The sequence below is a fragment of the Rhamphochromis sp. 'chilingali' genome, assembly GCF_963969265.1.
Source record: "Rhamphochromis sp. 'chilingali' genome assembly, chromosome: 14".
NCBI classification, from domain to species: Eukaryota; Metazoa; Chordata; class Actinopteri; order Cichliformes; family Cichlidae; genus Rhamphochromis; species Rhamphochromis sp. 'chilingali'.
Window position 1 is genome coordinate 28,683,452 of NC_137941.1, and position 72,089 is coordinate 28,755,540.

At 41.0% G+C, this 72,089-nt stretch overlaps 2 protein-coding genes, 1 long non-coding RNA gene and 1 pseudogene across 4 annotated transcripts; all 4 read left to right on the forward strand.

Moving 5' to 3' along the window:
* Positions 1-18,426: 18,426 nt before the first annotated feature.
* LOC308410442 (trace amine-associated receptor 1-like) lies at positions 18,427-58,170 on the forward strand (annotated as a pseudogene). The gene is made up of 3 exons: positions 18,427-18,536; positions 36,619-37,220; positions 58,150-58,170. The product of its transcript is annotated as a trace amine-associated receptor 1-like (transcript).
* Positions 19,942-21,161, forward strand: LOC308410151. The gene is made up of 3 exons (XR_013974130.1): positions 19,942-20,009; positions 20,376-20,466; positions 21,072-21,161. It is a non-coding gene; the product is annotated as an uncharacterized lncRNA (long non-coding RNA).
* Positions 58,171-58,327: 157 nt separating the features above from the next.
* On the forward strand, positions 58,328-58,969 carry LOC308410443 (trace amine-associated receptor 13c-like; the record flags this gene model as incomplete). The annotated part of the gene is made up of 1 exon (XM_080903778.1): positions 58,328-58,969. The coding sequence occupies one exon, from the start codon at positions 58,328-58,330 to the stop codon at positions 58,967-58,969; it is 642 nt and encodes a 213-aa protein (XP_080759904.1).
* Positions 58,970-64,606: 5,637 nt separating this feature from the next.
* On the forward strand, positions 64,607-65,810 carry LOC308410148 (trace amine-associated receptor 13c-like; the record flags this gene model as incomplete). The annotated part of the gene is made up of 2 exons (XM_080903312.1): positions 64,607-64,779; positions 64,997-65,810. The coding sequence occupies 2 exons, from the start codon at positions 64,607-64,609 to the stop codon at positions 65,808-65,810; spliced, it is 987 nt and encodes a 328-aa protein (XP_080759438.1).
* Positions 65,811-72,089: the final 6,279 nt, after the last annotated feature.

Genomic DNA, 72,089 nt, shown 5'->3' on the forward strand with positions numbered 1-72,089 from the left:
TCTCTCAATGAGTTGCTGTAACAACAGAAACATATGTTTAAACATTACCAACTCATTAAATCATTTTATTTCTTTCTACAGTGATCACTACTTGATCACTCAGTACGAGAGAGCACTCCTAAGTCACTCTCTTTAAAACTACTTTAATCACTTTTTTTGTTTTCATAACTCCCTTTGTCATATGGCTTCTTCTATTCCTCAATTACAAACTCAAATGTATTTTATTAAACATTCACACCATTGTATCATTCATACAAAATAGCAAGCTGTTCTTCATTGCATATGTTTGTGTTCTTAGCCAGGTTTAATCAGTGTCTATGCATTAAACTCCATGAGCTTGTCTTGTCTTTATAAGGTTAATGCATTTTCTGTTTGTGTATGTGAATTTGCATATGTTGCTTTTGCAGTGTGTCAAACTCCTGCACAATTCTCCACTCAAGCCGTCAGTTGTCTTTCCCAAATTTGCTAACCCAAATTTTAAGTTCCCACCTTATTAACAGCATTCCTGCTCCTCAGCCAGAAGTTAGGGCCCACTTGTCAGGTTTATGGAGACATGGCGCTGTAAACAATTCAACCAGAAACTTGCCTTGGCATGTCCAGTCAAGTTAACCTACAGGTTTCTTCCGACCGCTGCATGGGGAGAATTGATCCAGGTCTCTTTCGCCCCTAAAGAAACACAACTGAGACATTTTCATTATTATCATAAGTACTTAAACTACCCGTTTCCCTCTCTCTGGTCAGAAATCCCAACTTATGTCATGTATATACGTGTAAGCAGGTCTTCATTGCTTTTCCTATGTATTTTGTTAATGTTCAGTGAGTGTAAGCTGCTTTCTTCATTGCCTCTATATGTTATAGTCAGGTTTAATTCATGCATCTTTTCCCTGATTTCTTAATTCAAAACTATCTCACTTCTGATTCTTTCCAGAAATAATTTCACATGTAACACTTTGTCTATGTGTGTTTTCTATTCTTGTTTACCTCTTTGTTTGTGACGGTGGACATCTCTAAACCATCATGAGTTCAGGGTTTCATTTCAATCCAATTACACCCTGTATTCTCACAGTCGAACTCGTCCGGCTTCACCTCTCACTGGTCACTGTCCTCTTCTCTCAGTGTCCTTTTGTTGTCTTGAATTCCAGCAAACACAGTCTGTTTCTTCTCTGTTTCTCTTCAGTATTTTCCTTTTGGATCAAGTCCCAGCCTGGCAAAATACCACATTCAGTGCCTTTAAACAGTCATGTCACACTGTTCTTACCAGCCTGCTGTCCACCGTGCATGTTTCATCACGTGGTTTCTTCTTTTCTGTTGATCCTCTCAGTCATCTCTTTCAAGATTACTCCAAGCATGGCAAATCTGACAATCAATGTCCAGTGCTTTCCACAGCTCATTATCCCACTGTTCAACTGCCCCGCCTGTAATTTACAGTACATGTTGCACCGTGTGCTTTTCCATGCTGCTGCTGGTCCCGTCAGTTTGGTTTCAGTGTTAACGAGTCAGTTGCACTGTCTTTTGGCTGCTGTTAATTCTTGAAGTCCACGATGTTCTGTCGGTCTTCATCAGGAGATTAACTGTCCTTTGAGCTTCTTCTCAGGATGGGGACAAGTGCGAGGTCAAGCTGTAAAATTTTAAGCCAAAATCTGGCCTGTTTTCTCCCAATTATGCTACTCTAGTGGTTTTGGCGCCGTACTCAAAATTCCAGGTTGAGAGAAGTCCACCTTTATTTATCTGTAATCTGTGTTGACACACTAAAACATACAATTAATATCCTTTTCATTTCTTTTCTCAAAACCTCCATTCGCTTTATCTGCCTAGAGTTTAACTCATCTGTTTCTCTCTCTGGGTGCTCACTCGTCACAGTCACTTCCTTTTATGCGCATGTAACTTCCTGTCACACACACACAGCTTCTCAGAGCAGCTCAAGCTGCTTTTCTGTTTCTGCAGGCTAATCAAACTTATTTTGTATTTACAATCTACAAACCCTCTGTAATTCTACTAACTTTTGATCTAAAATGTAGCATCATTCACACAATGATTTCATAATCCTCTCACACACACACCTTTTAAATAAACTAAACTCTTATAACATCACTCATGCATCTCTTAAATTAAAAACACTTTCAAACTTTAAAACATCCTACTTTACATCACCAAAGAAATACCTCTCACACCTTTATTCATCATTCAAAACCTTCTAGTCACCGCATTCACACACTTAAAGTGTGACCAGAGTTGAGGAATATAACTCAAAACACACTTTCCTAAGAGTATTTTAGACATGCTTGTCATCATCAAAAAGAGCAAGTCAAAAACAAACAAACGAAAAATTGAAACCTCCATTAATTCTCACCGCACACACAAGAAATTAAAAATAAACCACACCAGCAACTAATGTTGGAGAAAAGTTACTACTGCAAGTAATGTGTTAGTCTTAAGTATATACAGTGCACTCAATATATTTATATATCTGCATCCAAACTCAGTCAATTACTATACATCCACTACGGCAACTCAAAACTTTATTTATAGTCCTCTAATAAACATAAATGGCATTTGAAACACACACTCAACAATGTTTGCAGCAGTATTTGTAAAACCAACTGTGGTTTAAACAGTTCACTGCTTACTCATTTGCATTTTCACTCACACACACACCGTCTAAAAATAGCTCCAGCATTGCCTCAGACTCCTTTCACACAGAGATCTCTTATTTTATATTACAACGACGTCTTATATTTACAACCACTGTCAGATCTGTCAGCTTTAGCGCCTACACAATTTCGACAAATTTAAAATAACCGCCCAGCGGATAAACTCCCTGAGTTTTTTGCGACCAATTAACCAGTATCAAGACTTTAACTGTTTCTGGCCTCATCTCTAAAATCCCTAACTCAATTTAAAAGCGTCAACCAACCCAAACTTTGCCTGAAGCTCTATTTTTTGGCGTTTCCCAGCCAAGGCTTACCCTGAAGTTTTAAGTTAAAGTTACACGCCCGAAGTCCAACTTCTTCTGACCAAAAAAGCGCAGACTACCGTTCCAAACGGTAAGGAGACTCTAACTCCTAGCTATTTTGGAGGTTCCCAAGTTCTCCCCGGTTGCCAACCGTACTAACCCTATTCGCCGATAGGTCAGGGCCAAGCGTCCTTGGCCGGGAGGGAGCATTACCTCCGAGAACTGCGCTTCCTAGCAGACTCGAACTGCCGTCCTAGAATAATTTATAATACTTTGAAACAACAATCAACACCCAAAACAAGTGTATAACTGAGGCAGATCTACCCTGATGGACAATGGGGACTCTAACCCACAAAATGACCAACCAAGGTCTGACCTAATGACCAACCGGGACTTTAACCCACAAAATGACCAAATACCCTACCAAACTACTTGAGACTCTAACTCAATTTCTTTGGGACTTCAACCCAGTATTTAACTACTTGAGACTCTAACTCAATTTCTTTGGGACTTCAACCCAGTATTTAACTACTTGAGACTCTAACTCAATTTCTTTGGGACTTCAACCCAGTATTTAAACTTTTCCTGGCAGACTCTAACTGCTTTAGCAGACTTTACTGCTTTCATTTCTTCTTTCTTCTTAGCAGAACTCTAACTGCTTCAACTCATGAGATTTTCATCAAAATCAAAACAGACATCCACCAGTAACTTTAGTGAGTAGACTTAAATCTTATCATGTCCAATTTGGCACACTTTGGAAATAATTCAACAGGTAGTGCCTTACCTTTTGGATAAGCCGGCTTATGCCCACTCACTTCGACCACTGGAATTCATGTCTGCCCGTCAGACCACCTCAGAGACCACCAAATTTCTCCATCTAAACCTCCAATCCTCCCTCCTCAACCACCGGACGAAGCCCCCAAATGTTAAGGTTCAAAATTGAGGAGGGAGAGTACAAACCACCCATGGTCCAGAAGCTCTTGGTCAAACAATGATTTTAATGACTACACACGTGTGGGAAGAACACTCTGTACGCCGACAGCAAGTGATCTCCGACTTCCTCAAAGCATACACAGATTTTATACCGTCAGGGCTTGTTTACTGACGCCCCTTCATGCGTCACAGATACATTTTATACATAGATCAGATCAACACCACAATGGCTTTTAACCCAGAAGATCATCTTCTATTTTCATGGCTGGTACTTTCCGTTCTTGTCTTAAAGTAAATTGTTCCTCTTTCTTGCCGAGACAACAAGGACGGTTCCTCTTTTACCGAGACACTTTTGCAGTTACAACCAGACATGACTAATCTCTCCTCTAAATAAATTTAACTCATGTGTGTGTGTCACGACCTCACATGCTCTTTCTCAATTCACCTGTTGCACTTCTGACCATTCACCAGACCAGAGGCTCACTGAGACTATATGTATGTCTTCTACTAAATAAATGTTTTAACCAAGAACTTCTACTAAAACCTTAATATGAAATGACCTGATATATAAGTGTTTTGTAAGCATGTACTGCAATTCCTTCTATGGCTCCAAGTCACTTGCACAATAGATTGTCCGGACATCGCGCCGAACAAAGCTTCCGACCCCCAATTAATTGACCGAGCTCCAACTCTTTAATAAGCACAGATATGCATTGTGTATAAAATAGTCATAACTGCACCTGAAATACAAAATTAACATCATCATAAACATCTTAAGGCCATCTTAAAGCTATCTGTTACATTGTTAAAGCCTCGTCTTAGCCTGCTGCTCAAAATAACTTCCTGCTTCTGCAAACTCTCTGCAAGCCTGTTTCCTGTCAGCCTGTGACTTTTAGCCTTTCTGAAAGACACACACTGTTCAACCCCTGAATGCAATATAAACTCCAGATTATATTATTAATGCAATGGTAATGATGACAATTATTTAACAATAGCAGTAAAATAATTTCCCTGCTCCACACTATTTAAAATCTAAAACTTAACATTATATGTAGCCTACTGTTGTTACCACTGTCCTGTTTGAAATGGAATGAGAGAAGCTGGTTATTTTGTCATACGTGCCGATATTAAACCCAAGGTACTTACTAGATAACTGACTGGATTCCCATTGACCTTATAGCTCCTGGTGTGTGTGTGTGTGTGTGTGTGTGTAGGTAGGAGTCAGACCATGTTTGTTTTTAGCTGTGTGTGTGTGTGTGTGTGTGTGTGTGTGTGTGTGTGTGTGTGTGTGTGTGTGTGTGTGTGTGTACAGAGAGACAGCCAGGTTCATAATGGATATAAGGAAGTTTTTTTTTTTTAAAAAGGAGCCACATTCAGGTAAAAGTGTAAGATCAAATGATCCATCAATACAGGGAGTGCAGAATTATTAGGCAAGTTGTATTTTTGAGGAATAATTTTATTATTGAACAACAACCATGTTCTCAATGAACCCAAAAAACTCATTAATATCAAAGCTGAATGTTTTTGGAAGTAGTTTTTAGTTCGTTTTCAGTTTTAGCTATTTTAGGGGGGATATCTGTGTGTGCAGGTGACTATTACTGTGCATAATTATTAGGCAACTTAACAAAAAACAAATATATACCCATTTCAATTATTTATTTTTACCAGTGAAACCAATATAACATCTCCACATTCACAAATATACATTTCTGACATTCAAAAACAAAACAAAAACAAATCAGCGACCAATATAGCCACCTTTCTTTGCAAGGACACTCAAAAGCCTGCCATCCATGGATTCTGTCAGTGTTTTGATCTGTTCACCATCAACATTGTGTGCAGCAGCAACCACAGTCTTCCAGACACTGTTCAGAGAGGTGTACTGTTTTCCCTCCTTGTAAATCTCACATTTGATGATGGACCACAGGTTCTCAATGGGGTTCAGATCAGGTGAACAAGGTGGCCATGTCATTAGTTTTTCTTCTTTTATACCCTTTCTTGCCAGCCACGCTGTGGAGTACTTGGACGCGTGTGATGGAGCATTGTCCTGCATGAAAATCATGTTTTTCTTGAAGGATGCAGACTTCTTCCTGTACCACTGCTTGAAGAAGGTGTCTTCCAGAAACTGGCAGTAGGACTGGGAGTTGAGCTTGACTCCATCCTCAACCCGAAAAGGCCCCACAAGCTCATCTTTGATGATACCAGCCCAAACCAGTACTCCACCTCCACCTTGCTGGCGTCTGAGTCGGACTGGAGCTCTCTGCCCTTTACCAATCCAGCCACGGGCCCATCCATCTGGCCCATCAAGACTCACTCTCATTTCATCAGTCCATAAAACCTTAGAAAAACCAGTCTTGAGATATTTCTGGGCCCAGTCTTGATGTTTCAGCTTGTGTGTCTTGTTCAGTGGTGGTCGTCTTTCAGCCTTTCTTACCTTGGCCATGTCTCTGAGTATTGCACACCTTGTGCTTTTGGGCACTCCAGTGATGTTGCAGCTCTGAAATATGGCCAAACTGGTGGCAAGTGGCATCTTGGCGGCTGCACGCTTGACTTTTCTCAGTTCATGGGCAGTTATTTTGCGCCTTGGTTTTTCCACACGCTTCTTGCGACCCTGTTGACTATTTTGAATGAAACGCTTGATTGTTCGATGATCACGCTTCAGAAGCTTTGCGATTTTGAGACTGCTGCATCCCTCTGCAAGATATCTCACTATTTTTGACTTTTCTGTGCCTGTCAAGTCCTTCTTTTGACCCATTTTGCCAAAGGAAAGGACGTTGCCTAATAATTATGCACACCTGATATAGGGTGTTGATGTCATTAGACCACACCCCTTCTCATTACAGAGATGCACATCACCTAATATGCTTAATTGGTAGTAGACTTTCGGGCCTATACAGCTTGGAGTAAGACAACATGCATGAAGAGGATGATGTGGACAAAATACTCATTTGCCTAATAATTCTGCACTCCCTGTAAAGGATAATGTTGGATCAGTGTTTCAATATTTATATCCCTTATTAGATGTACATGTGGTTTGGTTATTTGCCTTTTGGTTAAAAGTAAACTGAGAGAGAGGACTTTTTTATTAGTGATCTTAATAGTTTTTCTTTTTTTTTTTTTAAATCTAATTGAATACAAACTATTTGTGTATGATTGTCAGTCCAAAGAGGGAGAGAGGAAAGAGGGGACCATGAGGAGAAAGTACAAGGTCAGGAAGAACCAGGTAAGAAAACAGACAGGGAATACTAACAGGCACAACACAAACTGTTAAACTGGCAAAGAAAAAAACCCAACTAATTTTACTCATACAATCTGGAAGTTATGTTGTCCCATATTAAAGCTGCTATACAGAATCTGCAAAGCAAACTGGGTTGTCAGCCCTGGCACTGCATTACCATATTGAACTTTAGTCACAGGAAGTCACGGTTGCCAAAAGCTTTTTGAAGTTTTTGGCAACCAGTGAGACCCAGGAACAGAGAGACTTGATGAATTTAAGAATCTTATGACTTAATAAAGAAATTTGCAGACTTGCAAAGAGATGGTAAAATTATGATGACGGAGACGAAGACAACAGACGATGAGGACAGGGAGGAACAGAGGGAACTCGGGACAACTGGAGACATTTAAGGATGCAGGGACTGACAGAGACAGGGAAGAAGTCTCATCGTGACGAGTACAGTTTACCTTGCCTGGCTGGGCAGCTCTCTGGGTGCTCAGCACCCCCAAAGCTCTGGTCCTAGAATCGCCCCTGACTTTGAGTGAAAAGCTGAATTCACTCTTGCCTTGTGAATCTTACTCATTTGTTTTTCAATTACCACGTAGAATGTCTTCAGTTTTCTATTTTTTATTAAAACGATATGAATTCTCAAACTACTTCAGTAAATTTTACATTTATTTAAAATTTTATTTTCTTCCTCAGTCATATACTGCAATCATAATCATAATCATACAATTGATCTCAATTTTAAATACACGTAGACATTGAGGGCTAGTAGGAGGGACTATGCGCTTACCTGCTGCTCTCTGGCAGGTAGCTCCATGCCCTCCTGGGTTTTAATTGCACCTTAGAACACACATGCATCAACACTACAATGAACGGGTGGAGGGAGGTTTGGAGTCTTCTCTCACCCCCATTCTCTGCGGCCTGCTGGAGCGGGGGGGCTAGGAGGAGTTGGCCGTCCGACTGCGGTCTGGGGTGTGGGGCCTCCCTGCTGCTGCGGAGTCGGGGCGGTCTGCCTCTCCCCACCGCAGGGAAAAGGGTAACACCACCTGGGTCTGGGAGCAGTTCCCCCCTCCAGGGGCAAGGGTACCTAGACCCGGTTCGTAGAGTACGCTTGGGGAGTGTGATCGTGTATACAGCGTCTCTTTATGTCTGTCTCCACGTCGGTTGAGTGTGAAGTGCATATGAGAGCATGAGGGTGGGAATGGATGTTTGTGTCTGTGTGTGCCTGTATGTCTGTGTCTATATGTCAAGTTGGGTATCAGACGCCACCTCTCTGGGGACATCTCGGGCCCTCCAAGGTTTGGAGGCCTATCTCCACCCACCACCACTTCCCCTGCCGGTGGCGGACTCCCTCAGGTGTCGGTGCGTTGGTGGTTCTTTGTATCTGGGGGTGGGCGTCCGGGTACACGCCGGCTCACTCCTTGGCGGCCGCTTATTGGGGCTCGCTCGGGCCACTTCGGAGGTGGGGTGCCCCCGGCCTCTCGGCCTGGGGCTCGGTCACTCAGGCACAGCTGGCTGCCGGCGGAGCTCACGGGCGCGTCACTGCAACTCCCCCTGGTTTCTGCTCCGCGGCTGCTGAATGAGCCCTCATCTGGGACTCTCCTTAGCTCTTACTGGGACAGTGGCGCGGCTGCCCCTCTGTGGGTCTTCCTTGGTCTCTTGTGTTCTGGGGGCCTCTGGATGTCTGGAGTTTTGATCTCCTCCATACCTGCTTCATACCATAGAGGACAGGGCTGTGGCTCCCCACACTCCCTAGCAGATCATTACATGGAGAAACCTTTGGAATGCAAGCATGCTGATCCACACAGGTATGCACACAGGTGTACACATGGGTATTCACAGACACGGACTACAGCTTTCTTGGCTGCTGCCTCAAAGCACACTGTGCGCTGTCTATCTTGCGTGCTGCACAATATCGTTTATTATTTAGTAACTATTGATATCTACTGCTAGCTAGTTTATTGTGATGGTGCTTTTTTTTTCTTATTATGTTGCTCTTTGTTGTTTGCTTTCTCCTCTGTTTTTTTTTCTCCATACAGGTGACCCAGGAGTTTTGTTTTTTTTGTTTGTTTTTTTTTTCTCTCTTCCCCCCCTTCTCACCGTCTCTTCTCCCCTTTGGTTTTCTTTCTTTCTCTCCCTCTCTTTCTTTCATTCTTTCCCCCTGTCCTATCCCACAGTCATGTCTGTCCCGTTTGTAGCAACTGAAAATAAAATAAATTCATAATTATAATAAAGGTCAATCAAATGGACCAATATGGCAAGGCCACGATGATCCACTTGGTAAAATAAATCCGCTTGGCATCTTTCTTGGCCTTAAGACAACAATTCTGATGGCTATAGATCCAAACGGGACAAAAAAATAAAATAAATAAAATAAAATAAAAGAATGTCTTCAGTTTTCTATTTTTTATTAAAACGATATGAATTCTCAAACTACTTCAGTAAATTTTACATTTATTTAAAATTTTATTTTCTTCCTCAGTCATATACTGCAATCATAATTAATACAATTGATCTATTACTACTCTAAATGATTATAATTATTATATTCAATAAAACTATGTTGTGAAATAAATAGGATCGAATACATTTAGACTCATCAGTCTAATCATATTAATCTCTCTATGCAATTTACATAGCAGGCCACATTCAACATATGCATACTAGTTAAATAATGCCACTCAGTTATGTCATAATGACACTTTTCTCCCAGTTTAAGAGATTCTAAAAGGAAGGAAAGATTTTTAAGGACTGGAAAAGAGGTTTGATCTGCTGCTGTTTCTAAAGACAGCCATAATTCAAAGACAGTTTCAGCAACAAGTGAATCTAATTATTTCTTTAAACAGAAATTTGCACTCTTGATGTTTACATTTATTTAACTGTCATAATTCAATAATATAATTTTTATTTAAACAAGGTGATAAAAATGTGTATTTCCAGACTATTGGATGTATCAATTGACTGGTTGAACATCTTACTGGAACAGGTTTCATTGTATTTCTATATTACGTTGACCTCACTGCTGTCATGCTTGAATATCTGAAAAGTGATGATGACTTTAACAGCATTTCTAAACCAAGGGTAAAACAGGGCATAAATTAGTGGGTTTAGACAAGAGTTAAAATAATAGACGATGACCACAATAGAGGCAGATGAATCAATGACTTTGTCTTCTACAACAAGAAAGTAACAATAAAATGGACAGAAACTGGCCAGAAACACAACTACAAGAACCCCCAGAGTCCTGGCTGCTTTCAGCTCAGATTTGTTTGTTTGATTCAGTGAACGCTGAAGTGTAGCTGTAACATGAGAGTGCATGGCACGAGCCTGAGACACAGCCACCACAAATACTCTCATATATAGAACTATGATGATGGAAACTGGTACGATAAAAGATAAAACAAGGTCAATTATGCCAGCAATATCACTGGTGATAAACACACACTCTCCATAACAGGAATTATACCCGCCTGGTTCAATCAGGATATTCTTTGTGCAAAGAGTGCTGTAGAAAGCTGAATAAAACCAACACATACAAACACTAAGTCTTATTTTTGCCACAGAAATTCTACTGGGGTAATGCAGAGGATCACAAATTGCCACATAGCGATCAACTGATATGAGAACTATGTTACTTATTGAAGATGTTAGAACAATGTAGCCTAGATATGTATAAAGTGAACACATGGATTCACCAAATACCCAGCAAACTGTGATTCTAAAAATCTCAGCTGGAATTAACAGGAGACCAACAAGAAAGTCTGACACAGCCAGAGAGAGGAGGAGGATGTTACTGGGTGTGTGGAGCTGCCTGCAGGGACACAGAAGAGAAAATAATAATCATTAATCTTTTCATGTCTTAAGTAAGAAAATGATTCATTGATAATGAATTACACAACAGTTTGTTTAAAATACATGGAGAATATGTCAGATTCACTTCATTCGAACATCAACAAATCATATGACATGAATCATACTCTCAAAGTTTATAAAATTTAAGCTAAAGTTTAAGTCAATCTCTGCCTGAAATGGGAGACTGAGATGATAACAAGAAGATTGAGACCAGCAGTGATCAAAGAGATGCACGACAGCACAATGTTCAGGAGCACGGCTTTGGACCAGTGAAGTGTCGGCTTGATGCAGGAATTGTTGAAGAGATGTGGAAAGCAGAGCTCGGCTCCTTTCTCCATCACCAAACAGCTACGCCTCCCACCGCTCTTTGACCAAGACTTCTCATAGAACTAATTTATCTCTTTCTGCTTTCCCTCCTCCTCATTACCTCTTTCCTTTTCTATTAAATGATGTCCCTCTTTCGCTCTACACAATCTGCCACACTTCAGCTGTTTCACACTTGCTGTGTCATAGACAGTTGATTCATATTTTTACAGTTGTTTGGGACTCGTGATATATATTATTATGTTTTACACTTGAAACTATCTGCGTTATACCTTTGTGTAACATAGATACACAAAGGTTTCATGGCATGGGTTTCCATAGCCTAGAAGATTCAGTAGGCATAATGTGAAGGTGACCAGACACCCTGAGTACACCCCTTCCCTTTGAAGCTGCAACTATGCAGTCATATGTGCCCACTCAGCATTCAGCAAACCTGAGCTTTATCTGAGTTTAGAAGTAAGAAATCAGAGGTTATACAGGTCTTGATGTGTTAAAGGCCTTTGACCAAGATATGTCCTTCAATGTGCATATTAAACAAATATGTTGGACTGCTTTCTTCCAATTGCGCAAAATCTCTAAAATTAGAAATAAGTGAAGCTGGAAAATTAATTCATGCATGTCTTACTTATAGCCTAGACTACTGTAATTCATTACTATCTGGATATCCTAAAAACTGCCTTTAGTCCAAGAAGGCCCAGACGGACAAGTTCAGGGGGCCAACCCGGAGGCGGACAGCGCCGGAGGCCAAAACAGTTCAGTTCCGGGGGCTGACCGTGTGAAAGGCAGCGGCAGTGGGGCAGGTCCGGAGGCCGGCCACGCAGTAGGCAGTGGCGTGGAAACAGTTCTGGGGGCCAACCGTGCGGACGGCAACAGCGGCGTGGAAACAGTTCTGGGGGCCGACAGTGCGGACGGCAACAGTGGCGTGAAAGCAGTTCTGGGGGCCGACGGTGCTCACGACAGCGGTGGCGACAATGCAAGTCCGGAGGCCGGCCACGGTGGCGAAGATGCCCAACATGCAGCCTGGCAGATGACCGACGATGTTGAGGCGGCAGCTGGGGACCAGAAGGTTGCGTGGCCCCCGCAGTACCAGGTGAGAAGGAGGCTGGACCAGACGAGGCAGAAGCAGAGGCTGGACCAGACGAGGCCGAAGCAGAGGCTGGGCCAGGCGAGGCCGAAGCAGATGCTGGACCAGGCGAAGCTGATGAGGATGCTGAAGCTGGACCAGATGAGGCTGATGCGGAGGCTGGACCAAGCGACGTTGAAGCGGATGCGGAGGCTGGACCAGGCGACGTTGAAGCTGGACCAGGCGGAGGCAAAGCTGAAGCTGGACCAGGCGACGGCGTGGGTGAAGCTGAAGCTGGACCAGGCGACGGCGTGGGTGAAGCTGAAGCCAGACCAGGTGAAGCTGAGGCAGAGGCTGGACCAGGCGAAGCTGATGAGGAGGCTGCTGCGGGCGAGGATGATGAGACTGCAGCTGGCGAGGATGATGAGTCTTGGGGCTGGACGGGCTCCTCGGGCCCTCCAGCTGACGAGGCAGGAAGCTGGCTAGGTTCTCCTGAACCTCCAGCTGACGAGTCTTGAGGCTGGACGGGCCCCTTGGGCCCTCCAGCTGACGAGTCTTGGGGCTGGACGGGCTCCTCGGGCCCTCCAGCTGACGAGGCAGGAAGCTGGGCGGGCTCCTCGGGCCCTCCAGCTAACGAGGCAGGAAGCTGGGCGGGCTCCTCGGGCCCTCCAGCTGACGAGGCAGGAAGCTGGGCGGGCTCCTCGGGCCCCCCAGCGAAGACAGTCTCAGAACCAGTGGGCACACACAGGACAGAACCGGCAGGTGCGGGGACCTCTGGCAGAGACAGAGCAGAACCGGCAGGTGCGGAGACCTCTGGCAGAGACGGAACAGAACCGGCAGGTGCGGAGACCTCTGGCAGAGACAGAACAGAACCAGCAGGCACACGGGCCTCTGGCAGAGACACCGGTAACTGAAACTGCGCAGGGCACTGGCTTTGCCCAGGCAGCGCTGGCACGGTGCAGTTCTTAGCTGGCGTCTTGGCTTCCAGGGGTCCAGAGTCGGCTGAAGGCAGAAACTCAGCCTCTGGGGAGGACCTGGGGCGAGTAACAGTCTCTAAATTAGCCAGTTTCTGAGAAACTAGAGTGGTTTTAATGGGTTTGTCTCTCCGCTTAAAATGGGTGCTAGGAACGGGATTCAAAATGGGTGGCACAGACACAGCCTCCAGTATAGAGGGAGCGGGTGACCGGACTAATGGAATAGATGCAGGCTGGGCTAATGAACTGGCTAAAGGCTGATGTACTGGTTGAAGTGAGACTGGAGTTGGTGGTGGAGTGGATGAAACACAGTCAGTTACTGTTATGGATGTTTTGAAAATGCCAACTTGTGAGAGGTCAGTTACCACGAAGGTAGGTAAACACCGTGTACTGTCTCTACTCTCACTATGAACAGCCCCAGAAAACACAGTCTCAGAAGCACCAGTGTCCTTAAAACTCACCACAGATGGTCGCACAGGAGTCCCTGAATCCGGCTGTGGGGTGAAGCGCCGGTGGCGCGAACGTTGCTTCCCCACCGCTGACGGCTCCGACAGGCAGGGCAAAACCTCCAGCGGGTCGGGCCGTGAAACCTCCGGTGGGTGAAGCTGAGACGGCTGCTTCGGGATGGTCGTATTCCACTGTTGCTGGGCAAAACCCGCCACTTCCCGAGCTTGCACCGCCTCCCGGGCTTTATGCAGCTCAGAGATTAAATCCGTAAATCCCCTGACCTGGTGGAGATAGGGATTTCCATCCAGAATAGCCTCAATGGCATTTATCCCCACAACCTTCGCTCGTGTGTTGGAGGTGTGGGTTACCCAGTCCACCAGGTGTAGGGCGCGTGTGAGGTCGCTCTCCCCGGTCGAGGCCGCTGGATCCATCTTGTGGTCGCGTCGTACTGTCACGGCTGCACAGCAGTCGTGTGGTGAATTGAGAAAAGGATCCAAGATGCAGGCACTGACTGGGGTGCGAGTGAATGTTTATTTGCAGAGGTGATAAGGTGACAAAAACAGGAGGAGCAGAGCGGGGAGTAAACCAACCTAAACTGGGGAAAACTAAAGAACTTAACTTAAACCAAACACGCACGGGAGGAGGAACAAAATACACAATGAAAGATGGCGGAGAGACGCAGACTGAACAACGGGTTACACAGAATGATGCAGACGGACATGGAGTTAAACAGACGACACAACAGAGAGCACAGGAAAACACAGGGCTTAAATACACGGGGAGTAATCAGGGAATGGGCCACAGGAGGGAGACACAGCTGGGAGCAATTAGGCTAACGAGACAGGGGAGAGGTAAAACTTAACACACTGACATGAGACATGAACTTTCAGAATAAAACAGGAAACTAACAGACACAGAGAACCAGACAGGACACTGAACTTGACAGGCAGACTCATGAGCAGACACAATAACACCATGGACAGACAGAGAGAACACAGAGAGTGGAAGCAAGCAGGCAAAGAACAGAAACCTAACAAATGGCAAAATCACAACAGAATACACACTCGGAATGAACAAAAGCATAAGGAAACACAAAACACTGAGTCCTCAGACTCAGGACCATGACATCATTAAAGACCATTAAAAGAGAAATATTCTTAACCTGCAAACCACCTGATTAGCAGCAATTGGATTAGAGAGTAAAGCAACTGAAAGTAGACATCCGTGTAAGGTGGTAGAAAGCTGCGGTTGTAGATGTGCTGATTCATTCAGGGGTTAGGTTTCTTATTTAATTTAATAACTGTACAGTACTCTGTTTATAGTAACCATTGTCCTTAATGTAAAAATGTAAATATGTAAGAAAAATTGTGTATGTTTCTGTTCTGTGTCCTGTTTGTTGTATATGTGTCTTTCTGGCTGCTGTTACCCCAAATTTCTCCTTGTGGGACAATTAAAGGATTATTCTATTCTATTCTATTCTATTCTAGACTGCACCTAAGACTAAATTCATGCAGCTTAAAGGAAAACCACAATTTCATCATGCATTTGTAAGTACTGACACTGAATAGAGATGGAAAATTTTGTACTAAGCAACAGAGCCAGAACATTGTCATGAAAGAAAAATGAGTTAGACTAAGTGTCCCAAATTTATGACTTGGGTTTGGTTTTAGAGAGTTTGAATCACAGACGGTAAGAGTGTGCCTAGGATCATAAAATACTGCTCACCCATGACTGTGTGGCTCCACACAGCTGCAACACCATCATTTGCAAACAACACCACCAGCATCAGCTGTATTTTAGATCAGCAGTCTCCAACCCCCGGGCCACAGACTGGTACTGGTCTGTAAGCCGTTTGGTAGGGCAGCAGGAACACTCCCACATCATGAAGACCCTGGAAAGGCTCATCCTGGACCAGCTGCGACCCATAGTAAGACCACACCTGGATCCCCTTCAGTTCGCTTATCAGCCTCGTCTCGGAACTGAGGACGCCATCATCTACCTGCTCAATCGTGTCTACACCCATCTGGACCAGCCGGCGAGCACTGTGAGGGTCATGTTTTTTGACTTTTCTAGTGCTTTCAATACCATCAGGCCGACCCTCCTGGGTGATAAGTTAGCAGCGATGCAGGTGGATGCTTCTCTGGTGTCCTGGATTGTTGATTACCTGACAGGAAGACCACAATATGTACGTCTCCCACAATGTGTGTCTGACAAGGTGATCAGCAACACAGGGGCACCACAGGGGACTGTCCTCTCCCCCTTCCTCTTCACCCTCTACACCACAGACTTCAGCCACTGCACAGAGACCTGCCATCTTCAGAAGTTTTCTGATGACTCTGCCGTGGTTGGATGCATCAGCAGGGATGATGAGACAGAGTACCGGGCTGTGGTCGACTCCTTTGTCACGTGGTGTGAGCAGAATCATCTGCAGCTCAACGTGGCAAAGACCAAGGAACTGATCGTGGACTTCAGGAAGACCAGGAAACACTTGACCCCTGTTTCAATCCAGGGGGTCAGCGTTGACATTGTGGAGGACTATAAATACCTTGGAGTACACATTGACAATAAACTGGACTGGGCTAAAAACACCACAGCACTTTACAGGAAGGGCCAGAGTCGTCTCTATTTTTTGAGGCGATTGAGGTCCTTCAACATCTGCCAGAAAATGCTCAGGATTTTCTATGAGTCTGTTGTGGCCAGCGCGATCCTCTATGCTGTTGCATGCTGGGGGAGCAGGCTGAGGGTCGCAGATGCCAACAGACTTAATAAACTAATCCGTAAGGCCAGCAATGTTATGGGGATGGAGCTGGACTCCCTCAAGGTGGTGTCGGAGAGGCGGATGCTGTCCAAGATAAAGACAATGTTGGATAACACCTCCCACCCACTCCATGACATGCTGGTCAGTCACAGGAGCACGTTCAGTGAGAGACTGAGATTACCGAAAAGCACCACTGAACGACACAGGAAATCATTCCTGCCTGTGGCCATCTCCCTGTACAACGCATCCACTTAACACACTGTTTGCTGCTGCAACTACACATGTTTCTTTTCCAGCTATTTATTTATGAGTGACTTATGTATGTATGTATGTATATGTATATATTGTACTATTCTTAGTTAGCGTATTGTCTGTTTTGTCTTAATGTTGGTTTATAATGGAGCACTGTAACAAAAAATAATTTCCCCCAGGGATCAATAAAGTATTCTGATTCTGATTCTGATTCTGATTTGACATTGAGGAAACAGAGGTGGAGAGAGTCACATGCTGCAGGTTCCTGGGGATTAACATTAATGAGGATCTGAGCTGGTCACATCTTATTGATGTGATCACAAAAGCAGTGAGACAGCGGCTCTTCTTTCTGCGGTGGCTGAGGAGGTTTGGCATGGACTAGAGAATACTCACCAACTTCTGTCAATACACCATTGAGCATATTCTATCTGGCAGCAGTGTTGGGGAGTAACGGAATACATATACCGACATTGCGTATTTAAAATACAAAATATGAGTAACTGTATTCTGCTACAGTTATCATTTAAAAAGGTGATAATTAGAATACAGTTACTTTGTTGAAATAAATGGATTACACGGCGGTACTTTCCTGTTTTATGTGTTAGGTCATCTTGAAATGACCACAACTATTTTCAGTTGCAGATGATAAAGGATTCAGAAAGTTTATTCATGCAGGCCTATATGACAGAGAATATGCATGTTCTTTTTGTTTTCATATTTTATTTATATTTTATTGTGTTGTGGTTTGCAATGTTTTGTGTTGTTTCACTTTAAATTTATTTCAAAGGAAAAAGCTGAAAATTTAAATAGTTAAAAGTTGAAATGTAAATAGTTGTTTTTTGTAAATATAACAGGTAAATCAACATTTTTTTTAATTATTTGAATATACATGAGTGCTTGTGTATAAATACACAAACAATACACATATACTTTCAATTGTGTAATTTAAGTGATCTAGGTAGCTTTGTTTTGGAAGTTCAGTTAACACTAGCAATGTGTTTTGGACTTTGAACTTGTTTTGGAGTTTGTACATGCTTTGTCTCTAGGGGCCACTATATATATTTATATATAAACATATATTAAAAATCATGGTTATTTTACATTAGTAATTCCTTTTGTGCATAACTTTATATTGTTCTTGATAATAAATTAATTAAAGCAACAAAACAACCTGAGGAGCCGAAAGAGCCAGCTCTTTTTGATGAGCAGGGCTGAAAGAGTCAGTTCTCTAAAAAGAGCCAGAATTCCCATCACTAAATAGCACATTCATGTAACTGTAAAAAGAATGACAATATAGTAAGTAATCTAAAGTATTCGGAATACGTTACTCACATTGAGTAACTTGACAGAATACGTTACTAACTACATTTTAGGCCATGCATTCTGTAATCTGTAGTGGAATACATTTTTAAAGTAACCTTCCCAACACTGTCTGGCAGTTTCAATGCATTGGAGTGCAAAGCATATGGAGGGTGGTCAGATCAGCCCAGCGTATCAATAGGTCTGAACTGCCAGCCAGAAGCTCTACAGGAAGCACTGAAGGGGAATGGCCTGGATCTGATCTGCAGGAGCTGCAGCTCACTGATGGAGATACAAAATAAAGCTGAGCTTTGTTTTCCAGAACTCCTCAACAGTTCCTGCAGGAGGATGACGCTTTACTGGTCCAAAGCTGTACTCCTGTACATTGAGGTGTTCTGCATCTCTCTGATCACTGCTGCTCTAAACCTTCTGGTCATCATCTCAGTCTCCCACTTAAGGCATGAATTAACTTGTTACTTAAAACTACAGTTTTAAATTAACATATGTAAAAACTTAGACTTACATCAGTGGAATTAGCTAAGAAAAAAAAGAAGTGCAATAGTATAGTGCTGCAGCACTTCCTAGAAAATAAAATCTATATCAAAGGTGAGAAATGCGATTCAGTCTCTTTTCTTGGTTTCATCTTACACTGAAAAAAAGGGACTGGCCATCTCTTGGATTTATGTAAGCATCTTGCATGTATTTAACACAATTGCCTCATGTTTTAAAGTTAAATGTAACTATATAGTGTAAAAACTACATGATATGCAGAAAGGGTGTATTAAATTGTTCATATCATGTTCAGGTGAAGTAAGTCAATAAGATAGCAACGTTAAATCTTGTGAAACCACGCGTGATTTCATCTCGCGGGCTTTGGATCGTGGTTTAAAAAAGGCATCCATCTCAGTCAAGTCGAGCAGCCAACTCTACGTTTTTGGTATGTCTTGATTTTTTGAATTAATATTTACCATATTTCAGCCAAATGTAGTTAAACGTCTAGAGTGTCGCCATGTAACATGCTAAAAAAGAGCCGTTAGCTTATTTGCTGTTTTATCTGTTGTCAAAGAATTGGCGCTTTTTCATTTGAATTTGTCTTTGGCACAAGAGCCGTAATATCACATTAAACCTAATTACGAGGCACTCATAACATAATTTGGTTTTCTGTGTGAATAGATTTGCCAACTGACTCTTCAGTTACATTGTGTATTTACTGCACCGTGGTGTTAGTGAGATTTTGGACATTGAACAGCTTTAGCTAATATCATCAGCGGCATTATGCTAGCTTACATCCCTACCCCTCCTGCCCTCACCTGCTGTCCTTTTGTTTTTGTTTTTGTTTTTTTTGCTGCACATTGAGAGACGACCTCTATTCTGCATTTCACCAGGAGTCAGCTGATGGATTGTGGGTTCAAGGTGTTATGGTAAGAAAGTATATTCTATTTTCGTTTCTGTAACTTAATTATAATGGGTTTTTTATAATTATTAGGTGCATGCATACTCACCCTATTAATACAACTGAGAAATCCAAAATCTGCCATAGGTTTAACTTATACCTGTATGTATTGCCAGAAAGGTGATTACTGGACTCGCATTAATGCACACTTGAACTGAAATGAGGTTGTAACTTGTGGGTTGTTGGGTTGCAAATCAGAAACAAACATCTTTGGATTTTTTTAATCCCATAAGATCTGGAAACACAGTTTTTATTCAACAAAACATTACTGATTAACCAAGCACAGTGCCTGCTGTTATTTCAAAATAATTTTATGTCATTTCAGATAAAATGCAGCATTCCAGTGCATCCCAACCATGCCTTTACAGTCAAGGTTTCTGACGGAGCTGAGTTTCTCTCTGACAGTCTGGTGAAAGTGTTTGCAAAGTGATCGGGGGAACAGGGCACAAAGCTAAAGGATGTAGCTGCCATTATGACAGTAAGAACTTTAAAATTCTTTAACTACAAAGTGTATATGTATTGCATTAGGTCAGTAAAAGATTTTTATGCTACATCCATTGAAACAGTCAACTATTACCTGTGAGTAATGATTCCACTAAAAGGATGCCATAATTTTCGTCATGCATTCACTGGCCCACTGAGAAAAATTTATCTTTTTTTAAAAATAAATGTTCTGGAAACTATATATCCATAAAGTTGATGTCAAACAGGAACTTTTGATATTGCTTTGTAGATGCTGGTGTTGCATGTTGACTGGTTTAAAAAGTCAAGAGTTTTTGTCTGGGATCATTTTCTTCTGTGCTACTGAAAAGTTCACAAATCTCTGTTTTCTTTGTTATAATAGTCAAGGATGACATTAATGCTCGGAGTCCCTCATCAAAGTGCTCCGCATCTGTGTGAAAGACAATTGCAACATCTTGGTGCAGGAGTTCATGGTGAGTGTTTTATGAGTAGATTGTGGATTTGCAACATTTAAAAATGCATTTAGTTATCCACTTGATCCTCATTGGACTGGTTAGGACCAGTAGTCCTCTTTAATAATTTGAAGTTCACATGAGGCCTGGTAGTGAACTCGGCCGCCGGCCCTTGAGGCCCCACCCCCACCCCTGTATTAGGGGTCACATCAGTGTGAAAAAACTTTAAATTTGTCATTCTAATGAACAAAGGAAAATCCCACCAGTATTTACATTAGCTTTTGTTTGAAAAAAAAAAAAAAAAAAGACCAACTGACCAACAGCTAACCAAATTGTGGGGCTGAAAGTCTAAATTCTAACATCTTCTGAGTGACATAACCTGGATTTCTGATGGGCCGGTGTCTTTCTAACAAAAACTAATGTAAAGCATTTGAAATTATTATGTTTTTCACTCTCTCTTAGAAACTCTGTTAGACCATGAATGGCAGCATGGCAGGCCACTCTTTGGCTACAGCTATTTACTATGTTGCTTGCATTGGTTTAAATTACTCTAACATTAGAACTGGTAGATTCAAAAGAGATGAGTTTAAAAAGGAATCTTAAAGAAATGTTTTGTGTTTAACCAGGACTTGACTGAGGCCACTGCACAGATTGAGAAAACCACAATGAACATCTGTCTCCAGAGGATGCACCAGGCAATGACTTTTCTGATGATGTTCTTCAAGATCTGGATAACGTGACCTTTGCAGTAGCCATGCTGTTTGGACCTTTTTTATTCCTTCAACATGAGTTACCCATCACAACTCTGCTACACTTTTGAGGTGATTATCTTATCTTATCTTATCTTATTCAAAGGGTGGTAATGGAGTTGGATGCAACTCAGCTCTCAAGAAAAGCTCACAACTAAGACAAAACTGCTCCTGCAACGAAGCTCACTGTTATGCATGTGAGGTGACCAGCTCTAGGTGAGAGGACATTTAAATCTCACACTTGTTCTGCTGCATTTTTGAAGCTCAATTCCAGGAACGGATCGCAGGGTTCATTTTTATATACTCTGCAACTGCCATGAGGACGAGCTGTTTTTTGTTGTTGTTTGTTTTTCCTTTTGCTCTGTACAAGTTCTGTTTGTCTGTTTGGCAGCATTTTTAAATTTCTCTTTGTATTTTTTCTTTCTTTTACTAGTGAAGAGATGTAGCGTGAACAGTTATACAGTCTAAATATCCCATATGGGTCGTGTGAAATGGTATTTTCAGTTTCATTCAGTTGAAGTAAAGAACGTTGAATATTTCTAAGTGTGCTGTTTTGAACCAAGATGTCACAGTATGATCAGTGCTGTAATTTTTGACAGTCACTGTATCAATGTTATTTTTGCGTCTCTTGAATAAAGTTTTTGACCTGCAAGTGCTAATTTCTTTAGTTATTGGGGTAAAATGGGTAGTGTTAATAGGAAGGTGTTTGCCAATTCAGTAACCTAAATTGTTTAGTTATAATTGTTGTTTAACTGAATCTTGATGTCAGAGGCCTTAAATAGAATGTTTTGTATTGTTCTTTCCCAACATTTTTCAAAAGAAACAGTCTAATTTCTTTGTTGCAATTGATTCCAGAGAACACGGAAGAACTGACATTATTTAACTGTTGATTTATATAGATTCAGTAGAGGAGTAATGTCAGTTTAATTCTTTACCTACTGCAGTGAAATTAGACATGTTGTTTTGAAAGGTTACTGGTGGATGCCAGCAACCATCTTGGAAGAGAACAATACAATCTGTTATAAGGCCTCTGTTGTGATATTTTGATACCATGGTAGCATTTACAGGATATTGTTTTATAGCAATATTATACAGGAAAACTGTTATACTAGTTGTTTTTCTCTTTCTCTGTGACCCAAGAATTAATGTGTAAGAATCACAGGATGGTACCTCAAGGTTGAAAACACCACAGAGATCACTCCCTTACTCCCATCCTCCCTTCTTTATCTCTTAGAAAAAGGCTTGTTAAAGGCCAGGTGGTTTGTTTCAGAATTCACTAATGAAAGAACTCTGTATTCTATGTCTAGGAGTGTATTTTGCTGGGATGATCATAAATTGTAGCTGAACTGATAAACTACACAAAGGATACTTCTTTGCTCAGAAGGCAGGAAGACGTTTCCTTATTTGGTCTGTACCGGTTTGAACTGAGAACCTGCTGACACACGAACCTCTTTTTCCTCTATATATACTGTTGTCTGGTGAATAAACCTTTGAGTTGATTGTGGGAGAGCAACCTGAACAGTCTCTGTATCATTTTGTTCTCCTAACTGCTCCCGACGTCGTAACTAACCCAGCTGAACGGCATACCTGAGCGTTACTTTGAATAATTAGGAATCTTATAAGGAAAGGACAAAACTCTGCTTATCGGTGCTCACGCCTTGGAGGAAACCCGATCCACGGAGAAACCCGGGACGGAGATTTCTTTCAACTTTGGTGTCAGAAGTGCGATCCGCTGACGAAGGTAAATACACGTCTTTAATATTTATATAAGACCGTATTATACCTCTCTCAGTGATTGATCTATAAAAGAAACGGGATATGCTGACGAAGTTTCACTTAGTGATCCAGAGAGATACACTGACGACTTCCTTAGTCCCTGAATAAAGTAAATTAAAAGCAGAAAGACACAGGAAGTTGCCTGTTGTATTGCGAGAAGTTGCTCGTTAAGTGAGAAGTTGCTCACCCAAACAAAAATTGCTAGCAATAAATTTAAAGTAACCTCAGCTGTGCCGCAGCAAAATACTAACATAAATCCTTCAAGCGTGTAAACCCCTCTGGAAATCACTGAACATGGGTCAGAATAATTCAAAGACCACAGACAGGTCCGATAAAAAATCGAAATTACCTGTAAAACCAAAAAAAATAAAATATAAAGCTACAAATAACGGCTCAGTACGACTCCCACTTCCGGTTACGTGTAACCCACGTCCGCGAATCGGTGAAGACTTCCATGATTACGTATCCAGAACATGTGGAAGTGCTTATGTGACTGACTTTGTTTACAACTTAAGAACTGTAACTTCAATGCATTCTAATTTATTTCCGGAGCCTTATCCCGAACGATTATCGCCAGAAAACAGGTCAGTAGAAATGTTGAATATCATTTGTGATAAGAAAAGTAGTCTGCTTAAACAGTCCTGTAGAAAATATATGATAGAATGCCGCGACGTGATACATCAAATGTTACCACTATGGAAAAAGGGACCGGAACCAGGTGTAGATGCTTTAACATCAAATAAAACTAGTGCAGGCTCTAGCATAGAAAATAAATCTACCGCAGGAAAAGCTAGTCTTGCATGCTCAGCCGTTCAGCCTACAGCCCCACCCCCCTTACGAAGATGAGACCGAATTAATAGTCGCTGTAGCAGCTGCACATAAACAATGTCAGCATTCTGATCCAACCAGCTTAAAAGAAAGTGACAAAAAACCTGAATCACATGCAACGGATCTTAGCCACCTAATTGAACAAGATCAGGAAAAACAATATATACGCCGCGAGGAAGAATTAGCAGAACATAGAAAAAGAGAAAAACTTTTGAAAGAAGAATGTGAGGAACTTATGAAAAACAATTTAGACGACTATGAAGAAAAACTTTTGCATCAGGCAGTGTCCACAATAGACACCCACATGAAACGCCACGATATCGTAGCTAGAGGTTTAGAGGTAGCTAAAGAAATACCTGTTACCCGAACTTTAATAAAGACTTATCTAAAAGGAAAAAAGGAAAAACAAAGCCAGGATGACAAAGGTCCTCACGCCAACACTCGCGGTAGTAAACAAACAGAACCAAAATCTAGTGACGTCAATGACACTTACCCCTTTATGATAATAGGAGATCAGTGTTGTATTCAGCCCCCTAAAATCTCAGAATTAGTGGCAACTATTAAAGAGCTTCCCGATCCTCTTAAAAATCCTACAGCCTTTGTCTCTGCACTACAGAGAAGTACCAGATATCACCATTTGGATGGTCCGGATTACAGGTACATATTGTGTCAATGCATTCCTGGAGTAACCGAGTCACAACTCATAAAAGAGATAGGTGAATTAGACCCAAAGCATGATAAAGCATCCACAACTGCAGAGTTTTTGTGGGTAAATAATGACAAAATCACCGATTTCTTTAAGAATCTAAAGAAATTCCTGCTAACAATGTCCAGAGACAAAATTGACTTAAATGCAGTAACTATGTGTAAACAGAAGCCTGATGAATCTATCCTAGTATTCATAAAACGCTTTATGCACTGTTGGACTAACGAGGCATGCATGCCAGAGGATGGTAATGATCAGATTTTCATTACTACCTTTTTGAACAATATCCACCCTGAATGCTCTCAGTTGCTAAAAGTGACAGCTACTGATAATCTCTACGAACTGAGTAAAGATGCTTTCTTAAAGCTTGTACAACTGAAGGCCAGTGCAGACCTTTTTCCTACTACCACAAAAGCTAAAAGTGTTAAGATGATGTTGAATTTTGATGTTGAAGGCTCAGAGGAAAGTGAGAAACTAATGTATGCAGGATCACCCGCTCCAGCACAGCAAGGAAGTTTCAGAGGACAGAAATATAAGAGTAGAGATGTGTGTTTTTGCTGTGGAAAGATAGGACATTGGTCTAGGGAGTGTCGATTTGCAGCTTCCAACAGGGCACACGCGCCTCGACCACAGAACGCAGTACAAGTTCCTGCCACTAGGCGTCAGCAGAGCTCTTCCAGTCAAGGTAACTGGCAACCACAAGAAGCATGCAATAATGGCCCCACATCTAGGCAGCAGCCTTACAACCCACAAGGTAGACAAGCTAGAGGTGCAAATTTAGCTCAGTTTTCCAGTAGCCGCAGAAACCCAGAGCATGAATCAGAATGGGAAAGGGTGCGTTACAATTCTCACCATGATCTTTTCCCATCACCTGATAATCCCCGGCTGGACCGCCAATAGGGAGGCCCAGGTGAGGATGAGGGAAAGCAGTGTGAAGCACTACACACGATGCTGCATTTGCAACTGTCCCCTAACACAGAGCACTTGCCCATGCTACAGGTAGAAATAGATGGTAAGGAATACCCATTTTTAGTGGATAGTGAAGCCACTAAAAGTTCACTGTCTGGAAAATTTTATAATGGGCCTGTGTCCTCTGTGTGCATCAACACTATGGGAATTAATGGAACTGTAGTGCAATGCCCTAAAACTCATTCTCTAAAGACACGTTGGGGCTCAAAACCAGATGAAATCACATATCATCCATTTGTAATTATTCCAAATTCGCCTGTAAATTTATTAGGCAGGGATTTAATGGCAAAAATGAATCTGTGTATTTCATTTAACACAAAGGGTGAAATGTTTGCTGATAAAACAGCTATGTTTTCTCTGCCTTATGCACCATGGAGAAGGAACAGCCTCTGTGTCAGCTGGACGCCTCAGCAGAGAATGAACTCAACACCTTTTTGTCTGGTATTCCACGACACACACTGTGCCAAAGACGTGTTCAAAAACCACTGCCAGGTAATCCCATATCTGGGAGCCACACTTTTGTCTCTCTCACACTGTTCAACAACATGATAACTGCTCACACCAGTGAAGGTCAAACAGTGGTTTTGTCACATAACTCAGACATAGGTTATGACATAACTACACCATGTCGACACATAGATCTAACCTACCCTATCCACTGTACTATTTCTGCAGTTACGTTGCCAGCTGAATACCAGAATATGACATTATGGTCTAAAGGTGAGAATGATGTAGGATTTATTGACTGCACACCTTATCACGCACAGCTAAAAAACAACAAGCCAGTATATGTCAAGCAATATCCCATTTCTGCCGAAAAAGCCTCAGCCCTAGATGTCATCATAGGAGATTTATTGACTACAGGAGTAATAAAGCCCACAGTATCTCCATATAATACTCCTGTCAATCCTGTGCCAAAGCCTAACAAACCTGGCGTATGGCGTTTTACACAAGACTTAAGACAAATTAATGCAGTCATTATGCCTCTGCCACCTCTGGTTCCAGACGTCCCCAGCATATTGACATCTATTCCATCCACAGCCACACATTTTACCGTGGTGGATTTGTGTTCCGCCTTTTTCTCAGTACCTGTGCATGAAGACACACAGCCGTTATTTGCATTCACACATAGAAATAAGCAGTACACTTGGACTCGTCTGCCTCAAGGCATGGTAGATAGCCCTGCTGCTTTCTCAATGGTGATCCGTGCTACCCTGGACAGCTTTACTCCTCCTGAGGGCTGTACTCTGATCCAGTATGTGGACGACCTCCTCCTCTGTGCTCCGAGTGAGGAATTATGTCAAACTGCTACACACATGCTTCTCCAGCACCTCCAAAAGACTGGCCACAAAGCATCAGCAAAGAAAATGCAGTACTGTCAGACTTCTGTTCAATATTTGGGATTCACACTGTCTCACGGAAAACGTTCCATGACTGCAGACAGGGTCAAAGCTGTGACCTCCGTCCCTCGGCCCACTACACAGAAGGAAATGTTGTCCTTCCTGGGCATGGTGAACTATTGCAGACAGTGGATACCAGACTGTTCTTTTCATGACCACATTCTACGTGACTGTTGTAAAAAAGACAAGCCTCCTCGAATACTGTGGTCCATAGAAATGACTGCCTCTTTCAATGCATTAAAGGGAGCGCTGACCTCCGCCCCTTGTTTGGGTCTGCCTGACTACCACTTACCATTCCATCTGTACGTCACAGAGAACGGCACAACCTGCACAGGTGTACTGGCCCAAGAGCATGGCAGTGGCTACCGTCCAGTAGCCTTCTATTCAAAGGTGCTGCCTGTAGTTGTTCAGGGAATGCCGGCCTGCCTAAGGGCAGTAGCAGCTTGCTCTATCATGATAAGGGACTGCGAGAAGCTTACACTCTCACATGACACTATTCTACACACCAATCACCAGGTCACGACCATTCTAGCAAACATAACTACACAACACATGACCGCACAACGTCGCTCAGGTTATGAAGCTACACTGACCTCCACAGCAAACCTCACCATAAAAGCGAGCAGCACACCCAATTCGCCAGCACATTTATTGATCCGTATGCTGTGTTCTTCTGACCGACAGGATGGCTCAGACAGGCTTGATGTTCATGACTACATGACACGTATACAGGAATCCACAGCACCACGTCCAGATTTAGAACAAACACCTATCCCAGACTCAGCCACGGTTTACGTGGACGGGTCCTGTTCAAGGCCGAATGACAACTCATTTCTTTGTGGCTATTCAGTGGTGACATTGCCTGACATCATACTAGAGGCTCACTCATTACCATTTCACTCAGCACAAAAAGCAGAGCTCATGGCTTTAATACGCGCCTGTGAGCTCCATGTGGATAGGCGTGTGACAATTTACACAGACAGCCGCTATGCGTTTGGCGTCGTACATGACTTTGGCACATTGTGGAGACAAAGAGGATTTAGATCTGCTGATGGAAAACCGATTGCTAATTCTGATCTTGTGCAAAGACTTTTGCAGGCTATACAGCTACCATCGGCCGTTGCAGTTGTAAAAACGAAAGGACACAGTACAGCTGACACAGACGAAGCAGCAGGTAATGCTCTAGCAGACGTGACAGCCAAGGCTGCAGCTGCATCACAGCTCCCACCTCCACAGGAAGTATTATCTGTGCCCCTACAGCTGCCACTTGTTACACTCCCAGACTATTTAGACACAAATGTTGATTTAAAATTCATACAAGAGCAAGCCTCTGCATGTGATTACACCTATTGGGAGAATAATGACTGTACCTTAGATGACAGAGATGGCCTATATAAAAATCTTGAGGGTTTGATTGCCCTCCCATCTTCCCTGCTGCCAGTCCTTGTCCGACATTTTCACGGTGTGAGTCATGTCGGACAAAGAGGGGTAATAGGGGCAATAAAATCAAGATTTGTAATTGAGAAAACATTGCATGCAGTAAAAAGCATATTAGCAACCTGTCTAACATGTGCACGAACTAATGTAGGAAAACCAAAAGCAAAACATCAGCATTTACCACAACCAGATTTTCCATTTCATACATTACAAATTGATTTTACACATATGCCAGCACAAGGAAGCATCAAGTACTTACTGGTAATAGTGGATCAATTTAGTAAATGGGTAGAAGCTTATCCAACCTCAAAAGAAACTGCACAAGTAGTCTGTCAAAAGTTGTGCAATGAAATAATACCCAGATTTGGAATACCTCACCAGATTAACAGTGATAGAGGACCCTCATTTACATCAGAAGTAATTCAAAAGTGTGCCAAAACCTTAGGAATAGACTGGAAATATCATGTGCCATACCACCCTCAGAGTTCAGGAGTTGTAGAAAGAATGAATAGGACCATAAAAAATCGCCTGACTAAAGCAATGATAGAAACAGGAATGACCTGGGTCAAATTACTTCCTCAAGTCCTCTGTGAGATTAGAATGACTCCATCCGCAGCAACCAAATTATCTCCATTTGAAATAATCATGGGAAGACCATTTCCAACACCATGGTCAGCTTCCAGAGGGGCACCGCTATTGGAAGGGGATGTAGACACTGCATTGTCCGACTATGTCCACAATCTGGTAGAAACACTGAATAATAACTATCAGAAAGTTTGTCTCTCCCAGCCTCTCCCCTCCACAGATCCAACCCACAAGTGGAGACCAGGGGATGCGGTGTTGGTGAAGTCGCTAAAACCAAGGACACTCAGGGAGGCCGCGTTTTCCAGCCCCCAGACTGTACTGGCAGTGACGAGAACCAGCATCCTTACGGACGGACAACCTCAGTGGATACACGCCAGCAGGGTTAAGACCAGCCCAATCAGACCACCTCAGGCGTCGGATCAAGCAGACGACGTCTCCGGCGAGCCAACGCCCGGAACCAGAACAAATAAATACACACGGGTAGATGACATCTCCGGCGAGCCAACGCCCGGATCCAGTCCACCTACACACACGCAATCACTGATTAACACACAACGTCTGAAAGAGCCACAGCAAGGTACTTGAACATCCAGCAGGAATAGAAAGCCAAAAGTACCACATGATGTCTAACCTGATAAAGCTAGACTCATTCCATCCTGATAATGGAGAAAATGAGATGCCCATTGTCATCACACGGCGCTTATTCAATGTCTCTCGAACCTGGGACCAGGCCAGAAGACGACTGAAGAACTGTTTTTCTTATATATTTAGGTTATTTATCATATCTATCGCATTAACCTTAGGATTTTTCTTTGCTATTTTGTATTGTAAACTGCAACCATGTTCACATTTCTGCAGGTCATATTTTGCTGACGATACCTCATGCTCTATTTTGCAAGACACCTACTTAATACGCTCTTCACGTTCCTTAAAATCAGTAAATGGCAACATAGACGCCACTAATAAACCATTTTATGCGCCCTCTAGAGCAGGAGTTAACGCCTGGTATGAAAATGCTAGAACAGCTGCTTGTGATTTAGGAAACAGTAACTGTTATGTCTGTTCAAAGGGTAATCCAGAACAGGTTATAGTGGGATACCCAATCTCAGGTTTTCCCCTGACAAAGATGCTATTCAAAAATGATGAAAAGGGGCCCTTAACAGTAACCCTGATTGAAGCGGTGCGAGTAGAACTAAGTCCTTTAGATTGTTTACTCATATACACAGGACAAGTCTCTAGTAAGGATGTTAGCATGATTAACGACTCTACCCACCCCTGCAACCCAATGAAGCGCCCCGAAGACCGCACTGAACCTCTTTCGCCCCCAACACAGGTGCGCCATCACCCAAATATCTTGATGACATGCATACACCGACCAAAACTTGAAAACATAAATTATGACACACAAAACTATACATTCTTTTCTGACTCTCCAGGAGCACGCTGTAACGAAACATGGCTCGCAGCGAGTGTTGACAGGACACAATATAGACATATGTTTTCTTATATATATGCATATATAGGTACGCATTCAGATAACTCAACAATCCTGCATTCGCCCAACACACTAAACGACTCGTACTGGGGAGGCATATTAAAAGGCTTTACAGCTTCGCGCCTGACCAGACCAATCCCACATGCTTATTGGTTGTGCAATAATACCCTTAGAGTGGCTTTACCTGTTAATTGGACCGGTACCTGTGGTCTAGTAACTTTAGCTCAAGAACTACTAATACAACACACCTCCGATCTGCCTGTATCCAGCAGACGTACAAAACGCTCCGCTTACTCACATAACGTTTACATAGATGCTATAGGGGTTCCACGCGGGATACCAAAAGAATTAAAGGCACAAGGAGATATATCCGCAGGGTTTGTCTCAATACTACCGTGGATACAAGTAAACAAAAATGTAGCCTGGATCAATTATGTTTATTACCATCAGCAAAGACATACCAATTTGACCAATACGGCCCTTAAGGCCCTAGGAGAACAGATGTCTGCTACCTCTTTAATGACCATGCAAAATAGGATGGCCTTAGACATGCTGTTAGCTGAGAAAGGAGGTGTTTGCGCGATGTTTGGAGATGTTTGCTGTACTTTCATTCCCAATAATACCGCCCCTAACGGTTCATTCACACAAGCTATGAATAAACTTGAAGCATTACAGATAGAACTAAGAGCCAATGCAGGTCACGGTCAGTGGCTAGACAAGTGGCTGCAGGACACGTTTGGAAAATGGAAGGAACTAATTGTAGCTTTTGTATCCATTGTAGCATGTATTATTTTGTTTTTGATGATTATTGTCTGTTGTGTGATACCCTGTGTACGTTCAATGATAACCCGTATAGCTACTAGTACAGCTACTTCAATGTATTTGCAATTGGCACAAATTGACCCAGATTATGTGTCAGATGTCATCAATGATGATCCTGATGTATGTATTGAGCATTAGATTGGGAATTACTCGATTGTCCAAGAAGAGAATGAAGTTTTCTTCTTTTTCTTTTCTTCTTTTTTCTTTTTCTTAGAATTTTGATATTAAGCTTACTCAAAGGACTAGTTACATTTATGATTTGTTTCACATTTGTGATTTGTCTTTATATTATGTTATTACATTCTGTCTTTATACTATGTTATCATTTCATGATAAAAGGGGGGGAACTGTTGTGATATTTTGATACCATGGTAGCATTTACAGGATATTGTTTTATAGTGATATTATACAGGAAAACTGTTACTCAATAAGGCCCATTTACTAGTTGTTTTTCTCTTTCTCTGTGACCCAAGAATTAATGTGTAAGAATCACAGGATGGTACCTCAAGGTTGAAAACACCACAGAGATCACTCCCTTACTCCCATCCTCCCTTCTTTATCTCTTAGAAAAAGGCTTGTTAAAGGCCAGGTGGTTTGTTTCAGAATTCACTAATGAAAGAACTCTGTATTCTATGTCTAGGAGTGTATTTTGCTGGGATGATCATAAATTGTAGCTGAACTGATAAACTACACAAAGGATACTTCTTTGCTCAGAAGGCAGGAAGACGTTTCCTTATTTGGTCTGTACCGGTTTGAACTGAGAACCTGCTGACACACAAACCTCTTTTTCCTCTATATATACTGTTGTCTGATGAATAAACCTTTGAGTTGATTGTGGGAGAGCAACCTGAACAGTCTCTGTATCATTTTGTTCTCCTAACTGCTCCCGACGTCGTAACTAACCCAGCTGAACGGCATACCTGAGCGTTACTTTGAATAATTAGGAATCTTATAAGGAAAGGACAAAACTCTGCTTATCGGTGCTCACGCCTTGGAGGAAACCCGATCCACGGAGAAACCCGGGACGGAGATTTCTTTCAGCCTCCATTTGAAAATTGTGTATTTGATACTAGAATATAATAGCAAAATGTAATTTGAAGATAACATGTAGTATTTAAGTGACCAAGTAGTATTGGATAAAAGTTATTGAATCATGTTGGGATAACGTGAGAAAATTGTGAAGGATTAAAATATTCCAAGAGCTCAAATTACTTCATCAAAACATGTTTAAGTCACATTTTATCAACACAAATATCACAGGTTTATTGAACATGAATAAATTGTGTTAATTTAACTCAATTGTTTAAGTTGCTGCCAAAGCAAAACATCTGTGTGCAACAAATGTCCACCATTGAATTAAGTAAATCCAACAACATATTTTTTTCAGTGTAGAGAAATGGCCGATTAAGGCAGATCCAGCTACAGTGTAGGCAGTGTTGCCTGGCCCGTACCGGTAACTCGGAAGCATCTCCAGTGCTTGGGCTTTCTTGGTTTTGTTCTTGTTGTTGTTTGTTCTTCTCTTCCCTCAGGAATGAGAAAGAAAAATGCATCCTTGTGCCTTTTTCTCCAATTGTCTGTGTGAACAAAATTATAATGCTCTGGATGAATAGAGAGAATTGCTGGAAGGAGCTGAGAAACCTTTTGTTGTTTGGATGGACCATTAAAATCCTTTAGTGCCGTTGCTAAGCAACTCCATGCTCATTAAGCCAAGTGGATCCTGTTCTTTACTAGATTTAATCTTGCTTTTGCCTACAGACCTGGATCTGAACCTCTGACGGCACCTAGTGCTCCAATCCTTCTGGTCCATCACCCATCATCAGCTCACTAATCTGGGAGATGGAAAGAAACTTGTGCAAAATGCTCAGCAGGATGAGTCTGACCCAGGAAAAAAGATCACTTAACTGTATTTTTGTTCCCTCCAGTGTTTATTCCCAGATTATACATTGGGCCCATACTGTCAAGTCAAGTTCAGCTGTCACCCTGGTAATAATGAAAGAACCTGAGGAAAGAGAGAAACAAAATCCAGTCTCCTGGGCAGCCTCCTGGGCTGCCCCTCCTGGTCGCCCAGGAGGGGCAGCCCAGCCCAAGCAGAGAAGCCCAGACCTCCCTTTCCCCAGCCACCTCCTCAAGCTTGTCCGGGGGAACACCAAGGCCTTCCCAGGCCAGCCAAGAGATATAATCTCTCCAGCATGTCCTGGGCCTCCCCAGAAAACCTCACCCAGGAGGCGCCCAGGAAGCATCTTTGTCAGATCTCTGAACCACCTCAACTGGCTCCTTTCGATGTGAAGGAGCAGCGGCTCTACTCTGAGCCCCTCCCGAATGGCTGAACTTCTCACCCTATCTCTAAGGGACAGGCCCGCCACCCTTTGGAGGAAGCCCATTTCTGCCGCTTGTATCTGCGATCTTGTTCTTTCAGTCACTAACCACAGCTCATGGCCATAGGTGACGGTAGGGGCGTAGATCGTCCGCATCGCTGCAGCCGCTGCACCAATCCGTTTAAGACATAATATAATAATAACCAATATCATGAATTCCAGATGAATGAAAAATTACTGATCATTAATTGATTGCATAAGACAGTGAATGTATAGTGTAGTGAGAAAAAGGAGGGACAGGGATTTTGTGTGTGTCGTGTGTGTATGTCTGTGGGTGGTAGTGAAATAAATCACGTCTGTGAGAAAACATTCTGACAGCTGCAGCTCTCTGACGATGGAGATATAGAAAGCAGCTTTGTTTTCTGAATCCAAGCCTGAGCTGGAGCTTTTTAATATTTATGGGTCACCTGCTCAGCATGTCAGCACCCTGCATTCTGTTTTTATTCCCATTTTACTTTTTTAACTTTTTAAAGGGAAGAGCAGGCTGTACCTGCTGCAGAGACTCAGGTCTTTTGGAGTGAAGGGCCCAATCCTGAAGAGCTTCTATGACTCTGTGGTGGCCTCAGCCATATTTTACGGTGTGGTCTGCTGGGGCGGCAACATCTCTGCTGGGGACAGGAAGAGACTGAACAGGCTGATCCGGAGGGCCAGCTCTGTTCTAGGATGCCCTCTGGACCCAGTGGAGGTGGTGAGTGACAGGAGAATGGTGGCTAAGCTGTCATCCCTGTTGGACAACATCTCCCACCCCATGCAGGAGACTCTGACAGCACTGAGCAGCTCCTTCAGTGGCATGCTGCGGCACCTACGATGCAGGATGGAGAGATTTTGCAGGTCTTTCCTCCCCACTGCTGTCAGACTCCACAACAAAGACTCCGCAACTGACCAAACACATACATCCACATATGTTCAATAGCAATTGTGCAATACTCTTTTTCTGACAACATTGTATTTTACTCAGTTGTATATAGCATTTCTATTCTGTTTTATTCTATTGTGGCCAGTATTTTATTTTATTTAATCCTATAGTGTACAGTTGTGTAGAGTATCTTATTCTTATTGTTATCCTATTCCAGTCTCTCTAATTTTGCACTGCCCACTTTCTGCTGTAATAAAACAAATTTCCCACATGTGAGACTAATAAAGCTTATCTTATCTTATCTTATCTTGCTGTGCAAGAAACTGCACAATGACAATAAAAAACTCTGAGTCTCTCTTATCAATTGATTCAGAATTCCATTTCTGATTACTGATTCTGGCACAACGCTGTAGATAGTTAAATTAAAAACTCTATCGGTCTTTTAACATTATCTGAATTATGGTGGTAATTGAAGTTTCTCTGCTAAGTCAGTTTTACACATATGTTACAAAAGCATCATATGACACCGTATGATGGGAATGTTGTTGCAACAACAAATATCTGATCAACACTATCTTGATATATATATATATATATATATATATATATATATATATATATATATATATATATATATATATATATATATATATATATATATATATATATATATATATATATATAAAAAAAAACCAACATCAGCATTGAGGAATTATTATATTTTTTCAAGGCAAAATTTTTTTTTTTGGTCATTACCAGAATAAATAAATATTAATTGTGATAACTATGTTTGGATGAGAAACTAGGGCTTCAGTGAATGAGTGAAAAGTAAAAGAGGTTGTGTGGACAAAAGGAGGAAGGATATCATTCTCCAGGGAGCACAACAGTGGATGGGAGGTATGGTAGAAGGAGATAAATTTGCTGTATGACAGAAAGTTCTGTCCAGACTGCTGCAGGAACCTGATGATGGAGATCCAGATGCATCCAGAGGCAGAGCTCTGTTTTCCAGAGCTACCGAACAGTTCCTGCTGGAAGCCGACACTTCACTGGTCCAAAACGGTGCTCCTGAACGTTGGGCTTTCGTCCATCTCTGTGATCACTGCTGCTCTTAATCTGCTCATCATCATCTCAGTCTACCACTTCAGGCAGAGATTAACCTTTCAGATGAAACTAAAGTTCAACTTTTAGAAAATAATGTTACATTGACTGTTACGGCCGAGAGGGCCCGGCTGTGGGTGTGGACTCAAATGCAGACACAGAGGGAGGCAAACGGGCATGAACACAGTGCTTTATTTACAAGTGTCTAGTGAAATTACACAACAGGAGACTATGAATGCTATGAATTATGAAATGCTATGAACTGTGAACTGTGAGGCCAAACTGTGAACATGAAACTGAGTGCTATGGCTAGGTGCTGGATTTCACGGATGGAAAAAAGGGGCAGCGGCTTGGATGGAGGTACGCAGTCACTATAATGAGAAGAGACAAGTAGTCAGTGGCAGTCCAGTGAATCACAGCTGCAGGATTAGGCTATGGAGGTTAGGGCTTACGCGTTGCAGGTTTAAAGTGTCATGCGAGGAAGGGGTGTCCAGGGGGTTCCGGGTGAGGAGTGTCCAGAGAGGATCCAGAATATGCGTGGAGTGAGGGACTTGGCAGGGAGGCAGGCAGGTGTAGTCCGATGGTGGAGAGGAAGAAACCAGATGACAGAACCAGCGTCCAGGCGGAGATGAGAGTAGTTCGGGAAACGTGACTGCCAGGTGGGTCCTATGACAAAGAAAAACACGGTGAGGGAAAAGCAGTAGCTGAGGGTTCACACAAGGGGTTCGCAGCCTAGCACTGACATGGGTTAGCAGAAGATCTGGCAGAGGTCTGTTGTGAATGCTGGTCTTATATGCAGGTGACTTGATTGGAACCAGGTGTGGAAGCTGATTGGAGTCTCTGCCTGAAGGTAGAACCCAGTGGAGTGGAAAAACCCCGTGCTCACCCGGACCATGACATTGACATCATATTCTTCAGTAATGTTTGAATTATGTCAAGATGAATGTCCTGTGTGTACCTAATCATAACTGTATAGTTTTATTTCCTTAATTGCACCATGCCTCAGCAATGGAACATTTCCATTGAAGACATTTGACATGATTAATGGGTAATTTGTAATTTTCTGTCTCCCTGCAGGCAGCTCCACACTCCCAGTAACATCCTCCTCCTCTCTCTGGCTGTCTCTGACTTTTTTGTGGGTTTTCTGTTGCTGCCGGTAGAAATCTTCAAAAACACGGCCTGCTGGGTATTTGGTGATCTCATGTGTTCACTTTATATTTATCTGAGCGGCATTCTTATGAATGCTTCAATTGAAATTATTGTTTTTATATCAGTTGACCGCTATGTGGCTATTTGTGACCCTCTGCATTACCCCACCAGAATCACTGTGACACGAGTCAAACTCAGTGTTTGTCTGTGTTGGTTTTATGCTATTTTCTACATGAGTCTTTACACAAAGGATGTCTTGATAAAGCCAGGCAGGTATGCTTCCTGCTATGGAGAGTGTGTGTTTTTTTATTGAAGATATAACTGGAACTGTTGACATTGTTTTATGTTTTTTTGTTCCAGTTATTATCATCATTGTTCTGTATACAAGAGTATTTGTAGTGGCAGTGTCTCAGGCCCGTGCCATGCGCTCTCATGTTACAGCTGTCACACTTCAGCGTTCATTGAATCAATCAAACAAATCTGAGCTGAAAGCAGCCAGGAACCTTGGAGTTCTTGTAATTGTGTTCCTGGCAAGTATTTGCCCATTTTACTTCTACTCTCTTGTTGACGGCAATGTGGTCAAAGCTTCATCTGCGACTTTTTTGATCATTGTTTATTTTAACTCTTGTTTAAACCCACTGATCTATACCCTGTTTTACCCCTGGTTTAGAAATGCTGTTAAACTTATTATCACCCTGCAGATATTCAAGCATAACAGTAGTGAAGCCAACATACTATAGAGACAATGTGGAGGAACCTGACTGAAATCTGCAGAAATATTTTTTTCAGTAAATTGATGTGTCCAAAATCTGGAAATATAAAATTGTTTTTTAAAATGATGAACATATAGATGTGTCAGTTTCCAGTAAGAAATGAAAGTTGTTTAAATGGTTAGGTAAACATGAAGAGCATTCATCTTATGTAACTTTCTGTTTTAAAGAAATAATGAAATCACCTTTTACTGTGTTGCTTAAACAGACAATGGATTCTGACTGCCTTGTCATTTCACCTCTTCAACTGTCTTTTGTTTTTAACATCACAAACAGTTTTTGATAGTAGACAAGAAGGCCATCATGTTAACATACTAATAATTATTTTAACATGTAATTTCTAAAAAACATTTTGAATCATGTACTTAGCCACTCATGTTGATCAGCCTTCTTTTCAGATTTAGGAATCTCTCTTCTATATGGAGGGCCAGGAGTAACAAAATGAGTGAATTAAATTAAATGTTTCAGGGACAGTTCTGCCCCTACGTTTGTCTTTAAGAATTTATTCTATCAGTCAGCGTCAATCTTCAAACTCAGGGGGCGAGTTTAACGCTAATCAAGTCAAAATCATTGTTTTGGCCTGGTGGCCATTGTTTTAGTTTTCATTCTCAGCTCAAACAACGGACATGTGGAAACTAACTGAATTGTACTTTGAAAAACCCTGTTTGTGTCTCACCAAATACACTTTTAATTTTATACCAGAGAATATTTACAAATAATAATAAAAAGTGAGTGAGTACATTTCAACATTTTCAGCAATCACTCACAATCCTGGCACTGCCATGGTATCTGTAGTCTGCATTTACCACATGTGTATCTGTTGCAGTGAACACATCGCACAGTGGCATGATTGTTCTTGCATTTGTGTGTTTGTGTCCCAAACTTGTCAGGTTTACTTGCAATATACTGCAGGAAACAGCACCGAGTCTTTGATGGGAAAAGCTGTTCATCAACGGTGATATGTAGACCAGGGTTGTAGCACGTGATGCAGTTGGTGACAAATGATCCCCACACACTGGAAATTGCAGCGAACTTTGCTCGATCACTGCGGGTGGACTTGTCATCAAAGCGTAGGTGTTGCATGATGTCTTGGAAGCGGTTTCGTGCCATAGTTCCAATTATCTGTGGGTTTCCCAGGTTTGCTGACCAGCAGTCATTTAGAGATGGAACCCTGGTAACCCCCCGCAAGATGCATGGCCAGACTAGACTGTCAAAAGATACATGCGAAAAATAAAAAGTAATATTAACTGGCACCATAGAAAAATCGTGAACTGGTTCTTGTAGAAAACCGGTACCCAGCATCCAATTTTTTGAATTTGCTAGTCTGCTTGTTTATCCATCCGATTTCAGGTTGTGTGCCAGAGGAGGGAAATGGCATTGCAGTATATAGTGTGGATATGGACATAACTTTTATTTTTATTGCACAACACCGCGATGGTAAAGTGGAGGAATTAATTTTTCTTGGTGTAATTAACCCTTTACAGCCGATCGGAGCGGGCACGCTCTGTTTTGCGTAACTATTTTTAAATCCCGGTAGCTCTGCAACCAAGTAAGCTAGCGCAATAATTTTTTTTGCATATGAAACTGGAGGAGTTGTACTTACATCTTATGCCATCAGCTTGTCCTAGGTCACAGTTTCCTTCCACATATAGCTTTGCAAAAACTGCATAAAAATCACTTGCAGCAACAAAAACATGATATTCCAGAAACACGCTTCGCCGATCCATCAGCTGTTTGTAACACTTCCTACGTCCATCAGCGCGAACTATCACATGACCGCATGACCTGCCCGAAACCGGAAGTGACGTCATTTTGCGGAAATGTAGTTTTTTTACGATCGGGGCCTTATGAGCTTGTGTTTTACTTGTTATGTGTTTTAAAAAGTTATGTTTGACTTTATGACTTTCTGTGTCGTTTCTGGGATGCTTAAGACTCATATTGCACTGCTGGAAATAGTTTATTTTGATGCATATGCTGTTATTTTGCAAATTTGCACTATAATATTTATTTTCGTTTTTCCTGCAGTATATAAAAATTGGTGTATTTCAAAAATAAAACTATGAAGACACTCAAAATAAATTTCCTGTGGTGGGAAACTAGTTTGTGTAACTTTTTTGTATTTACAGTTTTGAGGGATAAGCCTCTTAAATTTCTCTAACTAGAAATATATGTTAAAAAAACAAAAACGATTTTCAATTTTTTTGTAGTTTATTGCACTTTTTTGCAATTTATGTAATTACTATGCACCTAATGCAGACATATTATTAAAGTTTGGGCTATAATGGTTGTATTGATGTATAGCAACTTGAAATGCTCCCAAAAATGGCTCCACAGCATGTAAAAATATAATATAAGCTCTGGCGAACTTGGTTCTATGGTAGGTCTTAAAGGGTTAACATACTGCATTACTTTTAGGGAAATGCATTCAGTGTAATGTGTGTAATAATTACTTTTTCTGAGTAGCGATCCGAACACTGATCACAACAAACATGCAACAACATTGTATCAATGTAATGTCTTTCGTATGCAGCTTAGCAATGGTGGTCATTGTCAAAGTGAATCAATGAGGAATCGAATCAGTAAGTGATATCAATAATAGAATCAGAATTACTAAATTCTTATCCATTCCCATTCCTTGTTCACAGTACTCAAATGGACTCCACAGCCACCAGATCTCAATCCAGTAGAGCACCTTAGATGGGAAATGTGCATCATGGATATTCGCTGACAAATCTACTGCAACTGTGTAATGCTATCATGTCAAAGTCTAAGGAATCTTTCCATCATCTTGCTGAAAATTAAGGCAGTTCTGAAGGCACAAAGCCCGTAAATATGTGTACAAATGGTTGGTTTTTTGTACTGTTTTTATCAATAAATCTCAGCAACAAAGGACATACACCCATGTGTGTTGATTTCTCCCTAAGATGGCAAACTGAAACACTCCAAGTTGGTGACTTTTGGAGATTTATTTCCCTGGATGATTGAGAATGCATCAAGATGAAACACAAAAGGAAGTGCACAGCTTTTAGCAGCTCCCCCACGCCCTCAATCACACACCCCCACTCCCCTCCCTCCAGAATTCCCAGGTAACGACCTAATATACATATGAATGACTAGCCAATTTAGCTTCCACTTGGCTGAAGCTAAAGCTTAGCTAAAAGCCTACCAGCCATTTGGCTGCTCTCGGGTTTTATAGGTAGAAAGGTAGAAGCCTGGGGATGCTAGTTTAATCTTTAGATATCTGGTTGGTTTGTCAAGACAGAGGCTATTTGCACTGGAATCACTGATCCTACCACTGGGACCAGGGTAACACACAAAGCTGGATATCAGCTCTCCGAGTTAACCCAGGGTTTCCCCGCGCGGTCACATGAAAGTGTCGGCATCATCAAACTAATAGACATCTACAAATCGAATTCACTGGTCATGTGTTCTTTTACAGTAAATGATCCTTATTACTGCCAACTATTCCAGAGATGTGAAAATCTACAGCATAAAGAACATAAAAATATACCAGTCAAACACAATACAGTTGTAAAACAGATGAACGCTTCCGTTTTTTGCAGATCAAAGTGGAATGAATGTGATTGGTTGAACAATCGCATGCTGTGTGTTCTGTGTTATTTGCATTTCCATCAGTGTTAAAGATTCAGCAGCAGATTCAAATCAAGTATAATAACATTTATAGGCTAAATTTAATAAATGACCAAATACAGGCATGTTCCTGTGATAATGCGCCGCACTGTTTGGTGATTTATAATCAAAACGATCAAACCTGCTCTGACAATTTGCATTTTTATTCCCTCAGCTGCAGATTTGCTGCTGTTTAAAAGTTTGAGAGCAAATATTAGATATAAAAACAAACGTCAAATATGGGTTCAGTCTACGCCAGTGTTGCCAACTTAGCAACTTAGCTGCTGTCAGAGCGGGAAATGTTCACCCCTACCCTAAATCAATGTACTAAAATACATAATTCTAATGACACAGTCACTAACTACTTCGTCCACTCTGTGCCCCTCTCTGTGATATATAGCTAAACATCTAGCTAGCTAGCTCATGATCTCTCAGTCTAAACTGTACACTCAAAATACAGAAAAGAGTTGGAATCAAACCCTGAATTTAAGGGGTGGTTGAAGTGGTTTATTGGAGATGATTCACGTGCATACTGCCCGTATTGCAAGGCTAATTTCTACGTCAAACTGAGTGATGTGAAAAAACACATGACAACTCAAAAACATACTCAAAAGGAAAAGCGTTATAACAGTTCCACCCAAAACAAGTTGCCATTTATGATTTTAAAAAACTGACTCGGCAAAAAAGGCAGAGGCCACCGTAGCATTAGCTATCGCTGAACACTGTTCCACGCTGGCATGTGATCATATCGGAGAGGGATGTAGAGCTGCTTTCTCAGACTCCACTGCTGCTACCCATTTAAAAAAGCACGGGATAAAGCGCACAGAAATGATCAATGGTTATATCCCGTTTATCGTCTCCAAAGGAGAGCAGTCACTCTGAGAGAAACACAAGCTCCAGCAGCTCTGCACTCAGGGAACAAACTACATTTACTTATTTTGTGCAGCATATTGCGCCGACATTATGTTATATGGGACAGCAGCTGCCCACTTAAACTGTGACTACCACCAGGTAGCGTGTGCGTGCTTCCTGAATCAGCAGCAGGTGTTAAACAGCTGACAGGTGAACAGGATGTGTGCAGGTACACTGAAGGTCTGTCGAGCTGATCCATGGTATGGAAGAAAATGGAACACCGGGGCTGTGAGCTCGGTACACTCTGTAAGCTGACTGTTAGTGAAGCTAGCGACATCTCCGAAAACATTGGAGCACTTTTGCAAACATGTTCTACGTTGACAACCTGACCAGATACACAGCAAATCCAGCATGTCCAAATTAACACTGTCGGATTTGATTTTAACACTATTAAAGTGTCTATATGGGTCCACACCAGAGAGTGTTAATTTAACTCTTTTTGGAGAGTTGGTACCTTAACTCTGATTTAGTGTTAAACACCAAATCTGTCTGGAGTTGATAATTTAACACTTGGTGTTAAGAGTTTATATATTAACTCTCAAAGAGTATTTTAGTTTAACTACGTAAGAGTTATATTCTAATTCATTCTAAAAAGCGGGAATTTTACTGTTCTGAACTTCTAGAAATTTCTTTTGGAAATAAACATTTACTAAAAAGATGCAATGGTTTTTGAAAAACATTTATTCTGAGCTGTGCACCACAATTTCAAAACATTTTCTGAAAGATGTAACAGTATACATGTTCTCACTTTCATTAGAATTTTGTTTATCAAAAGGTCTGGTAAATGCAAATAACAGCATTCTCATCACTTATTTCTTCAATACAATATGCATGTCCTTCATTCATCCCTTTGTGGAACTTCAACGCACTTCAGCTCTCCCCAATATTCCATCTTCACAAGCATATCCTGTGCGGAGATTGAATAAACATTTGTTGACACTAATTAATGGCACAAATAATCCAGTAAACAATTGCAGCACAGAAAAAAAAAAGGAATCCTCTTTGAGCCATTATTTGTGTAAAGTATTTTCCCAAAAGACAAAGACACAGGCAACAGGTAATACTGAACTAAATGTAAAACCTCAACCTTTTTAATTTTTACCTAAACCATGTGCACAAAACTCTGGAGGGATCTAAATGCTAACTTAGAATCCAGTCAGGACGTCTGCTACTGCTGTTTGCTCGTTTTTTTTTTTCGTTTTTATGGGCGATCGTTTTCAGGCTTCAAGTAGCACCATTATACCAACATTTCACATTCTAGACATTGTTTTAGGTGTATTTGACCAAAGGTTTGACTGAAAATTCACATGCAAGCTTTTTTTCCAAGGCTGTGGTATTTGCCTGCAAACAATACCTTTCAGCTAGCTAAAACAGAATGTTATGCTATCACCGAGCAACATGGCTAATGCCTTTCACACAGCTTTGTCTCAACTCCAAAGAGCCACAGAAGTAAAAGCTCATAATAATAATTGAAACAATCTTTGAAAAAATGACTTACCAAGCATGGCAAACAACTCAAATATGTAGAGCAAAATGTTCTGAAATGGCTTCACTTCAGCTTCGATTGGAGCCGTGCTGGGGGCGGAGTCTGTGAATTTACTCTATTGGTGTCAAAGCCCCTGTAGGAGTTCAGAGTTAAGAGGTCAAGAGTTAATGTTTCCATTGTAACACCTCCAGATTTGACAGAGAAACACTCATTTTTAACACTCAATTTTAACTACTATCATTTTACACCTCAGAGTTACATTAAAAGAATGTGACTCTACTTAGAGTAAAATTAACTCTACTTTTTCAAGAAGACTATTAACACCAAAACATTTAACACTTTTGAATTTGCTGTGTATGTTAAGATTATGTCACTACATTCTCAGATAAAACATTATTAAAAGTGTAGTTGGTGTAAAAGTTTATTGCTGCTTGTGATTAGAAATGCATTCTGGGATACCCGGCTGCCCCAAGTCCATACTAGTTCATAGCAATCGATTATCTACACAGTAAAAAATGGAGTGTCAATATTTCAGAGTAAACCTATTTTAACCTAGATAGAGTATTTACAACTCTATGAGGAGTAAACCAGCTCTAACATCAGAGTTAAAAGTCAGTGTAAAGTTTGTTAGTCATGCAGTGAAGACTTCACTCCACACAGTGTTGATTATTACCAGTCCGCAGGCGTGTGTGGCCTCAGAGCTCTAATGCGCATGGAATTTTCTCCGAAGAGCTGCCACAGTCAGGTAAGTGAAGTTAACATTCTCATACTGGTAACATTGTTTAAAAGGTATTTTTAAACTAAGTAGCTCTTTATAGTTTCACTGATGTCGAGTGAGGACATGTTAGCAGCATTTACCCATAGGTTTAATGGCATTCCAGTAGCTACATGCTAGCAGTTGCTAAAAGTTAAGATGTTCGTTATCATCCAACACAAAAAGAAAAAGAGGGAAACAGCTAAACATGAGAGGTTTTTGGACAAAGTTTGTATTTTTTCCATTGTTTAAGCACTGCTTCCAGCTAAGAGTGATACCATATATGCCCCATAGCTGCAGAAAAGGCTAACATTGTTATCTTTTTACAAAAAACCAGCTGAATATGAGAGGTTTTTGGACCAATTTTGTGTTCTCCATTCTTTAAGCACCGGTTTGAGCACCGTTTGAGCACCGGCACCGTTTCAAAAGTACCAGTTTGGCACCGGTATCAGATAAAACCTAAACGATACCCATCCCTACTTGAGATACAATTTAGGCTTAGATATATGAAAAGTGAGATTTGCATTATTGGAATTAGCAGTGAATAAATGAAGTGAAATAGAAATATATCTTTGGTTCAATCATAACTGCTAAGTTGATTAAGCTTCATTTTGTCGTAATAAAGAAGCAATTTCACTAAATACATTTTGACATGATTAAAACATGACATGATGATGAAAGATTTTTAATTTTGTGATTATGCTTAGTTGTAGCTTCATTTAAAGGAAGAAGAGCTTGTGAATTGGAACCAACACAGGAAGAGAGATTGAAGCCATATGTGTAGAGGAATGCGGTGACATACGATACTACCTCCTGTTTTAAACAGACAAGCTGGTGCTCTCCCTCTCTTTCTCTCCTTTTATGGGAATGTCTGAATTTCTATACATACAAAGTTGCCTCCTTTTTCAGCAGATAAGCGAAAGGTTTTCTCCTTTTAAGGAAAAATGATCAGTTCCATACATGCCACTCCTACTGCTGTGGAAACTTGCTTTAAGTATAAATAAAGGATGTTCTGAATGCCCTGGGCGGTTTTTCTGTGTCACATCTGTTGAGCAGTGACTGCCCATGCGCATGTAAAAAATAGATATCTGAGTTGTGAATTTCTCCTCACATTTTCTTGGTCCTCCGAGCCGGAGGAGGAAGCATCGGTCGCTGTGTCCTGGCGTCGTGGAAACTGCACTGAAAGTCTGTCGACAGCCTCTTCGGAATGAAAGTCCAGAGACGTGAAATTCGGGTTCTGGCCAGTGTTATTAAGTGGTCCACGGCGCTGGGATCCAGTGGCTGACTTTCAACATAGCCAGAGAATCTTGGGAAGGTAAAGAAACCACTCACTTACACTCACGTAAAACGAATTTAGAAGTAATCCACCGAAAGGATTTTCAAAATAAAAGAATGAGTCTGATCCACTGCACGGATCTGTAAAAAGAGGACTAATCCGCCGAAAGGATTTTAAAATTGGGAACTTTTAGGACTGACCTGCCGAAAGGGTCTGCGGAACTGTGTAAATGTCTGTATATATGTTTGTGTTTTCTGTGTGTTGAGAGTGAATTGATTTGAACAGCACAATAAGCTGCTGAATCACTCTCATTGTTATTGTCATTTTATTTCCTGTCAGTAGCTGAAGTAGTGGTGACAAAAGAGAATGGTTGAGTTCCGCCTCATAAAACTGACACCGCTCCACTAAATAGAGTGGAGTAGAAGGGCGTAGTCAGTAACCACTCTTTAAGTCTAATACCAGAGAAATCTCTGCAGTTCTGTTTTAATGGGTAATCAGCCCACTAAGTTTACTGTTGACGAACAGTGGTTAGAAAAAAAATGTCCAGGCGCCGGACAAATTAGTGTGCAAAGATGGAGAAATCCTAAAAAGACCAAATGTTCCACCTGGGAAGGAAAATGTAGCCCATCTGCACTATCACAACTTAAAGGAGCATTACTGAAAGAACTAGGAGAGACAAAAGGTTTAAAGAAAAAAGGAAAACGCACGCAAGAATTAGAATATTTCCAAGTATGGAAGCGAGAGGCAGATAGACGATGTGAGAATAAACAAAAGAAACAAGAAAAGAAAAAAGAAAAAGCAGAAGTATCATACCCCCCACCATATGCGCCCCTCCCTGGAGCAGCATCAATACTGAAGCCAACCCCCACTCCTGCTGCTGTGAAGCCAACCCCCACTTCCGCTGCTGCACGGCCAACCCCCACTCCCGCTGCTGCGACCCCCCTTAAACTATCCTGTGATCTGTTTAGACCTCAATCTGGTCTTTATGCAGAGGCACAAAACATGTTAGATGAAATGGCACTCGGCGAAAATCCACAGGAAAAAATAGGAAAAGATCGTTACGGACGAGATATGGGAGGTGATGTCGATCCACCTGCTCCTCCCGGCATTTTTCCTATGATAGCAGTACCAAACCCCAGATACGGCCAACTCACAGGGAAAGGTGAAGCAGGTGGAGAGGCACAACGTGATAATAACCCAACTACATTCGTGTTTCGGCCGTGGTCACAAAAAGATAGGCAAAATGTGTTAAAAGACGTTCCCCCTCTTAATGAAGGTTTCATACCCTGGAGAGATGCGGTAGAAATGATCAGAAGACAGTGGTATTTAAATGGTCATGAAATGCTCCAAGTAATACAAGACATACTAGGTTTAAAAATGGGAACGGTTAGGGGAGATTTCACAGGTAGCGCCGCTGATGGAACGCCCTTAACACCTGTAAGTCAAGACCTAGAAACCGCCGTCGCAAATTTATATGATCGCATCAGAGTACGATTAGCTCCAAGGGCTGACTATGGCAAAATTGGCGAAGTGAAACAAAAAGAAAATGAAACAGCGTCTGATTTTTTAGATCGCCTGCGTCCGGTTTTTAAGCAACATTCAGGAATGGATTATAATGAAGGTCCCGACGGTCCTTACCAACAGCAGCTAACAAATGCATTCCTGAATGGCCTGCTACCCTCAGTGAAATCCCACGTTGAAAAACACTGGGTCACAATGAATACGGGACCACTAGCCGACGCATTGCAACATGCCGAGCACGCTCTCCGTGTAATAAAGAAAAAAACTGCAAGAACAGGTATTTTCACATTAGATCCAGAAACAGGGTTTATCGCATTCTCAGGAGGATTTAGAGGTAACAGACAGGGACAGAGGAGAGGAAATAGAGGCAGAGGAAGAGGAGGATTTAGAGGAAAGGGCCAGAGATACGTAGGACAGACAGACTTACGCGAAAGAAGTGAAGAAAGAGATAATACGTGCTGGAATTGTGGCAAGGAAGGGCATTTCGCCAGAGATTGCAGACATAAAACAGACAAACGGCAATATTTAAATGAATGACTAAATGAGAAAAAGCCCAATGAAAATGACAAAAGTATTTAATGTCCATCAATTAGTTTCTGAAGTAGAAGGCAAACCTACGCTGACAGTATATGTGAATGGCAAGCCAGTGCAGATGTTATGTGATACAGGAGCTTGTAAAACCGTTTTGAACAAAAAACCACAGGAAGTACAATTCTCAGAAGATACTTTAATAGTAAAATCAGCATCAGGTCATACTACAGTGCAACGACTGACAAAACCTTTATTTTTAGTATTAAGAGACAGCGGCAGATCATGCAAAAATCAGTGCATCTATGACCCGTCATGCCCCGTGAATCTGTTAGGAAGAGACGCACTAAAAAAGCTAAAGATAGGAGTAGTGCCAGGAGAACAAGGCATGCATGCAGAACTAATGCTAAATGATGAAGAAATAGAAAGCATCGAACCACGCCCAAATGGTTGTAAAGCGGGACCAGAGCCCCATTACTACTAGACCCTAGATCTTCCCTCATTAGAGCCATTACAACAAAAAGCCAAAATGTATTTGCCACCTACATCTGTTGTACTTCCTTATACAGAGTATCACAACACACTGCAATATAAATTAAGCCCAGGCCCAGATTCTCAATATGATGAACAAATCCACAGACTAGGCCCACAACGTTTAACACTGTAGCATTTCTATGTCACAAAAAGTGGAAATGCAGTGTGCTCAGTGATACAGAGCGAGAAAATTCAGGAAATAAACAGGATGCCAAACCCACATGTGTCAGTGGCTCATAATGATAACACAGACTGGAGAGATTTAGGGCGGGTCCTCAGAAGTGTAGAAACTGACAGATATGAGAAAACAGGGGAAGCTCAGGAAGGATGGCTACAAGGCAGAAGGACAAAATGCATGCGTTACACATTAGGATGGGTAATGACAACAATACCCACAACTCATCTATCGGACGGTGCAAACGTCTGTATGACACAGAATGATAATGAGTGACATTCATTAACAATAGAAAAGTACCCAGAGCTAGAGCAATTGCCTGATGAGTTATGGTCTTCAGGTTCGACCGACGTAGGTTTAATAAAAAATGCAGATCAAATAAAAGTGGAAACAACTACTTCACACAGACCTGTAAAACCACAATATCCATTATCTAAAGAAGCTATGGAAGGCATTAAACCTGTAATCGCGGATATGGAACAAGCAGGAATTTTAATCAAATCACATAAAGTATCATGTAACACTCCCATTTTTCCAATAAAAAAGGCGAATACAGGAAAGTTTCGTTTGGTACATGACCTTCGTGCTATTAATAGCATTACAAAAACAGTACCACCAGTGGTGGCCAATCCACATACAATATTAAATCAAGTGACACCAAAAGAACAGTGGTTCTCAGGGATTGACCTTTTCTGTGCCCCTGCACCCTGACTCACAGCATCTTTTTGGGTTCACGTTTAATGGTGAAAGATACACATACACAAGGCTACCACAAGGGTTTCAAAATAGCCCAACATTGTATGCCGAAGCATTGAAACAATCTATGTCACTGTGTACATTACCTGCACCGGGACAATATCTGCTTTACGTAGATGACATCCTGGTAACAGGACACACACAGGAGCAATGCAAAGTGAACACCTTAACTGTGTTAAAACATTTGGCTGAACAGGGGCACAAGGTTTCGCAACACAAACTGCAATTGTGGAGCCCAAAGGTTACATACTTAGGGCATACACTCACGGGAGAAGGAAAGAAACTACTAGATAGTAGAAAAGTGACTGTGCAAAATGCCCCAAAACCTTTAACAAAGCAGCAAATGATGAGTTTCTTGGGTCTCTGCAATTTCTGCAGGACCTGGATTCCAAATTATGCAGCTGAAGTTCAGCCATTACAAGACGTGATTTATGGAAAAAACTTAGCATTAAAGCATAAAATACAGTGGACTCCAGAGGCAGAGAGGGCATTTATAGATTTAAAAAATGCATTACAAACAAACACTGTACTCGCTCTACCAGACTATGACAAACCATTCTACCTGCATGTACTGTAGATGGTGGAGCAGGGTACATGAAAGCTGTGTTAACCCAAGCTTTTGGCGAAAAACAACGCCCATTGGCGTTTTATTCCAGTAAATTAGACTGTTGACACAGGATTACCTACATGTGTACAAGCTTGTGCAGCAGCTGCAGAAGCAGTAAAAAAGTCAGCTGACATTGTACTAGGTCATACTCTAATAATTAGAGTACCGCATGCAGTAACCTCTATTCTGTTGCAAGAAAACTTATCATATCTGACTCATGCAAGACAACTATCCTATGTTGGCATTTTGTTATCACAGTCACATATACAGATTGAAAAATGCGGCCAGCTAAACCCAAGCACACTTTTAGCTACGCCAGGACAGGGTGACCCACACTGTTTTATAGAAAAGCTTGATGAAGACACCAAACCACGTGCTGACATCCACAGCACGCCACAACCTGGTTTCAGCGATATTTTTGTAGATGGTTCAGCATCTAAAAGTAGCACTGGCCAAAACTGCGTAGATTATGCAGTAACTACAGCAGACAGTGTGATTGAAGCAAAACCTCTTACACCCTCACACTCAGCACAGAGTGCAGAACTGAAAGCAGTTATAAGAGCATGTGAACTACACAAAGGCCAATCTATAAATATTCACACTGATAGCCAGTATGTTTTCTCAGCAAGTACACCATTTTGCGAGAATTTGGCAAAATAGAGGTATGGTCACATCCACAGGTAACCCAGTACAACATGGGGACCTACTGAAGACTCTACTGGAAGTGATCACCTTGCCAAAACAATTGGCACTTTGTAAATGTGCGGCACATCAAAAAGACAACTCTGTTGTCACAAAAGGAAATAACTTTGCAGACCAAACAGCAAAGCAGGCTGCACAACAAACGATAACGCTTCTAACATCCGAACGTTGTACACAAATACCACTTGACGTACTAAGAGATGAACAAAAAGCTGCAACAACCACTGAACAGAACAAGTGGCTGAAATGTGGAGCACAACTAAAAGATGATTTAATGGTTTGTGATGGAAAACCAATATTACCAAAGTCTCTACACAAAACAGCAGCCTTAGTGACCCATGGTATAACGCATGTGTCAACAGGAGGGATGTTAAAGATAATTAATACACATTTCTACACTATAAATTTTGAAACTTCAGCAAAAGAATTTGTAAGAACATGTCTAATCTGTCAAAAACACAATTCACAAGGAAATTTAAGACCTAAGAGAGGCCAGTTCCCCACACCACCTCATCCATTTCATACCATCCACATGGATTTTATTGAACTGAATGAATGTCAAGGATCAAAATATGCTTTAGTGATTATAGATGTGTTTTCAAACTGGCCAGAGATATACCCAGTAAAAAGGAATGATGCAATCTCCGTTGCAAAATGTTTATGTAATCATTTCATTCCCACTTATGGCATTCCTTCATTGATTAGATCTGACAATGGCACACATTTGGTCAACGAAGTTATCAGAAAAGTTTCAGAAGTATTAGATTTTAACATTAAAAATCATTGTGCATACCATCCTCAGAGTGCAGGATTAGTAGAAAGAACTAACGGCACTATAAAACAAAGACTGAGGAAATGCATGGAAAAAACAAAAAGACCATGGCCAGAATGCATAGGTCTAGTAAAAATGTGGATGAGACTAACTCAGGGCTCCCAAAAATTGACACCATTTGAAATAATTCATGGGAGACCTTTTCCACTACCAATAACAAGGGAACCAATAGATAAATCTGTTAGAGAGATAACTTTAGCAGAATGGATGGTAAAGCTACTAAAAAACAAGGACATTGTGTTGAACAATAAACTGCCTTGTGATTCCTCTCCAATCTCTTGCAGATTAAAGCCAGGCGATTGGGTCCTTATACGAGTACTCCAGAGAAAGAATTGGAACTCACCCCGGTGGGAAGGTCCATACCAAGTACTCCTAACGACGCCAACAGCTTGCAAAATCGCTGAGAGGCCCTCTTGGATCCACCAGAGCCATTGCAAAAAAGTGGAAGTGAGTGACAGCACAACCTAAAGACACCACCACCCCGACTCTTTGGTGATCTACAGGTGAAGGGAGGGCTGATCGGGTATAACCCGCCTTCTACTTCTCGCCTGTAGTCTACTCACCAGAGTGAATCGGTGTGTCTGGTCATCATGAAGATTATTCTGTTTACCACCTTGGCCCTGCTACTTACAACATGGACTCTGATGCACTTAAAGGATCAAGAAGCCAACCTGCATAGAAGGGCATGGACATATGACAACTCACACTTGGCTGAAGTGACACAGGACCACATCCATCCCTGGATGAACAACGCCTGGTATAGATAATATATAATCGCACAGAAGGCAAAGATTGTTATATATGCTCACACATGCCTGCTACAACACAGCATGCTACATTATATGGCAGACCTATGAACATGACTCAAGTGACATGCGCAGCAAGCTTTGCCAGTCTAGGTTATCAATATTCAGGAATTGTCTTAAACCACAGCGACACCCTGACTATTGGACTTCGAGATGGCACCTGTGACCAATTCTTTTGGGTTAACTTGAAGGTTAAACAAAGACATGAAGCACTGCATTTCCCGGTATTCCTAGACAATCCAATAAAATGGGAGCATATGAGATGTTATCGCCAGACGATAGGAACCATCGATTTAGGGACCACCAGGAACTGTGTAGGAACGTAAACACATGCACTTGGTGGCCCAGTGAAGAACAACGGTCCATCTAACGTACCGTTATTGGGTACAGGGAATGGCATGGTTATGTGGACAGCATGCCTATTTCGTACTCCCAGAGCAGTGGACAGGCACATGTGCCCCTATATTCATCTCTGACCACACATTCAAGATAACGGCAATCAAGAGCTTCCAATCTACGAGAAGGAAGCGAGAAGCCCAGCAAGTGGAGCCACATGATTCTGTGTGGGGCACTGACGTACTGAAAGAATTTAAAACATGGACTGCTGGACAAAAGATTGCCCATGCAATATTTCCATGGATTGGAGTTGGAAAACATGCCCTGCGTATTGAAACTCTAGATTATCGTTTTGGGCTGTTTTTAAATGCATTGACCACCATCAACAACGAGCAAAATCAGGAAATTGATGCCATAAGAATAACTGTTATGCAACACAGAGTTGCTCTGGACATGATCTTGGCAGAAAAGGGTGGACTGTGTGTTTTGTTCAATACAACTTGTTGCACATATATTCCAGACAATGTGCATTCTGATAATATGACAAATGCTCTACAATTACTTAGAAATGTTCAACAGGCACAGGTAACCGATTGGGCAAATTCACAAAGTAATTGGTGGGATTGGTTTATGAGCGGCTCATGGAGAACATTGATGTTTAAGGTTTTGATGTTTTTTGGCCTAATACTTATCATGTTTTGTATCTGTACTACATGCATTATCCCCTGTGTAAGAGGAATTGTATCAAGAATGATATTTCAATCTCTTGTTGCATATGTCACTGTGCCAGATGAGGAAGAAGGAGAAGACGATGAGTATGAAACTAATGTGATGAATGATTATGTTTGAATGATACACATTTTATGACGACCAGACCGAAAGCACTCACAATGTAGGGTCTGTGTCTGAAACACATTGATGTATCTCTTTAATTTCAGCTACAAACAGGAGGGAATGGTGAAAGATTTTTAATTTTGTGATTATGCTTAGTTGTAGCTTCATTTAAAGGAAGAAGAGCTTGTGAATTGGAACCAACACAGGAAGAGAGATTGAAGCCATATGTGTAGAGGAATGCGGTGACATATGATACTACCTCCTGTTTTAAACAGACAAGCTGGCGCTCTCCCTCTCTTTCTCTGCTTTCATGGGAATGTCTGAATTTCTATACATACAAAGTTACCTCCTTTTTCAGCAGATAAGCGAAAGGTTTTCTCCTTTTAAGGAAAAATGATCAGTTCCATACATGCCACTCCTACTGCTGTGGAAACTTGCTTTAAGTATAAATAAAGGATGTTCTGAATGCCCTGGGCGGTTTTTCTGTGTCACATCTGTTGAGCAGTGACCGCCCATGCGCATGTAAAAAATAGATATCTGAGTTGTGAGTTTCTTTATCTTCTAACAATTTCTCCTCACACATGACCTCAACTATCTCATTGTTATCATCTCAGTCTCCCTTCAGGCAGAGAACAACTTCTTAGCTGACACTACTGTTGAAGTTTTTGAAATTTTAATCCTATGATTTATTTCATTTGATTTAATGGTGAATGAACAGGCACATTCTTGATTTTAACCATGATTGTAAAGTTGTATTTTCCTAGATTGAATCATGGACATATTAATGGAAATGATTAATATTATACAGTGGGGCAAAAAAGTATTTAGTCAGCCACCGATTGTGCAAGTTCCCCCACCTAAAATGATGACAGAGGTCAGTAATTTGCACCAGAGGTACACTTCAACTGTGAGAGACAGAATATGAAAAAAAAATCCATAAATCCACATGGTAGGATTTGTAAAGAATTTATTCGTAAATCAGGGTGGAAAATAAGTATTTGGTCAATAACAAAAATACAACTCAATACTTTGTAACAACCTTTGTTGGCAATAACAGAGGTCAAACGTTTACTATAGGTCTTTACCAGGTTTGCACACACAGTAGCTGGTATTTTGGCCCATTCCTCCATGCAGATCTTCTCGAGAGCAGTGATGTTTTGGGGCTGTCGCCGAGCAACACGGACTTTCAACTCACTTTCAACAGATTTTCTATGGGGTTGAGGTCTGGAGACTGGCTAGGCCACTCCAGGACTTTCAAATGCTTCTTACGGAGCCACTCCTTTGTTGCCCGGGCGGTGTGTTTTGGATCATTGTCATGTTGGAAGACCCAGCCTCGTTTCATCTTCAAAGTTCTCACTGATGGAAGGAGGTTTTGGCTCAAAATCTCACAATACATGGCCCCATTCATTCTGTCCTTAACACGGATCAGTCGTCCTGTCCCCTTGGCAGAAAAACAGCCCCATAGCATGATGTTTCCACCCCCATGCTTCACAGTAGGTATGGTGTTCTTGGGATGCAACTCAGTATTCTTCTTCCTCCAAACACGACGAGTTGAGTTTATACCAAAAAGTTCTACTTTGGTTTCATCTGACCACATGACATTCTCCCAATCCTCTGCTGTATCATCCATGTGCTCTCTGGCAAACTTCAGACGGGCCTGGACATGCACTGGCTTCAGCAGCGGAACACGTCTGGCACTGCGGGATTTGATTCCCTGCCGTTGTAGTGTGTTACTGATGGTGACCTTTGTTACTTTGGTCCCAGCTCTCTGCAGGTCATTCACCAGGTCCCCCCGTGTGGTTCTGGGATCGTTGCTCACCGTTCTCATGATCATTTTGACCCCACGGGATGAGATCTTGCGTGGAGCCCCAGATCGAGGGAGATTATCAGTGGTCTTGTATGTCTTCCATTTTCTGATGATTGCTCCCACAGTTGATTTTTTCACACCAAGCTGCTTGCCTATTGTAGATTCACTCTTGCCAGTCTGGTGCAGGTCTACAATACTTTTCCTGGTGTCCTTCGAAAGCTCTTTGGTCTTGGCCATGGCGGAGTTTGGAGTCTGACTGTTTGAGGCTGTGGACAGGTGTCTTTTATACAGATGATGAGTTCAAACGGGTGCCATTCATTCATTCACGAGTGGGGGACAGAAAAGCTTCTTACAGAAGACGTTACAGGTCTGTGAGAGCCAGAGATTTTCCTTGTTTGAGGTGACCAAATACTTATTTTCCACCCTAATTTACGAATAAATTCTTTACAAATCCTACCATGAGAATTCATGGATTTTTTTTTCACATTCTGTCTCTCACAGTTGAAGTGTACCTCTGGTGCAAATTACTGACCTCTGTCATCATTTTAAGTGGGGGAACTTGCACAATCGGTGGCTGACTAAATACTTTTTTGCCCCACTGTATATATTCTTTTGTGTCTCCCTCCAGGCAGCTTCGCACACCCACTAACATCCTCCTCCTCTCTCTGGCTGTCTCAGATGTTTTTGTGGGTCTCCTGTTACTGCCATTAGAAATATTTAGAAGTACAACCTGCTGGGTACTTGGTGATCTTATGTGTTTACTTTATATTTATATGACCAGCAACATTGTCTGTGCTTCAATAGGGAACATAATTCTCATCTCAGTTGACCGTTATGTGGCGATTTGTGACCCTCTGCATTACCCCACCAGAATGACTGTGGCGAGAGTCAAATTTAGTGTTTGTCTGTGTTGGTTTTATGCTGTTTTCTACTGCAGTCTCTACATGAAGGATATCCTAGTTGAACCAGGCAGGTATAATTCCTGCTATGGAGAGTGTGTGTTTGTCATTAATGATATTGCAGGGATTTTTGACCTAGTTTTCTCTTTTTTTGCTCCAGTTATTATCATCACAGTTGTTTATATTTGAGTGTTTGTGGTGGCTGTGTCTCAGGCTCGAGCCATGCGGTCTCATGTCACTGAATCAAGCAAACAAATCGGAGCTGAAAGCAGCCAGGACTCTTGGGATTCCTGTAGTTGTGTTTCTCTCCTCTCTTTGAACTCTTGCAGAGTCTCCTGCACTATTTTACAGACATACTGCTTGTTTTCATAAACCTCTGTGCAGTTTTTCCCAGAGTAAATAACAGCCAGAGGTCTCCTCACTTCTCTGTTGTATATGGACTGTTGCGAAACAAAGAGGGGATGCAACACATAGTAAACATTGCCCTTTCCCAGAGACGTGTTGCTGCCATCATATTGAAACTGATCAATGTTCCCCCCACACACTATTAGATACTTAAATGGAGAAACCTCATGAACACAAGCATGCTCCCACGCACAGATTTGCACACAGATACAGACTCACAATATCTTAGTCGACTGCTGTCTCTAAACATGTCATGTATCATTAATACTCTGTCCTGCTCAGTAACATTTAATATTTATTATTTAGTGGTACTTATGCATATGTTGGTTGTTGCTATGGTTTGCCTGCTATGTTGTTTCTTTTTAACAGGCGTTGAAGCAGATGTTCAGTGTGTTTTCAACAATTCTGATTGCTGCACTGCGAGACAGGGCAAGCATAAAAAGTTCCATGTCCTCTTTTTAAATATTTGGTGTATTTTCTGTTACTTGTTATTTTGGGAATACAAATTGTATTTATGAGGTTTACAAATTATTGCAATTTGTGTTTTCTTTTTAATGTTTTTGGCATTTAGCCACGCAAATAGCCTGGTGTGGAGTCAAATCCAGGCCTTGGCAGTAGATTTTTGTCGTACGGGCTGCCTGCTCAATCAATCAACAATGCCAGCACCCTGCATTCTGTGTTTTTTTTTTTTCTTTTTTTACATTTTACAGAGAGCCACATTTTTTTCCTTCATATTTTTAAAGGGTGCACATTTTCAAGATTCAATCAAATAGAAGTGCCTGTAATTTAACATTTATTGTTCATGTCTTGTCCCACAAGCGTAATCACAGACAACAGTTGATTCTGTGACTGCTGATTATAACTACGTTGACAGAAAAACTAAAAACTGTATAAAAGTCTGTATTGTCACTGCAGTTACAGAATGACTGAAATCTCAGTGCTAGGAGGTTTTGTATATATGTTATAACATCATCATATGAAACTGTATGATGTCAGTTTTGTTGGAACAACACTAACTTAGGTATCTTGATTATAAATGAAACTAACATAAGCATCAATTACACAGTAAGAACAAATTAATTGTGCCATAAATCAAGGATTGTATTGATTGCCTGTGTGTATTCAGCTTATCTGGATTAGGTGCTGCATAAAATATTCATCTTAACTCTTACATACTGATTGTAAAAGGAGAACAGAGACAATTGGATGGCTGATTTGTAGATGACTGTTTTTAGGCCCAAGTTTGTAGTTTTGGCCATTAAAATGTAAATCTTCTGGTTTTAATTGTGATAGATATGTTTGGATGGGAGACGGAGAAATCAAAAGTGAAAAGTACAAGAGGTTGTGTGCACAAAAAGAGGGAGGATATCATTCTCCAGGGAGCACAACAGTAGATGGGAGGTATGGTAGAAGGAGATAAATTTGTTGTATGACAGAAAATTCTGATTAGACTGCTGCAGGAACCTGATGATGGAGATCCAGATGCATCCAGAGGCAGAGCTCTGTTTTCCAGAGCTACTGAACAGTTCCTGCAGGAAGCCGACACTTCACTGGTCCAAAACGGTGCTCCTGAACGTTGGGCTTTCGTCCATCTCTCTGATCACTGCTGCTCTTAATCTGTTCATCATCATCTCAGTCTCCCACTTCAGGCAGAGATTAACCTCTCAGATGAAACTAAAGTTCAACTTTTAGAAAATCAAGTTTAGTAATTAGTTAGTAAATTAGTTAAGTAATTAATGAATTATGTCAAGATGAATGTCCTGTGTGTACTTCATCATGACTGTATAGGTTTTATTTCCTTAATTGCACCATGCCTCTAATAGAACATCTTCATTGAAGATATTTTGACATGATTAATGTGTAATTTATAATTTTCTGTCTCCCTGCAGGCAGCTCCACACTCCCAGTAACATCATCATCCTCTCTCTGGCTGTCTCTGACTTTTTTGTCTGTTTTTTGTTGATGCCGGTAGAAATCTTCAAAAACACGGCCTGCTGGGTATTTGGTGATCTCATGTGTTCACTTTATACTTATCTGGGCTGCATTCTTATCAATGCTTCATTTGAAATGATTATTCTCGTATCAGTTGACCGCTATGTGGCTATTTGTGACCCTCTGCATTACCCCACCAGAATCACTGTGCCGAGAGTCAAACTCAGTGTTTTTCTGTGCTGGCTTTATGCTATTTTGTACAACATCATCTATACAAAGCATGCCCTGATAAACTCAGGCAGGTATGGTTCCTGCTATGGAGAGTGTGTTTTTGTTGTTGATGATATTATTGGAATTGTTGACTTTGTTGTATCTCTTATAGTTCCAGTTACGATCATCGTAGTTCTGTATACGAGAGTGTTTGTGGTGGTTGTGTCTCAGGCTCGTGCCATGCGCTCTCATGTTACAGCTGTCACACTTCAGCGGCCACTGAATCAAGCAAACAAATCTGAGCTGAAAGCAGCCAGGAACCTTGGGATTCTTGTAGTTGTGTTTCTGGCGTGCTACTGTCCATTTTACTGCTACTTTTTTCTTGCAGGCAATGATCCAGCTGCTTCTTCTGCATCTTCTATCCTCATTGTTTATTATTTTAACTCTTGCCTAAACCCATTAATGTATGCACTGTTTTACTCCTGGTTTAGAAATGCTGTTAAACTTATCATCACTCTGCAGATATTAAAGGCTAACAGCAGTGAGATCAACATACTACAGAGATAATGCGGAGTGACTTGACTAACATCTGCTATATAAAGATTTCAAATCCAGTAAATGAATGTGTCCATAGTCTGGAAATATAAAAATGCTGTCTTCTATGTATTGAGATGTGTATGAATTCAGTACGATAAAATTTGTTTAAATGTTAACATTTAAGTTAACTTGAACATGAAGAGCATTCAGCTTAAGCCACTTTCTATTTTATAACCAATAATGACATTGACTTTGGCTGTGTTTCTTAAACACACATTGATTTACAGCTGTGTTGTTTTTCTAGCTCTGATACAATTGTATCATATGCTTAATACCAAAATTTTTTTTTCTCAAAAATCAAAAGTTAGCTAACTATTTCCACACCTGTGAATATGGCTAATATATTAATTAGCATCTCAGTAAATGTTACCTTTTAAATATATCATAACAGTTTTGAGGAAAAAGAAGGCAATCATGCTAAAAATCCATCAATAGAAGAGAAGCAGGTATGTAGGTTGTTTAAGTAGATTGTTTTATCTAGTTAATAAAAATGTTTTTTCTAGCTTTAACTGCTGTTTTTAATGAACTTTCAAGATAATGAAGTTGACAAATATGTAAACTTCCTTGAGAAAAAGTAAAGAATTTCCATGAAGGAACTGTTACTAAAATATAGTTAAAAGTAGAAACTGATAGCACACCATTAAACATGCCCTGCAAAGTTTGCCTCCCCTAATTTAGCTGAGCTGAGCTGAGCTAACGTGGCTAACTAGCCTTACAGTTATGCTGTTTTTTGATGCATTAGCATTGCAGTCTTCTTTCAAACCTCACTTTTAAACTTAGTATTCTGTAAACCTCAGGTGGGTTACGTTTGCATCTGGCAATAAATATCTATATGTACATAATTTTTCTGTTGTAAGGATAGTTGAGACTTGCTAGAGTCTTAAGCTACTTTCATTTTCATTAATGCTTTATAATGGTACGACACTCCATTTACATGAGGTCAAACAAAATACTTAACAACTAGTAAGTGCCTGAATTAACTATGAATTACAATATGAAATAAGTATTAATAAAACCTCCATTAACACACTCAAACAATGCACTTATATCTTAATCATTATATATATATAAATGTGCTTCTAAATACTTGAATCACTTATTTAGACTTTGTACATTTTACCATGAACAAGTTATATATGAGCAACACTTTATAAATGATCAGAGGTGGAGGAAGATCTCAGCCTGGGCGTCTATTGTCTTGTGTAGTCTGGAAGATGAGTGGATGGCGGGGTGGGTGGAGTTTTCTCTGTGGTGGGGTCGTGTGGGCTAAGTCCTGGGCTCTGTGGGGCCAGGCAGCGCCGCCGAACTGTGCCCCGGTCCGGATGGGCCTGGGCCCCCTTTCCCTGGCGGGTTGCAGAGTATGGAGATGCCTACTGGGGTCAGCAGGGGAGCTGGCCCCAGGGAGGGGTCACTTGCCCCTCCCTTCCTTCCTTTCACCCCTGCGTCATTGCCCACCTCTCAATTTTAAATACACGTAGACACTGAGGGCTATCAGGACAGGCTATGCGCTTACCTGCTGCTCTCTGGCAGGTAGCTCCATGTCCTCCTGGGTTTTAAATGCACCTTAGAACACACATGCATCAACACTACATATGAGCGGGCAGAAGAAGCTTTGGAGTCTTTACACACCCCCGTTCTCTGCAGCCTGTCGGAGTGGGGGGGCTAGGAGGAGGAGATGGCCGCCCGATCAGGGTCTGGAATGTGGGGCCTCCCTGCTGCTGCCGAGTCAGGGCAGTCTGCTTCTCTCCACCCCAGGGAAAAGGGTAACACTACCTGGCTTGGGTGCAGTTTCCCCCCCTCCGAGGGCGCAGCTGGCTGCCGGCGGAGCTCATGGGCAGCCCCCCCTCCTGGCTTCTGCTCCGCAGCTACTGAGTGATCCCTCATCTGGGACTCTCCTCAGCTCTTTCTGGGACAGTGGCGCGGCTGCCCCTCTGTTGGTCTTCCTTGGTTTCTTGTGTTCTGATGGCCTCTGGATGTCTGGAGTTTTGATCTCCTCCATACCTGCTTCATGCCCTGGAGGACGGGGCAGTGGCTCCCCACACCCTCTAACAGATCATTACATGTAGGAACCTTTTAAATACAAGCGTGCTCATGCTCACAGGTGTACACACGGGTGCTCACACACACAAACTACACCCTTTTTGGCTCCTACCTCAAAGCACACTGTGCGCTGTTGTTTTTCCCTTTATCCCCGTCCCTCTTCCCTGCTGTTTTTCTTTCCCTCTTTCTTTCTCCCCTTTCTTTTCCCCAGTCAAGTCTGTCCCGTATTTAACAAGTGAAAATAAAATAAACAATAAAAGGTGAATCAAATTGACCATTACGGCAAGGCTGGGATGGTCAATTTGGTAAAGTAAATCCGTTGGGCATCTTTCTTTGCCTTTAGACAATAATTCTGATGGCAAAAGAGCCAAACGGGACAGGCAAAAAAAAAAAAAAGGGTTCATTAATAGGAAGGGATGTAGAAGTGAAACCATGGGTGTGGTCTGTACAACAGTTGGTCCAGTTTCAATTTCTTTAACACTATGACTTTGTGTTAAATGATTATGCCTCTTCCTGTTAACCATCATTTGACACATTGTTGTTATTGTGACCAGAAGATCTCTTTTTTTTTTTATCCATGTCCACTTTCTTTGAACCCAAAGCCTTTCTTACTCCCTCTTCCCATGCTGCACGTGCCTTATCATAATTCTCTTTTGCTTTTTGATGCAGGGCTTGTATTGTATCATTAGTTGGGAGTGGTGCTCCTGGATGTGTAGTGAGAAATCCTTTTTCCCACACCATCCAGACATCATCGAAGCATTTTTACGATTTTGCCCTTTTTTTCTTCTCCGTTTCTCTTTCCAACATTTGGCATTTACAAAGTCCTTGAGGTGTCTCATATTGCTGGGAGCTGCTAGTTCTTCTTCATTGAATGTTGCAGGGGTGGTAGTAGCCATTGTAATTTTTCTTTTATATTTCACTCTTCCTATATAATTATACCTTAATTATTTTGTTGCTCGTGTATTCATTTACTGTTTTTAATTTGTTATTACTTATTTCAACATCATCTGTTATTTTATTATTCTTCCAATTATTTTCAATTTCTTTCTTTCGTTGCTTAATCTTTTTTTGAATTGCCAGTATTTCTTTATGCTTTATCACTACTCTTTGTTGATCAATCAATTAATTTTTTTTATCCTATCCTCAATTTTTTTCCTTAAGTTCTTACTCAATGAATTTATTTATTGTACTTGTTTTATTTATTAACAGTAAATGGACTAATTCTATACTACTTTGATACTACTTTTTCACTTTTATTCAGCCCTCCCTCTCTACAGGTTTTACACCTTTTAAACAAAACAAGTACCAAACCAAAAACAGACAAATACATACCACAACAACTACACGTAAAATAATCACATCGTGACGCCTCTGCCTTTCTAAATGGAGGGACATTAACTGCGTGTGTATGTAAGCGTGTAAAACCTGCAGATAGTCAGATTAACATTTTGTCTCTATCTGCCATTCTGCAATTTATTCCATATAAACAATAACGTGGCGCACAGCGTGACGTGAAAAAAGGCACATACCTTTGACATTGCGTGACGAACTCTGTATTTCTCGTCCACACTAAACGCAAAAAAGGAGTTTTAAAAAAATCTCAGTTTTCGGTGATTCGAAACGCCGTTTACGTGTGGACGAAACAGCTGCGTTTTCACAAATACCCGTGTAGGTGTGGACGTAGCGTAAAAGAGTTAGTAGTTTATTTCATTGCTACCTGTAATTTATTGCAGATTACTTGTATTTGCTTAATTGTTTACTAAATGTTTGAGGTGTGAAATAAACTGCAATGGAGCAAAATATGGGTGTTTGTGGTTGGAGGATGTGTGCGTGTGCACGCGGGTGCGTGAACATTTTTCTTGTAAAACAAAGGGGGGCGCAGCAAAAAAAGTTTGGGAACCACTGCCATAGACCCCTATGCTCAAAACCATATTCGGCTTGCTCCTTACTTATTGAAAAAATCTGTGTATATGCCCCGTTTTTTCCAAAGTTCAGACACGGGTTGATTCTCAAAGAAAATAAATAGCAACATTAATTTGACATAACATAGACCTTGTTAGCTGATTGGAGTAAAACCTTAAATTGGAGGAACAGGTCCAACTTGCCTACACCAAGTCTACTTCCTGTGTGCAGAGATGTGTGGAGTCTGTAAAAGTCCTTAAAGGTTTCAAGTAAAATGTCCAAAAGTCTAGGGGAATGTGTGTGTGTGTGTGTGTGTTTGAAAGGGGACAGCAAGTTCAAAATGGCGTGAGATTTCTGTTGCAGCTGGCCTACCACACTCTGTTTTGGAGCACGGGAAAAAATCAACTGGTCCATCAACAGGATTGGCTCATCATCAATATCAGATCCAATCTAACGCATTTAACAAAAAACCTGACCTGTCAACGACAGTGTCATAGGACATACTGAGTTTGTAAAAATTAACACTTCACAATTTGTTAGCAAATAAAAAATTACTGCTTGTAACATTAACCATGCTTACAATTGAAAATAAAATACCAAAATATGTAACACTCTTTTTAAATGCTTCTTCAGTCTTCTCTCAATAATTTAAATATTTACAATTTCAATCACATTCTGAATAAAAAATACCACTGCAGGACATTGCCTCAAGTTTTCTTTTAAGCAAAATAAAGTATAGCTTTCTACAAAACATTGTAAACTATTTCTTCAGTAAATGTTAGAAATATTTTACTCACAGTGAACTCATAAAAAGTGAAAATAAATAATGAACAGGTAAAATAATTTGCTCACCGATCTCACAAGAGGACATTTTAGAAATGACACTCTCTCTAAGCCCTGATTTTCTACGACCAAAAATGCAGAGAGAATCAGAACTAGTTAATAGTAATTACATTTGAACACACTGTTTTAGCAGTATACATGCATAAAATAATTTTTAGTATCTGCAGTGAGTGCTAACTCTTCTTTCTGTATCATTTTTGTAAGTTTTACTGTGAATCTCGGTGTCCTTATTTTGTGCTAGTGTGCTCAGAGCTCATGTGGCAGCCACCAGAAAAGAGGAAGGTCTGTGCTCTCTCAGATGGAGATGGCAATTGGGACAATGCACCAACTACTAGAGATATTAGAGGAATATTAGAGATTGGATATTAGGGATGAGGTCCACAGACTAACCCTGATAGGTCCCCTTCTTCACTTTGATTGCTCCCTTCAGCCAGTTTACTAATAGTTTATTGTAAGAACAAATTATGTTCACCAAGTGAAAGTTGCATTTGAGAATACAATAGGTGAAGTGAAATTGGAGTGGAGCAGGAACTCCACAGGTGAAGCAAATGCAAAGAAATCAAAATTGCCCACATGAGAGAAAGACAGAAATAACAGGAGAGAGGACTGGGAGAGAGAAAAAGAGGCACAGCAGAGCAAAGGAAAGAGAGGTTGAACAAAATAAATTAGGTGTATGACAGTCCAAGAGGTTGTGCAGAGAGAAATAGGAGCGAATTCTACAGAGCATGAATGAGAGGAGGAGACAGATCAGACGCAGAGATAAATCTGCTGTATAATAATGAGATCAGGTCAGAGAGCTGCAGAGGTTGTAGTTGTCTGATGATGGAGATACAGAAAGGAGCTGAGCTCTGTTTTCCACAACTCCTCAACAGCTCCTGCAGGAAGCCGACGCTTCGCTGGTCCAAAGCTGTGCTCCTGAACATTGTCCTGTCCTGCATCTCTCTGCTCACTGCTGCTCTAAACCTTCTCGTGATCATCTCAGTCTCCTACTTCAGGCACATATAATGTTTCTAAAACTTAAACTGTATCTTCATTTAAAAAGTTTAACACCATGATTTATTATCTAAATTGAAATTAATTTGGCACATTCTTGGTCAATTTAAACCACAATATTTAATTTTTATACACCTTAATGTCTTTGTCTTACAGTCTTAATAATGGACCTTTTTACATTTTAAAATTACTAATATATTCTTTTTTGTTCTATTTCAGGAAGCTTCACACACCCAGCAACATCCTCCTGCTCTCTCTTGCTGTCTCAGACTTTCTCATGGGTCTCTTGCTGATGCCAGCAGAAATCCTTAGAAGCATGACGTGCTGGGTACTTGGTGATCTTATGTGTTCTGTTTATTTTTTTCTGACTGTAAACATTACCTGTGCTTCAATAGGGAACATAGTTCTTATATCAATTGACCGTTATGTGGCTATTTGTGACCCTCTGCATTACTCCACGAGAATTACTGTGGCAAGAGTCAAACTCAGTGTTTGTCTGTGTTGGTTTTATTCAACTTTCTACTGCAGTCTTTATACGCAAGAAATGCTGATTGAACCAGGCAGGTATAATTCCTGTTATGGTGAGTGTGTGCTTGTCATCAGTGATTTTGCTGGAATGGTTGACCTTATTTTATTTTTTATTCTTCCAGTTTCTGTCATCATAGTTCTGTATACAAGAGTATTTGTGGTGGCTGTGTCTCAGGCTCGTGCCATGCGCTCTCATGTTACGGCTGTCACACTTCAGCGTTCATTGAATCAAACAAACAAATCTGAGCTGAAAGCAGCCAGGACTCTGGGGGTTCTTGTAGTTGTGTTTCTGTCATGCTACTGTCCATTTTATTGCTACTCTCTCACTGATAAAAATGCTGTCAATGATCCAGCTACATCTTTTGTGATCTTTATCTTTTATTTTAACTCTTGTATAAACCCTTTGATCTATGCCCTGTTTTACCCCTGGTTTAGAAATGCTGTTAAACTTATTATCACATTGCAGATATTCAAGCATAACTCCTGTGAGGCCAACATACTATAAAAAGACTATGAACCCTGCTCCAGTAAACTGCTTTAAATCAGGAAATGGGCCCATGTGGTAATCTACTGCATTAATTACAGAGGGGAAAAAAAGCATTTTTGACCACTTCAATTCCACGAACACTAGCATTCAAATTACTTATGCCAGTAATCATCCACAACTATTTTCAGTTGCAGATGATAAAGGACTCAGAAACTTTATTCATGCAAGCCCATATGACAGAGAATGTGCATCTTTTTGCTTTGCATATTTTTAATTTATATTTTATTGTGTTGTGGTTTGCAGTGTTTTGTGTTGTTTCACTTTAAATTTGTTTAAAAGGAAAAAGCTGAAATTTAAATAGTTAGGAGTTGAAATGCAAATAGTTGGTTTTTGTATTTTATAATTTATTTATTACATTTTACATGATGTGAATAAATAAAAGTATCACCCAAGCGAAAATATAACAAAGTGCGCCATACAGTCAAATGCCACAACGAGCAATCCCTTTCACGTCCCCATAGCATAGCTACCCGGAAGCCATTATGTCCTAAACTGCACCTAGCTGCTACTGTGGGGATACTTCCAGGCCTAACCTGGGCTTACCATAGAACCAAGTTCGCCAGAGCTCATATTATATTTTTACATGTTGTGGAGCCATTTTTGGGAGCATTTCAAGTTGATATACATCAGTACAACCATTATAGCCCAAATTTTAATAATATGTCTGCATTAAGTGCATAGTACTTACATAAATTGCAACAAAGTGCAATAAACTACAAAAAGAATTAAAATTGTTTTTTTTTAACATATATTTCTAGTTAGAGAAATTTAAGAGGCTTATCCCTCAAAACTGTAAATACAAAAAAGTTGCACAAAATAGTTTCCCACCACAGGAAATTTATTTTAAGTGTCTTCATATTATTATTTCTGAAATACACCAATTTTTATATACTGCAGCAAAAACGAAAATAAATATTATAATGCAAATTTGCAAAAAAAAAACCAGCATATGCATCAAAATAAACTATTTTCAGCAGTGCAATATGAGTCCTAAGCATCCCAGAAAATTCTTTATTTATCACATGCATAGTCATACGAGCACAACACACAGTGAAATGTTTCTTGAATGCTCCTTTGACTGTGCAAAAAACAACATTATATGCAAATGGTGTTAGAGGAATGGCTGTAACCCATATCCCTTATAATATAAGAGTAAATGGAACAACCAAGGTTAAAAAATAGTCCCAGTAATGCAGCGTATGAGAATCACACATTCTCTCTAGCAGGGATTACATCTGCCTAGTTGAATTGGATTATCTGTTGCAAACACACTGCTATAGAAAACAGAACAAGGCTAAGAATTGCTGACAAAATTGACCAATATTAGCACATGCATGAAGACAGACATGTCTGTCTGTCTTCCGAACTTGTCCCTTTGGGTCCCATTTGGAAACACTGTGGACAGACCACTCAAAGTGCAGGGCCTATTGCCCATTGGTACATTATTGCTACACAGCAAATCCAGCATGTCCAAATTAACACTGTCGGATTTGATTTCAACACTATTAAAGTGTCTATATGGGTCCACACCAGAGAGTGTTAATTTAACTCTTTTTGGAGAGTTGGTACGTTAACTCTGATTTAGTGTTAAACACCAAATCTGTCTGGAGTTGATAATTTAACACTTGGTGTTAAGAATTTATATATTAACTCTCAAAGAGTATTTTAGTTTAACTACGTAAGAGTTATCTTCTAATTCATTCTAAAAAGCGGGAATTTTACTGTTCTGAACTTCTAGAAATTTCTTTTGGAAATAAACATTTACTAAAAAGATGCAATGGTTTTTGAAAAACATTTATTCTGAACTGTGCACCACAATTTCAAAACATTTTCTGAAAGATGTAACAGTATACATGTTCTCACTTTCATTAGAATTTTGTTTATCAAAAGGTCTGACATGGTAAATGCAAATAACAGCATTCTCATCACTTATTTCTTCAATACAATATGCATGTCCTTCATTCATCCCTTTGTGGAACTTCAACGCACTTCTGCTCTCCCCCATATTCCATCTTCACAAGCATATCCTGTGCGGAGATTGAATAAAAATTAGTTGACACTAATTAACGGCACAAATAATCCAGTAAACAATTGCAGCACAGTAAAAAAAAAAAGGAATCCTCTTTGAGCCATTACTTGTGTAAAGTATTTTCCCAAAAGACAAGGACACAGGCAACAGGTAATACTGAACTAAATGTAAAACCTCAACCTTTTTCATTTTTACCTAAACCGTGTGCACAAAACTCTGGAGGGATCTATGCTACCGTAGAATCCAGTCAGGACGTCTGCTACTGCTGTTTGCTCGTTTTTTTATTTTTTTTTTTATGGGCGATCGTTTTCAGGCTTCAAGTAGCACCATTATACCAACATTTCACATTCTAGACATTGTTTTAGGTGTTATTGACCAAAAGTTTGACTGAAAATTCACATGCAAGCTTTTTTTCAAGGCTGTGGTATTTGCCCGCAAACAATACCTTTCAGCTAGCTAAAACAGAATATTATGCTATCAGCGAGCAACATGGCTAATGCCTTTCACACAGCTTTGTCTCAACTCCAAAGAGCCACAGAAGTAAAAGCTAATAACAATTGAAACAATCTTTGAAAAAATGACTTACCAAGCATGGCAAACAACTCGAATATGTAGAGCAAAATGTTCTGAAACGGCTTCACTTCAGCTTCGATTGAAGCCGTGCTGGGGGCGGAGTCTGTGAATTTACTCTGTTGGTGTCATAGCCCCTGTAGGAGTTCAGAGTTAAGAGGTCAAGAGTTAATGTTTCCATTGTAACACCTCCAGATTTGAAATAGAAACACTCATTTTTAACACTCGATTTTAACTACTATCATTTTACACCTCAGAGTTACATTAAAAGAATGTGACTCTGCTTAGAGTAAAATTAACTCTACTTTTGCAAGGAGACTATTAACACCAAAAATTTAACACTTTTGAATTTGCTGTGTACCTAGTGGTATTAGGTGTAGTCTAGAAATTTTGAAAGAAAAAAAAAAAAAAAGCTACTCTTAACTACATTACCCACATTAACCATTCATTATAGAGTTGATTCGGCAGATTTTTACACTAGACACCCTTCATGACATAACCCTCAAAGGATTTACGTTTTCTCTCAAGCTTGAACCAGGGATTGTTTGCTTGACAGTTAAACATATAAATCACTACACTATGGATCAAATTGCCTTCAAAAGGGATAAAAAAAAAGTTTAGTATGACTTGGAATGTAGCTCGATATCTTTCACTTCGTGAACAGTTTTGCATCAATCCATCCATCTTCTTCCACTTATCGGTGGCTGGCAGGGGCAGCAGCCTAAAGAGAGAACCCCAGACCTCCCTCTCACCAACCAACTCCTCCAGCTTGTCCAGGAGAGAGCATCCCAGTGAAACACTAGGACCATCTCTGAATTGTGGCCACCGCCCTTACATCTTATACACAGAGACAGAGACAAAGAACATTCCACAAACTCTTACATGTTGGCCCCTCTTGGGGAGGGGGGGGGGGCTATACCTTCTCCCTTGCAGAGAGAATTATTACCTCGTTTTCTGCTTGGCCGTCACCTAAGGACTTACATCCCTGATGTGATTAACACAACAGAAAAGAAACCTGCTTCCACAAACACCTAACACAGAATGTGCGTGGGATGCATCATTATCAGATGCTTGAACCACCTCAACTGGCTCCTTTCGATGTGGAGAAGTAGCAGCTCTACTCTCAGCCCCTCCTGGATGGCTGAACTCCTCACCCTATCTCTAAGGGAGAAAGAAACCAGCCATCCTTCAGAGAAAGCTTATTTCCGCTGCTTGTATCCATGATCTCATTCTTTTGGTCACTACCTAAACTTTGTGACCATAGGTTAGGGTGGGGACAGAGATCGACCGGTAAATCAAGAGATTCACTTTTATGTTTAACTGTCTCTTCACCCTTCAGACTGGTACAGCGTCTGCGTCATTGTAACCACAGCACGAATCCGTCTGACACTTTTTGTGCAAAATATAGCTTCAGTTTCATGATCTTAGTTGTTTGTTTGTAATAAGTGGTTATTTTGGGTTCTGTTGCCTTCCTATCAGCTTGAAGTAGTCTAGCCATTCTCCTCTGACATCAACAAAGGATTTCAACCCAGAAAACTACAGCACACTGAATAATTTTCTCATTTCAGACCACTCCATAAACTCTGGAGATGTTTGTGCAGAAAAATCTCAGTACATCAGTATGTCTCTGAAATACTCAGATCCACTGGTTTGACATCAACAATTATGCCACATTTACTCATCTTTTTTTTCATTTTTTGATCCTCGGTTTGACCTCCAGCAGGCACCACCTTGATTATATCGACATGCCTAAATGCTTTGACTATCTCTACTTTTAAAATTAGGCTTAAAACTTTCCTTTTTGCATATAGTTAGGGCTGGATCAGGTGACCCTGAATCCTCCCTTAGTTACCCTGCAATAGTTATACAGGGAGTGCAGAATTATTAGGCAAATGAGTATTTTGTCCACATCATCCTCTTCATGCATGTTGTCTTACTCCAAGCTGTATAGGCTCGAAAGCCTACTACCAATTAAGCATATTAGGTGATGTGCATCTCTGTAATGAGAAGGGGTGTGGTCTAATGACATCAACACCCTATATCAGGTGTGCATAATTATTAGGCAACGTCCTTTCCTTTGGCAAAATGGGTCAAAAGAAGGACTTGGCAGGCTCAGAAAAGTCAAAAATAGTGAGATATCTTGCAGAGGGATGCAGCAGTCTCAAAATTGCAAAGCTTCTGAAGCGTGATCATCGAACAATCAAGCGTTTCATTCAAAATAGTCAACAGGGTCGCAAGAAGCGTGTGGAAAAACCAAGGCGCAAAATAACTGCCCATGAACTGAGAAAAGTCAAGCGTGCAGCTGCCAAGATGCCACTTGCCACCAGTTTGGCCATATTTCAGAGCTGCAACATCACTGGAGTGCCCAAAAGCACAAGGTGTGCAATACTCAGAGACATGGCCAAGGTAAGAAAGGCTGAAAGACGACCACCACTGAACAAGACACACAAGCTGAAACGTCAAGACTGGGTCAAGAAATATCTCAAGACTGATTTTTCTAAGGTTTTATGGATTGATGAAATGAGAGTGAGTCTTGATAGGCCCGTGGCTGGATTGGTAAAGGGCAGAGAGCTCCAGTCCGACTCAGACGCCAGCAAGGTGGAGGTGGAGTACTGGTTTGGGCTGGTATCATCAAAGATGAGCTTGTGGGGCCTTTTCGGGTTGAGGATGGAGTCAAGCTCAACTCCCAGTCCTACTGCCAGTTTCTGGAAGACACCTTCTTCAAGCAGTGGTACAGGAAGAAGTCTGCATCCTTCAAGAAAAACATGATTTTCATGCAGGACAATGCTCCATCACACGCGTCCAAGTACTCCACAGCGTGGCTGGCAAGAAAGGGTATAAAAGAAGAAAAACTAATGACATGGCCACCTTGTTCACCTGATCTGAACCCCATTGAGAACCTGTGGTCCATCATCAAATGTGAGATTTACAAGGAGGGAAAACAGTACACCTCTCTGAACAGTGTCTGGGAGGCTGTGGTTGCTGCTGCACGCAATGTTGATGGTGAACAGATCAAAACACTGACAGAATCCATGGATGGCAGGCTTTTGAGTGCACTGTAATCCCTAACAGTTGTTCTAGCTCATAACTAATAAGCTCATAACACTCAAATGTCGTTTTGTAGTTGAGCAAACTATAAAGTATTGAGCTCTGTTGGCTTTTATGCAGCTTTAATTCAACAGGGCTCAATATTTTTTAGCTAATTTTTTTGGAACGCTCAAAAAGTTTAAGAAGCATATATTAGTGACGTTCTGGTGGGTGGAGTCTTGTCGCTCCTTCAGGAAAGCTGTGTCAGCCATCTTGAATTTACCTTGATGCGGGGAAGATTTGGCCAGCGTCATTAATTAATTATTTTTTTAATTAAGTTGAAAAATATTGAACATTTTGAGTTTATTACTCCCTAATTATAAGTTGAGGAATATCAACATTTATGAGTTAACATTGAGGTAATTTAAGGCAACTGCAACTATAATTTTTAGTTAAACTTAAAACTTTTAAAAACATCACTAAAAAATTGTGTAATCTGTTACACAACAATTTTTGAGTTCTGTGAACTTATTAGGTTTTACAGTGTGTCCTTGCAAAGAAAGGTGGCTATATTGGTCGCTGATTTGTTTTTGTTTTGTTTTTGAATGTCA